Source organism: Chinchilla lanigera, unplaced genomic scaffold (genome assembly GCF_000276665.1).
Source record: "Chinchilla lanigera isolate Chin_1 unplaced genomic scaffold, ChiLan1.0 scaffold00112, whole genome shotgun sequence".
In the NCBI taxonomy this organism is placed as follows: Eukaryota; Metazoa; Chordata; class Mammalia; order Rodentia; family Chinchillidae; genus Chinchilla; species Chinchilla lanigera.
The window spans coordinates 3,948,153-4,018,599 of NW_004955513.1; the positions used below are offsets into that span (position 1 = coordinate 3,948,153).

Here is a 70,447-nt window from a genome sequence, read left to right on the forward strand (position 1 = left end):
CCTACGAATCTGTCCCTAACTCTGTAATGTTTGTATTGTTCCTATACTATTTCATAAATGGATGCATGTTTATTATTATGTGTTTCCTACAACAACCATTGAGAATACTCAATGATTATTCAAGTGGTCACTCATGTATAACTCTATTTATTTTCTTTAGAAACCACTTTGAAGATACTAAAGTATAGTACAACTATTGATAATCTACCTCTTTTGTCTGTAACTCACTATTATTTGTCTATTTGTTTTCCTGAGAAACTATCTTGTAGATAACAACATGTAAAACAATAACCACTGATAATTTCCTACCACTTTGTCTATAATTTGGTAAGCCCCCCCCCATTACTATGTCATCCTTCTTTCACTCTTTAAAATAAATAAATAAATAAATACCATATGGAATCTCTCGTTTGAGTAAGGCAAGGTACAAACGAAGGGAACAAGGGGGTAGCCTGCTTGCAATGGGCAGAGGTCCAGGAGACTGAGGGAAAGGGAAGGGGGAGGGGAAAGAAGTAGAATTAGGATAGCCATATGCAAGAACCTGGTAACCTCAATGGAGGTTAACATTATATGTCATAAACATGAGCTAAGAATAATAGCACGAGCTGAAACTGTGCAAAGGGGATTTGGAGGCAGGGGGAGGGAGCTGGGTGGGAAGGGAAGGGAACTAAGAAGGGCCAAGCTGTATTATGAGCCTGCACCCCCTCCCCACGACGAATGCAAACTTCGTACACTGCATACATGCACTCATAAAAGGAGAAAAGCGTTTAGAAAAGAAAACTAGGAGAAATCTTCAGGACCTGAGGCAGAGTTTTTAGACCTGACACAGTATGATCCAAAAAGAGGGAAAACGGAGCGGCTGAGTCTCACCACGGTGTCTTGTGTGAAAGTCCCTTACGAAACAAGCTGTAGGAAGGAGAAATCACTCACAAAGCTCATCCTTGTTAAGGGACAGGTATCTATAGTAGATAAAGGATTCTTAGAGCTTGATTTTAAAAACTCAATTATAAAATGGGTACAAAACAGGACAGATATTTCAGCAGCGAGGACAGGCAGATGGCGAAGGGGAGTGTGTGGACGTCCAGTAACATTAGCGGTCAGGGAAACACGAAATAAACCTGTGACGAGTGAGCCCAGCAGGCCTCCCAGAGCGGCCAACGTGAAGACCAGCGGTAAGACGGAGCCTCGGCAGGGATGCGGAGCACCTGGGCCCCGGGCAGCTGGCGAGAATGTGAAATCCCGCTTCTGTGGAGAACAGGTTGGCCACTTGCTGCAAAACAAAACATGCGACGGCTCTGCTCCCCAAAATTGCACTCTTGGGCATTTCTCCTAGAGAAACAAAAGCATGTTCACTCAAAACCAGAAGCACAAGTGCTTGCAGCGGCTTTATTTGTAATCACCGCAAACAAGAAACAAGCCCGATGCCCTCAGCAGGAGAGCCGACAGGCCACCCAGAACCCGGAGGCACGGCGGAATCCTCGGGAGCAAAGAGCAAACCGGATGTGCTCTGCACTTTGGATGAATCTCAGGGCCAATTCCAAAGGCTTCACGCTGTGGGATTCCATGTGGATGACATCCTTGAATGCAAAAGACAGAGATGGCAGGTGGATGGGTGGGTGCCAGGAGCTGGGGGGGGGGAGGTGGGAGGTGGGAAGTGGCTGTAGACAGAAAGGGCACCTTCAGGGTGCCCGTCCCTGCAGGGACGGATGACCCGTGTCTCGACAGTACTGACGTTAACACCCTGCCCGTGATATTGAGCTTTAGTTCTGTGATAGGCCACCTCTGGGAAAGCTGGGTAGCGGAGATCTCTGTACCTGCTATGGCTTCAATACAAAGTGTCCCCCAGAGACTCATGTCTTGAGGGTTTGAGCCCCAGTACTGCAATTTTCAGAGGCAGGGCCTAGAGAGAGGATTGGACCGCGGGGATGCCGGCGCCACTGATGGACTGCTCCAGGGTGAGCTCGTAGCGGAGCCGGTCCCTGGCAGAGCACGGAGGTCATGGGGTGTGATTGGAAATGAGTGTCCTGTCCCCACCCCGGTCCTGTCTTTCCAGCTCTTCCTGCCCTGGCTGATTCCAGCCACCACAAGGTGCGCAGCCTTCCTCCGCCAAGCCCCTCCCTCCCTGAATCCGGCCGACCACGCACTGAAGCTCCTGAAGCCATGAGCTGAGATAAAAACCTGCCTTCTATGTGTATCAGATATTTTGGCAACAGAGAGGTGGCCAACAGAGTATCGTTTTTTCCCACGGGCATGTAGAGCTTTATCTCAAAATAAAATTTATATGTATATGTATATGTATATGCCTTGATGTACCCAGCCCAACAGTCTCAGAATCTCCTGAGTGGGACCTGAGAGCCGGGGGGTCAGGGCCATCCTCCGTCTGTGCTCCTGAGTACCTCTTGCCAGGCCCAGGGTGGGCACTCAGTGAAGAGGTTCAGCCACCCAGGGGAGGTGTACACATGGCCCTGGCAGGACACCCGGTGTCTCAGGAAACCCGTTTACTGTGTCCCTGCAGCGGTACTCCGAGAGAGCTCACCTGACAGAGCTAGCCTAAGATCACGAGCAATTTGCCGTGGGGACATCGGAAATGATGTAAGGTCCAAGGAAGAGGCGGTCCTTACATTAAACAGGACACAGCACAGCGCAGACACCAGAAACCAGGTGGTTTCCAAAACCACAGGAGACCAGAATTGTGTAGAAGACCTGCATCGGAGAGGTGCACTGCATAAAGAATTAAATCAGGGACCCGAACTAAACCAGAGATGTGGCCGGAGCCCTGCACCCCAGCCTCACGCTTAGAGAGGGCTTTGTAAATGTGATGGAGAACGTGCCGAGTTCTGACCCACGTTACCTCTGGTTGTGGAACTGCTCGTGACTTTATCTCTCCCTTCTGGAGTTCTGTGTTTTCGTTACTTTCTTGACAGAAGAACTCAGCTGCTGTAATTACAGGAGGAAAATCAGTCACATTCTAGTCGAAAGTGGCCTTCTTGGGTTGAGCTAAACTCTGCCCCTCCTGTGACTTGTCCCTTTTTCTCGTAGCTCTGCCCTCCAGGTCTCAGAACACCGTGGTCTTCGTCCCCTCCTGCCGGGGGTTAGGTGTGAGTCCCGCCTGAGGGTCAGCCATCCATTCCTGTTTTCCATCCTGCGGATGTTGGTGGTGTTCCTCAAACGCCACAAGCTCTGGTGCAGGCCTGGAGCCCCTGGCCAGGTGAGGCGGGGCTGCTCTGCGGGCGAGGGCAGACTTCAGAGCCCCAGTGCAGTGGTGTGGACACCCTCGTCCCTCCTGCACCCCCCACCCCTCCCCAGGCCGCCTGCACTCAGCCCCCAGCCCTGGGACTGCCCAGCCTGCCACAAGCTCAGCAGCAGGGACAGGTGGGCGGCTGGCATATCTGGCAAACCTGGGGACAGGGCTGGCATCTGGACTGTGGGCCCTGAGAGTGGAACAGGCTGGATACAGCCTGTCAGTAATAAACGCTCGGGAGATGTTTGAAGTCGGGGAGAGAAATGGAAAAAGCAAATGAGAATGCAGAAAACAAAGAAACAAAGCAGTGACGGGATCAGGCCTCCCTGCCTCTGGCTAGGCGCCCAGCTACAGGCGTCACTCGGGGCCAGGACGCGGCCTGGCATGGCCTTTCGTATGAGGGACCTTGAGACCCACAGGCCCTGCCCGGGTCACCCCCTGCCAGGCCCATCCGGCTCCCAAGCCCTCACTGCTAGCCACCAAACCCACCCACCTCAGCAACTACAGTGAACATTTAAAAAGAAGAAAACTTTGAATGAGAGAAAGAGAACGAAAGAGAGAGAACTTCAAAAAGCTGAACAACACAGTAGGAGAAGATCTTAGCACCTATGTCACAGGAAACAATCTTAAAACCCAAAAGGACCAAGAGGGTGGTAACCTCATCTGACCAAGTGCTGCTTCCCGGGTGGGCTGGGCCCTGGCTCCTGCCTAGGCAGTGACCCCGCTCCAGACGGGAGATGGTGGAGTGGTGCTGTCCGATGAAGTGCTGAGCGGTTAGAAAGGCCATGCCCGCCTGCTGGAAGGGGCTGAGTGACCCCTCTCTGCCCACACCCGTCAGCCTACCTCCCAGCCAGCCTCCAACACGCACAGTCCCCACACCCAGCTCCGTGTGGCCTGGTTCTGGACCATGCGTGTCACCAGCCAGGAGAGGAAGGAGTTGGCATGGCATGCGGGTGGATTTACAGACTTCCTTTAATTTATTAATCAGCCAACAGCGATGCGGAGGGCAGGCTTCGCGGAGCACCCAGTTCCACGTGTGTTCTGTCACTTTAGCTGCTGCTGTAAATCTGCTCAGCTGTGACAGACATAGGACTGTTCTGGCAGAGGGAAAAAAAATGTGTCTGGCCCAGCCCTGCCTTTCAGATGGTGCTAAACGCTCTGCAGGGCCCGCCTGAGGCTGGAGCCCCCCCGGCGGGAGGAAGAGGCAGGGCATGGTCTGAGGTCTGGAGGGGGAGCAGCCTCACTCCTCTCCGCCGCTGGACCTGGGCTGTGCTGTCTCATCTCAGGGTGGGAGAGAGCTCCACCCATGCACCCTGAAGGGGTTTGAGGGACCAAATAAGGCTGAGCTTTGGGGGACCAGGGAGCCCAGGGTGTGAGGTTGCAGCTTCTTGATTGGGAGCCCTGATAGCAGAGCCCACGAAGAGGAAGGAAGGTGGCCGGATGGGCGGAAGATGCAGCAGGTAGGAGACAGCTGAGGCCAAGACCAGGGCCCAGGCCAGCGATGGCGAACCTTTCAGAGCTTTCAATGATAACAAACAGCGAGCTGCGGCACGTGTGCCATAGGTTCGCCACCACTGGGCCTGGCCGTGCATTTGGCTGGAGAAAGTGTTTTCTCCAGACAGGAATCGTTGGATCAGCTGAATGCAATCAGGAAAAATCAGAAGCCTCGTGCACCACTGACCAGAATATACAGTGCTGTGGCCACTCTGGAGAACAGTCCGGCAGTTTCTCAAACAGCTAAACCCAGAATCCCCACGTGGCCAGCACACTTGCTCCTTCGTATACTCCCAAGAGAAAGAACTGAAAACCGGTTGATACAAAAAGTGTATCCCTGTGTCCACGGCAGCACTGTTCATAATAAGGAGAGGGGAAGCAACCCCAGGGAGTACGGACAGATGAGCAGGTCAGCAAACTGCGTATTCCCCCAACACGGGGAACCTGGAAAACATCACACCACGTGGAAGAAGAGACACACACGACCACAGATGAACCATTTCTACAAATGGTTCCACTTATAGAAATGTCCAGAACAGGGCAGAAGCACATTAGTGGCCACTTAGAGAGGGGGTTGGGAGGATGAAATGTCAATAAATAAAGGGCGCGGGCTCTCTTTCCAAGGTAATAAAAACATCCCATAATTGATTACTATGACAGATGCACAGCTCTGAATATATAGAAAACCACTGAATCAGGCACTTCGCGGGATGAGTTGTACGGCATGAGAATCACACATCGATAAATGTGTAACCGGGAACAACGTGCTTCGTTCTGTGTCCGCCGCTGCAGAATTTCATGAACGATGACATGCAAAAGTAATGCATTTAAGTGTGAAAGAATGTTTAAATCCATTCCTAATCTATTTCCTTGATGGCGCTAATGCCATCCCCTCCTCTTCCAGGGCCTAGCCAAGTGGGCACCTGCAAGGCTGGGGCTGCTCCTGGCCCGTCCCAGGCTGCCAAGGGGCTGAAAAGTGACTCAACATAAGAGGCTCAGGATCCCCCAACCCAGACGCCCCCTAGAGGACCCTGGCCAACTGCTCAGCTCCAGCAAGACCCACACCCAGGGCCCAGCCAGCCACCCTCCGAGTTCTGGGGATGACAGGGGGAATAGGAGCAGGGACAAGCGTGAATCAGTGAGCCGCCAGCACAGGCAGGAGACAGGGGCTCCTCCCTGGACAGGCTTAGCCCTCCAGGGCTGTCTCGCCCATCTCTGCAGTCTCCCCAGGAACAGGGACCCTGCGGCAGCAGGTGATGGGCATCACAGAGCATGCTGGGAGAATCCCAGTGATGGCTTTATGCCCCCACTGGCTCCCACATCTCCATGAGGAACAGATAACCTGCTCAGCAGCACCAGCACCAGCAGTGATGCCGCAGGCTAAGGGCCTTGAGTCTCGTGAACCCTCCTTCCTGGCCCAGGCTTGTAGGCCTGGGCAGCCCTCCTATCCCATCTTCTTCCTCTCTGCCCTCAACACCTCCTCCTTCTAGAAGCCTCCCAGCAGCGCCCTCTAGTGTCTTCCCCAGGCCTAACTCCTGCAGCACAGCTTCCTCACAGTTCCAGCCCTGAGGGAGACCGAGGTGACCAGGCCATGCTGGAACAGGCACCCAGGAGGACGGCTTCCCGGCAGAACCCTCCGGCATCAAGTCCAGGTGTCAGGTGGGCAGAGAGCAGGGAGCTGGGAGGAACTGACGTGTGTCCTAAGGCAGAGAAACGGCGACTGCGTGCACCCCAGACCCATAGAGCAAAGGTCCAGGGTGCAGAGCACGGGACGCACCAGGGTTTGGTCTCCGTCCTGGGGTAATGGTGGCCTGGTACCAGCTGCCTGTCCCGGTGTGTGCTTGGTTCCAGTGTGACCCTCAGCAAGGCTGGGACATTCTGGAGCAGCAGCTGAACCTCTTCCCGGCCGAGGTGCGGGTGGGGACGTTCACCACCTCAGGAGGAGGGGCTCCTCCACCCCCGGGGGATCACACTTTGCTCAGCTGGCACTCCCCGTCCAGTTCCCCACTCGCCGCCACCCCGGCTGCCCTGAGACCCCAGACTCCCCCACAGCCAACAGGGCACAGGGACAGGTCCAGCCACCTGCACCTGGCCAGGCTCATGACGCGACCCCTCTGGGTTCAGCCACCAAGACCGCCAGCAGACGGGCTGCAGGAGACGCCGGCCCCAGGATCCCATCAGCAGTGCGCACTGCACCCCAGTTGCACAAACCGCTTTCATGTTTGTATTTCTCTTTCTGGTGCTGCTGACAGCCCCGCTGATGAAGGGCTGGGTGCTGACAAGCTTTCAATCTGCTACCCATAAAAAGACTGTATTTGGATGCGTTTAATGCCTGTTGCCCAGTGTGCGCTCCTGCTGTGAAAACCAGAATAAACACCTTCCCCTGCAAGGTGGAGGGAGGCTGCAGCGGTGACCTGAGAACAGGCCCGTCTTCCTCCCGGAAGAGGCCCCAGAAGACACCTGTGTCATGGCACGAAGACCCCACACCAACCCCTGGAGCTCTCCCTGTGGGAGGCGGAGGCCCAGCTGCCCTGGCTCTCTCTCTGGCACTAGCTGGAAGTACCCCCCGCCATGTGGCTGCCGGGTGCTGGGGCTGTGTCAGGCAGCGACTCCTGCCTGGCTCTTGTGTCCTGGTGACTACTGACTGTCTGTGGGTGCAGCCCCTGGCTGGGGAGCCTGGCTCCAGGCAGCACGCAGGACCCCCAGGCAAAAGGGCAGGGAGGTGAGGGTCCCCACACTCAGACCCAACCCAAGACGTGAGGCTCACCTAAGTTGGGAGACAGGCGCCAGGCAGGTGCCCAAGAACATCAGCCCAGGGCCTAAGCCATGAGCAGAGAGCAGGGATGGCACAGCCCATGAAGCAGGTCTGCATCTTTCTCACCTCTCCTGAGTCCTGGGATGACCCGGAGGCAGAGCGCTCCTGGCCTCCCTCCAGCATCACACCTCTCCTCACTGCTCTGAAAATGCCCAGATCACTAGCAATTTGTCTCCAGCTAGTAAAAGTGCTCAGAGCAAGAGTGAGTGAGGAGAGCAAGCCAAGGTCCACCCAGCTGGGAACAGGCCCCGGGCTCCACTTCCCTGCTCAGCCGCAGCCCTGCGCCCACCCTGCCAGCTGCTCATGGGCCGCCTGCTGAGGGTGCTCTGTGTGCCTCGTGCCAGGTGAATAATTTATCATTTATGCACGAGCTGGGGAGCACTGTAAATATAAGAGAGTGTGTGCGTGAGTGTGTGTGTGTGCACATGTGTGAGTGTGTGTGTGTGTGTGCACATGTGTGAGTGTGTGTGTGTGTGTGTGTGTGTGTGCACATGTGTGAGTGTGTGTGTGTGTGTGTATGTGTGCACTGTTCCCCTGATCCAGTTCGGGATAAATTACCCATAATGAAAGGTGGTGGGTTTGCTTGCAGACAGCATTAAATCCTGCCGTCTCTGCTGATAACAAGGCCCTTGGAGCGCAAGCTCCATCCACTGTTATTTTGAGTCAGTTGCTCAGGTTTTTAATGCAGAGAGAAAACGATCCCTTTCTGAAACCCCAGCGTGCAGGCTAGGGCTTGGTGGCCTGGGGGAGGAGCTCACGGCAATGCGGATCTGCTCAAGAGCAGGCTCCCAGTGGGCACAGGCCAGTCCTTTGAGGTCTCTGCGGGTCTGTGCGGGCCGGGCCCGGAGGGAAGGGCGTCTCAGTACTGAGGTGCGAAGGTGGTGGCTCCCGCATTCAGCAGTGGGACTTTCTGAAAAGTGACTGGGTCCTAAGGACCCTAACTTCATCACATGAATTAATCCTTGTAGCTGCATGGGTTTATTAGGAGGTGGGGGCGTCACTGAATGAAGTAGGACCCCAGGGGTGTGGCTTGGGTGAAGTGCTGTCCCATCCCCTTTCTTTCCAGCTCTTTCCCTTTCACTCTGCTTAATGGCTGCCATCATGATGGTTCTGCACTGGAGCCAGTGACCATGGACTAGCACCTCTTAAACCGCAAGCCAAAACAAATCTTTTCTCCTTTAAATTGTGCATATCCCATATTTTACGGCAGTGTTGAAAAGCTGATAACACAAGGACACAGGAAGACAGTGGATGAAAAAGGAAGAGGACACCAGGTCTTGTCCAGTGTCCAGACCAGCTGGCAGCCTCCTCCACAGAAGCTTGGTCTGTGTCCACCTTGTGCCGTCCCCCAGCACAAGCCTCCCAGGTGGCTGCAACAGGGAAGGGAAGAAGGAGGTGGCTCACACATGGTGTAAGGCTGGCACCTCTGCTGACGGGACAAACCCGCCCTCACCCTCCCCACACTGTCACCTGGACATGACCACCCATGCTCCCATTTGTCCCCTGTGGCCCCACAGTCAGGGGCCCTGGCTTAGGACACTCCACCTCTGTCCTGTGCAGTGGCAAGGTCCCTCTGTCCCACCCTGGACTGGCTCCTGGATACCACCAGCGAGAAACTTCTAAACCCACCCCTGCACACGCCCCTAGCCTGGGGCACTTCCCAACGCCCCCTGTCATGAGTGCGTTGTCTCAGCTCCACGGTGTGCAGGGGTGACCACTAGGAGCCCCGTGAAGCGCGGATCGCCGCAGTGACCCGGGGCAATCCCTGCCCCAGCATGCACTGAGATCAGGAGGCAGATGGCGGTCGCTCTCCACCACTCAATCATTCACAGAGCCTATGAGGCACTGAACGCCAGGGTCCAGGTGAACCACGGTGAGGCCCACTGCCTTTGCAGCTCTCCGTGACACACGCCTCCACAGGGCAGGGCCAGGCGCATCCTCTGTGCCCCAACCTGTGCCTCTCTTGTCACTGCAGCTGTCCCAGGCCAGCACCAGCCCTGGCCACCTGTCCGTGTCCCCACCAGGCAGGGAAGGAGCCCTGCCAGGCCTGCTCACATACCAGACCTAGGAGGAAGGTGGGAGGGCACAGTAGCTGCTCAATAAACCTTCACTTAGTGAACATTTGTGCTCATGAGGAAGTAGCAGGTCTGGACTCAATGGCAGCACATTCCCCAGCGGGGCCAGGTCACATGTGCCCAGCCCAGCACACAGTGCTGGGTCACTGGGGCCCCCTGGTCTGCCTTGATTCTGGGAGGGAGACTGGTCATTAATAAATGACTGCCATCCACTCCTCCTCCATTGGTATTTTTAAGCATTCAATCACACCCCTTCATTTCTTTGTCCTTAACTTCTCGTTTGTGATACAGAAAGAAAGGCACCCAGTTTACATGGTGCTTCTGAAGGTTACTTGAGTGGTGTGGGCAGGAAGGACAGGGAGAAATGTGTGGCCAGGCCTCAGGGAGCAGACCCTGGTGTCCTGCTGTGACGGCATCCAGCACAGCGGGCACGGCTGCAGGTAAGCAAGAGCCGGAGAGCGGAGTCTGACAGGTCTGGGTTTGTCTTGGCCCTGGATTCCAGTCGTTGACCTCTGGATTCTCTGAAGCCTCAGTTTCTCCATCTGGAAAGAGGGCTGGTAACATCTCCTCAAGGCCCGGTGGGACAGCTGGATGAAGTCACGGAGCCCGGAGTCAGGCATGGACTCTGTGGCCCCAGAGGTGGTTGTTTGCGTCATCACTGTCAGCAACATTTACTGACTGCTGCTGTGGCTGCACTGTGCCCTTCTGCCTTAGTCACTTCCGCTGTGGGTAAACAGATGAATGGATAAGTAGATGAATTCACACAGGGATGGACAGAGGGGTGCATGGAGGATGATTGACTGGCTGGGGAGGTGGAGAGATGGACAGAGGATGTCAGGTGGACATGGATGGATGAATGGATAAATGGCTGGATGAAGGATGGACGGGTGAGGATAGAATGTGGGTGGATGGACGGATGGAGAATGTATGGGTGGATGAACGTGTAGATTCCTGGAGGATGGATGAATGGATGAAAGGATAGTGGATGGATAAATGTGTAGATGGATGGAGGATGGATGGATGGGTGGAGGATGGATGAATAGAATCATGGATGGTGACCCATCAGGATTCTTGCCTGGGTCACACAGAAGCACAAGGAAGGTGTTGTGGACAAGGCTGGTGGTGCCATAGACCATGAGGCACAAGTCCCTGGGCCAAGATTCCCGGTTCTACATGTCTGCCCAGGCCATCATTAACAGCAATATATGTTTGTAAAGTGGCCAAAGATCTATCATTTCAGTGAAATATGCAAATAATTTTGCAGGCACCCTATTACTGCCTAAATTTCCTAATGTGAGGTAGCTCACGCATGGTCATGGGAGGCCAGCTGTCCAGGCAGAGACATAGTGCCAAGGAGCATGCCCGAGCCAGGAATGGTGGTGGGTGCCTGTAATCCCTGCACTCGGAGGCTGAGGCAGGAGGATCACTGTGTGCCAGCCATGCTGCCTACTCAGGTTCTGCACAGACCCTCACTGCCAGGGTGCTGGGCCACACGGACAGGCCCAGAAGGCCCCTTTGTGCCCTGCCAGATGCCAGCCCCCAGTGTGTCTGGGGAGGGGGCATTCTTTTGAAAGTCACCAGGCTAAATTTCCATGAAAACACAAGGTTGCTGGTGACAGCTGCCAGGTCCACCGCCTACACACACACACTATGTCTCCTGCATCCAGAGCAACTCCTGGCCAGAATCGGTGCCTGCTAAGTGCTTGCAGACCGAGTAACAAGCACTGGACTCCTGATCTGTGTGCTGCCCCCGGGGAGCACGTCACTCGGCTTCTGCCATCGTGCCCTGTGGTTGTGGGCTGTGTCCCTCCAGGCAGGGAAGAGAGGTTCTAGGCCTCCTGCAGCACAGAGCCCAAGAGGAGCCTGGCACGGGACCCTGCTCCGGAAAGGACGGGCTGCCCATTAGTACGTCGGATCACCAGCAGTAGTTGCCTGGGCGGCTACTGCTTGCCGTCTTTGTCCTGAGCATTGGACACACTCAGAGTTCAGTACAGGCTGGAATCAAGGGGTGAGCGAATGAGTGACTAAGTGAGCACGAGCGGCTCGTGCAAGCTGCTGTGGATCTCTTCCGGGTCAGGAACTTCCTCCCCGCCCACTGCTGCTAACAGAGAAGGGAACTCCTCCCTTGCTGGAGAAACCCGGAGAGCAGGGCCCTGGGGCAGATGGAGGGCTCAGTAGCACCTGCATGGCCGCCCTCCTCTCCCTGCCCACGCGCCCAGCCCCACCCTGCCAGCCAAGCCACAGGGCAGCATCCGCGGGCACACAAGAGCTGCAGGGACCGGAGCTGGCATGGGGACACAAGCGGAGAGGGGCGGGGGCCTTTGGGGAACCGGATGGGGTGAGCGTCCTTCCGTCCCTCAGGGGAAGAAGCCAGTGGAGGACAGACAGCTCACGGGTATCGGTGGGATAAAAATCCGCTCAGGGCCTCCTGGTTTTCCTTCGCGGAACTCATCCATCCTCTAATGTTTCATTTACAGCGCTGTCTGTCTCGTTTCTGTCTCTTTCAAGGCTGTAAAGGCCGGGGGAGACTTCGCTGTTCTCCAGACCCCAGGCAGCCAGCACAGAACTGGGCGCCTGGACACACGCGACGCTCAGAGCGTGGGGCATGGGCCGAAGGCAGCATCTTTGTCAAACTTACCAAGGGACCTGAAGACCCGGGGGAGCGGTGCAGGGCGTCCTGCATCTTGAAACCAGCAGAATCTGATACAGTGCCTAGCACCACAGAAACGTTCAGATTCTGAATTTGACTGAAATTTAACTGACCAGCCTCATACAGGAAGGGAGGAAAGAACCGCTGGAGACTGAGAAAACATTAGAAAAACAAAGGAACAAACCAGAGCCCTGGGGGAAGCGGCTGAGGGGAGCATCTGGAAGGGGGGATTTTCATCATTCCTATTTCCCCACCTCCATCTCAGAGTTAATTAAAAGTGGTGCGATGCTGGCGTCTGTCACTGACACGGCTCCCCACCCCCGGGCTCTGAGACGGCGGGAATCGGCAGCGGGGCAGAGCGCAGCCCTCGCTGGAAGGATCATCGCAGGAGCCGCCCGCCGCCGTCCGGGTGGCACGGCGGAGCCGGATTCCAGGCCAGCACCAGGACAGCAGCCTGGAGAGGCCTGGCTCCTCCTTCACGCATGTGCGGTGTGTGTGAGCATGCACGGGTGCCTGCGCGTGTGCCTGAGCACAGAGGGGCGCTCACGTGACTTCACATGCTCGTGACCACGCAAGGCTCTGGTTGGGTGTGTGCATTTGTGGGTGTGTACGGTGTGTACACACCTGGGTGCCCAGTTCCAAGCCCAGTGGGAGCCGGGCTTCTCTCCTGCCAGTCCGCCAGCAGCTGGGATGAGCTGGGGACGCCTCCCTGCAGGGGACGGTGGCACCTCCCAGGGCCTTTGCCCAGCTGCGCAGACTTTCCAGGGCCACTTTGCCTGGGCATGGCCTCCCCTCCATCCGCCCTACCATATGGCTCATGTGTGCCAATAGCCAGGCTAGTGCCAGAGAGGGCTCTGCCCCATCCGTGGCAGCCCAGGCCGAGGGTGACTGGCAGTGAGCAGAGGTTGGGTCTGCTTGCGCCACAGGAGGGCAGCCTGGCTGCCACACATGGGCCCAGCTCCCACCAGAGAGCCGGCCAGCGTGAAGCTCGAGCGCTGGGGCGGCCGGGACACGTGGATGGTGTGGTGGCTGCACAGGAGAGCAGCCTCCACTCTGTCTCCTGTCAGGAGCATCAGCCTCGGTCCCCTGGCCAGGCTGTCCTGGTCCTGCCCTGGGAGTTCCTGGAGCTGGGTCTGAGACGGCATCGGCTGTCTGGCTTCTCGCTTGCCCTTGTTGTCGCTGTCACGTGGCTGAGGCCGATTCCAACACTCAGCTCCCCAGGAGAAGGAGCAGCCGGTGCTGAGGTGAGGGCTTGGAAATACCATGCTGAGCCGCAGAAGGATGCACACAGAGTCCCCGGCTGAGAGCAGCCCCCTCACCAGCGAGAGCCACCCAGTCCCTCGGCCTCTACTGCTTCCTGAGCATCAGGGAAGGATGAGAGGCCATGGCTCTGGGTGACCCCGAGGCCGCACACGCTAGAGACCGGGGGCAGAGGTGAGGTCCACGCACAATGGCACCTTATCCAGCGGTGCCACGGAGGTGCACAATTCCCAGGACACCCTGGAAGCCGTGTCTCAGCCGATGACAGTGTGTGACCTGTGCAGCTGGACCTGGAAACCCCAGGCTAGCTCCTTCGCAGCTGGCAGCCAACTCTGATGCGCAGAGGTCTCGGCAGCGGCTCCCCGCCCCACGCTTGACCAGCTTCGGGCTTCCCCACCCTCCAAAGGCTGTGTGTGTGACAAGCAGGTGCACAAACATCCACACACACTGCCTGTCCCCCACGCATGTCCATGGACGGCAACAAGGAAAGGAAGGACGGCATACGGTTATAGGGATGATGGCACAGCCTCACAACAGGGGGCACCATTGGTGACGGGCGGCCCTGCGGAGACACTGGCCAGTGGGCCCTGTGCTGAGAGCGAAGGCTGTGGAGGTGTGCAGAACCTGGGTTTCATATAAAAAGCACATTTTAGTGAAAAGGCAGGCGGCTGCGTGCAAGAGTATCTCCGGGCGGGGTATAGGAGGCTGTCTTCCTTTCTGTTGCCCTCACCTGGTTTTCCAGGTTTCTGTGGTGGGCAAGCGTGGGTTCTTGGGCTGCCTTCGAGGATGACCCCAGGAACCGCCTCAGAGGACCCCAGGAGCCTGGGGACCACCAGGCAGCACAGCCTCGGGGAGGGTAGGTGGGGCGTGGTGCTGACCTGGAGGCCCCTGCCTGTCCTCCAGGGACAGACGGACCTCAGGCTGGCTGGGCTCTGTCCTGGGGAGCTATGCGAACCCCTGGCTGTGTGTGACGGTGGTGGCTGTGCGTCAGGGGTGGCCCCAGTCTTAAGGACACAGCCCTGAGTCGTGACGGGCTTGCTCCCCTTCCCGAAGCTGCAGAGATGCAGCAAGAGATGCCATGCCCTCCTAGACACCCCCAGCTCCCCTGCTCCCCTAGGGGACCAGCGTCTGACCTGAACAGGTCGTCCATGGGGCTCCAGGGTCTTCCAGGGTACAGCAGGCTGTCAAGCAGACACCCCACAGAGCACTGGCGGCCTCTTTTCCCAGAGATGAAGGGCTTGGAGGGACAGCTGAATCCTGGCACTGCCCAGAGACCAACACCCACTTCTGTGTGGGGCTTTTCTGAGTCGCGCTGGGAGCAGGTTCTCTGCCCATGGCCAGGCCCTCTCTTCTCCCCACACCTTCTCTGTCTCTCCTGGTGCAGACTTGCCCCCGCAGAGCGGCTGCCAGCGCTTGGAGGGGCTGGATTTTAACAGCTATTAAAATTTCAATGAACGTTGCTTGAGTTAGAGAATTTCACATCTGCAGAAACTTGGCCTCCCTTCCGGTAAAAATAAATAAATAAAAACCCACTACACTGTCCCTCGTGGCTCTGTAATCCAAACACTGTAAATTCCAAAGATTAAAGGAAACCCGGCCCCCCAGCCAGCCAGCTCGCTTTCCCTGGTGCTGGGAATCCGGCCTCTAATTACATTTCCTGTTTGCAAGCGGCAAATAAAATATTTAGACAGCCTGAGCCGAATGTTCCGGGCACAGCCCTGCCCGCAGCTGCACTGCCCCTGAACAGCGAGGTGCGCAAACCAAAAGTAAATAAATAAATAAACAAACAAACAAACAAATAAATAAAGCCAAATAAATGCAGATGTGTCGGGTTAAAAATTCATGAGCACAAAGCCCTGGTGCAGTCGCTTTTGGTTAAGCAGGGAAGAGACCCTTTTACCTCACTGAAGCATGATTTTCCAAGAAATCTCGCTGGGCATCAGGGTGAGTGGTGGCTCGACAGAGCCTCAGAATGGGGGTCCCCAAAGACCCCCCAGAGCCTAACAAACAGGCTGACGAGTGCTGTGCACTGTGTGACCCTAGGATTCAAGGGTCCCTGTGCCACCGGGACTCTGAACAGCAACCCTGCAGGTGACCACCTGGGAAAGACATAAACAAGGCCGGCCTCGGTTTCTCTGCTGGTGACTGGGGTGTCAGCAAGAGACCTGCAGGGCAGTGGGACCTTGGTGACACCCACACAGGTGTCACACACACAGCTGGAGGCCCAAGGCGTCCTGGGGAGCCAGCGTCCACACAGCACGACTGCCCCCCGAGGGGAAACGGGCCTTGAGTGGGATCACACTGCCTGTCCCAGCTGGGCAGTTTGGCTGAGGCCCTGGAAACCTCTTCCTGTTTTGCAGAAGGAGGGTCCCAGAGGGCAGATGCCTGCAGGCACTCCCTGAGCCAGGCTGGGGTCTACACGACAACCAGCATCCCCGGGCACTGTGCAAACTGCCAACCCGCTCCTGTATCCAAGAGAGGCAGGCGATGCTTTTATGAACACTGAGGGGGTGGACAGGCTCGGCCATGGTGGAAGCCTGGATAGCCCCTGCTGCAGGGACAGCAAGAGTGAGGCAGGCGGTCTCCCACAGTCCAGGGACCCACCGGCCATGGACACCTCCAGCAGCCAGGCTCTGGTGCAGTCTGAGACGCAGAAGGACGGAAGGACGCTCACCCCATCCGGTTCCCTGAAGGCCCCCGCCCCTCTCCACTTGGTGCCCAGTCTGTGGCCCAAAATCTATGGCCAAGGGGAGGGAAGTGCAATGCACAGAGCCTGACCAGAGACTGGGGTGCAGCAGCCGGGGGTCCCCAAGGACTGGCCCTGAGGCCTGGCCTCCTGTTGTGGTCCTCATGAAGCCCTCACTCATTGGACTCCTCCTCTCAGTGCTCCTGAGCTCGAGGGCTATGGAGACGGCGGCACAGGGCAGGGCGCTCTGTCCAGGCTAGTTTCCTTGGCAACGGCCACCAGGGCCTCCCTGGCAGGGTGCTCTGGCAGCCTCTGCTTACTCCTCTGTGAAATGGGCACAATCTAAGGTCCTTGAGGGGCCATCTCACAACTTCAGTGGCTAGTGCTCCAGCAGGCATTCTAGCCGTGGCTCTCTGTCCCTGTCACCCTTACTGTCCTCTTTCCAGCCATCGACACAGGACACGGGCTCAGCAACCATGTTTCCCCAGCATCCTCGGGAGCTGTGGTTCTGTAGTGAGGGATGGGGTGCCCCCCAGGCTGCTGGAGCTGAGGACAGCTGTGACTCAAGGTCTCCATATTCTGCAGGCCTCAGGGTGCCTTTATGTGGATCAAAAAGGGACCTCCTCCTCAGGTACCAAGACAGGACTGGCAAGGCGGGGGCGCCCCATCGGCCAGCTAATGACCTCCCTGTTCACTGATGAGGGTCAGCTGCCAACCGTGGCCCTGCAAGGCTGACCTTCACCTTGCTGCTCCAAAGACTGCATTAACCAGGGAGCCCAGTACATGCTTTGAACCCAAGTCCACACACCACTTGGTCAACAATTTTGCAAAATACTTGGGCAGCTGAGTGCTTGTTATGGTTTAGATCTAAAATATCTCTTTTTTTGAGACAGGATCTCACTCTGCAGTTCAGGCTGGCCTTGAGCTCACTTTGTAGCCCAGGCTGGTCTCAAACCCATAAAAATCCTCCTGCCTCAGCCTGCCTAGTGCTGGGATTACAGGCATGCACCACCACACCCAGCTAAAATATCTCTTTTGTTTTGAGGTACGGCCTGGCAGAAAGAGACAGATTGCTGCAGAGTGACGTGAAAGGGTGTGCAGTGATCCCTCACCTATCGCAGGAGTTATGTTCCAGACATCCCTACCATAGGTAAAAATCCGCAAAGTAGCCGAGTTATATTTATTTTATTATTTATATATATTTTAAGGCTTTATAAACCCTTCCCACACTCCTATAAGCCCTTCCCACTCTCTTATTAACCTTTCCCACACGCTTATAAACACTTCATATGCTCTTAAACACAAGGAGAGATGCTGAACATACGGGCACAAAGCAGGAGAGCAAACAGATGCTACAGTCACTGAGCTAATCAGCACCCAGGATACAGAACACAGTGCTGTGGTTGGTTGCCTTCCATTCCATCAGCCAATAGTGTTCCATGTACAATCTCACATTGGCAAACTTGCACAACCGGTAGTGGTGTACTGCATTTCCATTGTGTACAGTACGGTATTCATCCACTGATGAAATACATACTGTATTTTATTTCAATCTAATATTCTTCTAATAGGTTTGAATTAACATTTTTTTATATTGTTCTAAATTTTTAGGCAAAAATAATTAAAACCATAAATATTATATAAATACCTATATACTTCAAAATCCTGTGATATAGCAAAAACTCCAGGATACAGATTTAGATATTTTTTTTAAAAAACCTGCGATACAGTAAAGCTGCAGTAAGTGAACCACAATGTAGCGAGGGACGACTGTGTTCTTATCCTCGGCTCTTCCCCTCACTCTCTGCCTCTTGGCTGCCACGGGGTGAGCGGCTTGCTCTGCCACACCCTCCCTCCTTAGAGCCAGCCAGCCATGGACTGACCCCACCGAAACACGAGACAAACAAACCTCTCCTCCTTTAGGCTGTGGGCGCTGGGTACTTTGTTCAAGGACAGGAAAGTGTCTGTGACCGTCCTGGGCACCGGGTCTGAGAACTGAACATGGCTTAGTGGGGGCATCTGAACACTTTCACTGTGGTCGAGCCCTGAGACTAGCTCAGCCCCAGCTCAGTTCAGCTCCCCCAGCCTCGGCCTAGCCTCCTCCAAAGGCCTGAGGCTGTCACCCAGAAGCGACCCGGTGCCTCAGTGGGCCTGGGGAGAAGGTGGGTGCCGTGGAGACCCTGGCACCAGCAGCCGTCTCCATCCCAAGGGATGCTCTGCAAGACGTCAGCCACAGGGCCTCCTCCGTCAGGCCAGGGCAAGCTGACCACTGGAACTGTCCAGCTCATGGCCACCTCATGGGTTTCTTCCTTCAGGGGCTGTGACATCTGATGGCCAGAAGTGACCGGGCAAGGTGGGTCCCTGCCCGCTGAGGGCCTCAGTGCTGTCCCCTGTGTCACGGAGGCTGGGGAAGCACAGCCTGCCCTGGCTTTCTTCTGCCCCAAATCTTCCCACTGGCCAGCGCAGAGGGGTCAGGGGCCAGGAACAGCAGCCCGCTGGGAACGGGGTGGGAAGGCTCCCCAAGACCAGCGCTCGCCTGGGTAACCCACCACCTGCTGCTGCAGCTGGCCCCACCCTGGCTGTGTCCTAGTGGGGTCCAATGGGAAGAGAGTGTGAGCCAGCGCTCCCACCAGCCGTTCTAACCTGGAGATGTGCACCTCCTCCTCCGGAGCCTCAGTTTCCCTGTGACGGGGAGCACACGAACCTGCATCCTGGAGGGCCTTCGTGGGGCTCCAGAGCACCTGGCTGGGCAAATGACCACGCACAGACTCCACTTCCGGTCACACGCCACCCTGCATGGTGTCACTGCTTATAGGAAGATGCGGCCTGAGGGGGCCTCAACACCCAGAGATAGGTCTGGGGCACCTCCACTTCTGGGTGAGTAAACTGAGGCTCAGCAAGGTCACAGGATGAGGCCAAGGCCGAGGCAGACCTTGGGTCCAGCACACCCTGCAAGGCCTGGCCTGAGGGGCTGGACCGAGCTACCCCCCCAAGATGGTCTCATACACTCACACGCATGCATGCACACATGCACACACAGAATTACATACATGCAAGCAGCTGGCTTCTCAGAGAGACAGTGTTTCCTGGAACCCACTGCCATTTCTCCTGCAGTGAGGGAATAAACCTTCCACCTACTGTCCCTGACCAGCGGTGGTGACCTCCCCAGGTCCTCCTGGAACTCAGGACAGGCAGGACTTGAGTGGGAGGCAGCGCCATCTAGTGGCCAGCGGGGCCCAGGCAGCACTGGACAGACCCAGACTGGTGGGGCAGCTGAGCAGCCGCCCTCAGGGCACCTGGAAGCCAGCGCCTGTTTCTCTGAGCCACAGTCCTACAGAGCAGTTCTTTGGTGCCAAGAGGAAGTCTGTCCACAGCACAGCACCCAGAGGGGCCGTGCCGACAGGGACATCCTCCTGAGGGCCGGCAGGTTCACTGGCAGGTGCCCCACAGACAGAGGGCTGTGGCAGCCAGGTGCCCTGCACCCAGCCCCTGTCCGGTTCCAGGAGAGGAGAGGCCGGATGTGGGCTCTAGGGCCCAAGGTTCTGTGCATGTGTGTGCCCGGGTGTGTACAGATGGTGTGCCTGTGTGCACACATCCATGGGTGCGTTAGCATGCATAGCTGTGCACACGCATGTGTGTGCTTGTATACCTGAACACACCATGTGGTGTATGTTTATGTTTCTGGGCACCTGTGTACACATGTGCTGTGTGTGCACACGGGTGTGGGTGCCTGAGCAGCTCCAAATGGGAAGTGGGTGCTCCAGCCCGTGAAGACCGGCGCGTTGCCCACCACGGACCAGCTGGGGCCCCAAGGGAGCACTGGACCCACAAATGTGGCTCCTGGCCCCAGGCTGGACTTGACGCATGCGGGGCCAGCTAAGCCCGTGTGCCTTGCCACCCTGAGCTGGACACCGACGCCCCTGGGCATCGAGTCAGCAGGAAAGCTGGTGCTGCCCTCTTCCAGGAACTGGCGCTGGTGCTCAGCCCTCTCCTGCGGGTGGGCGCCTCTCCTGCTGCAGTGTCGTTCCCAGCCTTCAGACACCTGCAGCTTTCTGTCATCAAAAGGAGAAAAATCTACACTTCACGTTCTCCTTCCACTCCTGTCCCTTCCCCTCCCATGTGAGCAATCGCACAGTGTTACAGGGGAAGCAGCCACCGGCCCTGGTCCGAGTCCCCTCGGGGCCTGGGGCTGCGGTCTTCCCTGTGGTGGCAAGAGGAGGGGCCCGGTGCCTCCGTCCATGCTGACGACCCTGCAAACACAGGCGGCTCCGGGCCCCAGAGCCTCCCTGAGGTCACCACTGCCCACAGAGGGACCTGGTGGCCAGCACATGCCCAGGATCCTGCGCTCCTTCCCCGAAATTTGGCCTCTTAAAGAGATGATGCTTGAGAGGATTCGAGCTTGCGTTCTAGAACACGCCTTGTACTGATTGTGTAAATAAAGCTAAAATGACAAAAAAAAATTGGAAGCATCGGCGGCACCCACTGTCCCCGTTTCTCACCTCCCACCGGCTCCACAGCCCACTCCAATCTGGCATCCAGACCCAACGTGCTCCCACCGCGCCCGCGCCCGCCCGCGCCCCCGGACCACCACAGCCGGAAGCCTCTCCCCGGCTCACCCCCACAGCTCCGAGAGAGCCCTGGCCCTTCCTTGCTCCGCTGAGGGTGTGGTGGTGACGCCCGCCGAGACCAAGCACCCAAGGATGTCACCATAAAGGAGGAGATGCTCTGCTGGCTCAGTGCTCTCAGCCCAGGTCCCCAGGCTCCAGTTGGTCCAGGTGAGGGAGACACTGTAGCAGGGAGCACGTGGGGGTGCGGGGCACAGCTGCTTGCATCGGGGTGGCCAGGGTGTGGGGAGACAGGGACAGGGGCAGGGACAGGGACAGGGACAGGGGCAGGGACAGGGACAGGGGCAGGGACAGAGACGGAGACGGAGATGGAGGTGGAGACGGAGACGGAGACGGAGACAGACACACAGGGACAGGGACGGAGCGGAAAGGGACCGGAGACCGGACGCACCCTGCACAGGCACACCCCGTGACCGACTTCCTCCAACCACACCCACCGCTGAGAGCCTCCACCCCATCCCGAGTCCCTGCAGCCAACCACCACCAGTGGATGAGCCCTCTAGCGAGATCAGCCCCCTGGGCCCTGTCACCTCCAAAGCCCCGCCTCTAGACCCTGCTACGTTAGGCTCCTCTGGCACGGAGCCTGGGGAGTACATGTCAGACCAAAACCCTAACACAGGCTGGGTGACATCCCAGGGGCTGCCGGGCCCCTCCTCCTCTCCCAGTGTCTCCTGCCTGGCCTCAGCGCCCATCCTGGGCCATCCACAGAGGACGGAGCAGGACATCCCCAGCTCTCCTGCATAGCAGCCCTCGCCAGAGCCACCCTGCCTCCAGGTCCCTGCACCTGCCTGCCCACCCCCACCCCTTCTCCGGCCCCCCAAACCCCAGGGACCTTTGTCCCTGTGTTTGCCGCCCCTCCCCTCCGCCAGCGGGCTCCATGCATTTCCCAGGCCTGGAGGACTTCCCCAGCCGAGGCCAGGATCCTTCCAAGGGCTCAGCAGCAGATGCCACCCTGGAGCGGCCCCAGCAGTTCCTGCTCCCCCGTGGAGCGGACCACTTCCCACCCGTGGGGTGCTCTGTGCTGGATGAGACACGACCAGAGAAGGTGGCCAGGGGACTCGGGCGCCAGGTCGGGAGGTTGAGACCTGCCCGGGCAGCAAGATGCAGCCAGTGCCCTGGGCCACTATCCCTCCACAGTCCCAGCACCCCAGGACTGAGGACCCCCAATTCCTGCTACGGGGAGGAGCAGGAAGAGGGCGGTGGCCCCAGCAGTCTCACATTTTGCTCAGCAAACAGCCTCCAACTGTCGTCACCTTTGCTGAGTTACTTGTGGGGAGGGCACTGGGGATTGAACCCAGGGCCTTTGCACTGAGCTACATTCCCAACCCCTGTCTTAGTTTTTTAGTCTAGAGACAGGGTCTCACTAATTTGTTAAGTTGCCCAGCCTGGGCTCAAACTTGTAATCCTCCTGCCTCAGCCTTTTAGAGTGTTGGGACTATAGGTGTGTCCCACCACATCTGGCTATTGAGTTACTTTTAAATCACCCTTCATCCTCTACAGTGTCTGATCCACGTAGGCAAGTAGTTGGGGGTCCTGTACCAAGTAGACAATAAATGTTTGTTGAATGACTGAAGGAAAGTTGGAAAGGCCAGGGGATCATCAAGGCTCAAGGACAAATCTCCACTGGGCTTGGCAAGATGGGGCTCTTGAAACAAGATGGGGTTTCGTGGGGTGAGCCTTTGAAGCACCACACCTTCTCCAAACATGGCCAGAGCCTGCCTGCTGAGTTCCAGGATGTGGCCACCCACACTGATCCTGTTCCCAGGCGGCCCTGAGGGTCCCCAGTACAGAAACCTCTGATAGTTCCTAGCCAGGCAGCTTCATCAGAGGAGCATCCCCCGAACGCCTGATCCCAGGGTTGCTGATCAGGACCCAGGCTGGGGGTTCCTTAGGCCTCTTATCACCATGGGTCCCTGGGCTAAAAACCACAGAAGGGGAAACTGAGGCCTGATCAGGAGGGCCTGCCACTTGGAAGCATTTCTGCTGATTTCTGCCTCATGCCAGCCTAGCCCAGGTCTCCCAACAGCCTGCTCTGGCCTGGGCCTGGGCCTAACTCTTTTCAGATGCTGGGGTGCTGGAGCAAACCCTGCTGCTGCCACGCTGGGTTTCAGGAGGGCCCAAGTTCCGAGCCCAAGACCGCCAGGATGCCTTTCTCCGCTGTGGGTCCCAGGAGCCCCAGCAGCAAGGTTTGCAAAGTGCTTGAGTCCCACTCAACCTATGCAACCATCATTCAGGGCCAGGTCTCTTAGCCCAGTCTTAGAGAAGACGCCCAGGGGAATTGGGAGGCCCAGGGCACAGGGGAGCTGGGCTTTCCTAGGCTCCCAGGGGCCACTCTGAGGGTGGCCTGGGCTGCAGCTGCTTTTCCTGCCAAGGAAAGGGGTGGAGGAACAGCCAACCCCTCCCACCCGCATCAGCTCCGAGAGTGTGCGCAGGTGTTCCTGCAGCTGCGGGGACCGGCTGCTGGAAGCCCAAGCATGCTGGGAGCCGTGCCTTCTGCAGAGTGTGTCGGCCCAAAGATTCAGGGAGATGGCAGAAAGTCCAGCTGCGCCCACCACCCCTGCAGGCGACAGCCAGGGTCAGGGCTGCCCGGGGCTTGGGCTGAAGCCAGGGTCAGGGCAGTCTGGGACTGTGATAAGGACTTAGTCCAGAGATCAGGGCTCAGCTAGAGGTTGGATCAGGGCTCATCCTGGAGGAGGGATCAGGGCTCAGCCTGAAGAGGGATTAGGACTCACCCTGGAGGAAACATCAGGCCCCAGTCTGGAGGGACGATGGGGCTCCATCTAGCACTGGGCGACAAAGCAAGAGCCACTGGATGACCAAGCAGAGGAATCCCTTCCAGCAACAGCCTGGGCCATAACTCACGTGACCCTCCGCTGTGCTGGGAGCAGAAGATTTCCCAACAGCTGCGCGATGCAATCCCCCATAAAGCCATAAAGCAGCGACTGACTTTGAAATGGTCCTTTCTCCGCCTATATCTTTGGACATAAATTTAAATAAAATGGCAATTTAAATGCTTGTGACACCAAGGGGGTGGCATGGGCTGTCTCTGCAGGCTGCGTAGGGAGACAGACGTGGCCCTAAACCCACCATCCTGAGCCACGCAGGCGGAGGTCGGCGCTGGGGCAGCGGGGAGGGCCAGCAGCCCTTGCAGGTGAGAGGGTGCCACCTTCCCCTCGGAGCGCCCAGCTGTCACCCTACAGCAGGGGCTTTAGTGATCCAGCCTCAGCCTTCGCCTCTGGGAAAGCGGGGCCGTATATAATGTCCACTGGGGACACGCCCCGTGGGACTCGCAAGGCTGGATGCTGGCCTCCTGTAAACTCTCATAAATGCCCTGCGCCTCTGCTGCCATGGCAGGAGCCCACAGGGAGCTGTAATCCACTGATACGCCTTAGGCCAGGGTGGCAGCAGCTCTCAAATCAGCGTAAGCCTCCACCAGCCAGTACCTGGCCCAAGCCAGGTTCTGATTCAGCACAACCAGCATTTCCTGCAAATCCGGGGGCTGCTGAGGCTGCTGCCCCCAGGGACCTCACAGTGAGACCCCGGAGCTGGAGCAAGCTCGCCAGGCCGTGTGACTACACACAGGAAACCCCTGCATTCTGCGAGATTTAAGCCAGAAGTGGCTGAGGGCTCCCTGCTGTGGGAGAGTGGCCATGCCTCTGCCCACCCCAGCCCCTCAGAACCCATTTTGGGGCACCTCCTACGTTACTCACCTGGCCTTGAGCTCCCACCTGGCCTCAGTCCTGCATTGTGTTCCCATGGGACCAGGAGAGTAGCCCCAGGGCCAGCTGCCCACATCCCTCAGGAAGGTCTCAGGCACTCCCCATATGGGTAGTTGGGGCACCCAAACCCCAATCCTGTCTTCACACTCCCGCATTCCCGGGTCCAGTGTGTGGACCAGGACCTGGGGTCCTCAGTCCAACCTGGGGACCGGCCAATGCCCCTCAAGCTGCTTCCTGCTGGACAGCCCGGCCCCTGCTACATCTCCAGAGTATGGACCAGGGAAGGCCACTGGGCGACTGGGGTGGGCACTGGCAGCTTCATGGGTGGCCTTTGCTGGGCTCTGCAGCCTGGTACAACCCTTTCTGAGCAAAGGAGGCAGGCACAGCAATGGCTTCTGGAGGGGACCCCAGCCAGGGACAACATTCACAGGTGCATGCCCAGGGGTGTGTGTTGACGGGTGTGTGTTTACAGGTGCCCAGGGTGTAGGAGGAAAGGGTTTTGGGACCAGTGCCTTGGCTCACCGGTCATTGGTAAGGGACCGATGGGACCAAGAACCCAGTCTGCGGCCAGAGTGAGGGGTGAGGACCAGATCCAGGCTGGCGCCCAGCCAGACAGCAGGGCAAGGCCTCCCCCAGCCAGGCAAAGAGTTTTCAGCAGCTGGGGTCCATTAGGGTGGAGCCGAGGCTGTGGACACTCAGATGCAGGGGCAGAACTCCGCCGGGGTGCCCATGCACACGGCAGGCACATGGTTGACCTGGATGCCCAGGGGACAGGGACTCCCCAGGGAGCCGCCCCGTGAGCAGCGCTTCAGTTGATCGGGGGGCCGCTGTCAGCTCTCGGTCAGTCCAGGCGCTCTCTGAGGCTTCTCTGCCTTGACTTCCTGCCCCCACTTCTGCCCCAGCACCACCAGCCATGCGGGAGTCAGGCTGCGTCTCTGTCGTGTCCTCTACCTGACCCGAGTCTGCTTCCTCTTCCCCACTCTGTCCCCGACCCTGCAGGGCTCCTTCCCTGGTGACCAGGGTGACGCCGGGTGGCAGACAGCCCCTGATAGCAAGTCACAACTGCACTTTCTAAAGCCATGTGGAGAAAAGAGTCCCTGCAGGTGGCGAACCTGGCGCCTCCTGAGACTTCAGGGAGGAAGCGGCTCCAACGGCCGGCAACACCCACAGGGTCCAAAGGGAAGGGCCCCGTGGCCAGAGGAAGACGCAGCAGCAGTCATAAACACAAGCAAACGTCCCGGGCCCACGCTGCATACTCAAGTAACCGAACGCGTAATGAAGTGGAGGGGAAGGGAGGTCTCCCGGAGAAGGGTTCTAATTAATGAACGTAGGACGGAGGGGGATGAAATATCGCAGCTAGAAGACCGCAGAAATCACCGCTGCCAGCGACATCTGCCGCTGGTGCTCAAATTAATGAAGGGAAGGCGGAGCAGGAGCAAGGTATTTGCATAGTCGTGAAGCATCGCCCTCCAGATATTTATTAATTTCAAAAGAAAAATAGCAACTTTCTGGGGCAGAAGGGAAGCAGACGCCAGCTCACTCACCACCAAGGCTGGTGTCGCCTGAGACCTGTCCCCAGCCGTGCCCCCAGTGGTGACACCTCTCGCTTCCTGCCCGAAGCGCATCCTCTCCTCTGCGTGCCGATCAGCCCCAGCCAAGGGACATTCTGTGACACGACTGGCCCTCACTGTCCCAGAGAAGGGGCAAGGGATGAAGGAGATGCCACAGGGCAGAGGTGCGGGGCACCCTGTGGCAAAATTCAGAGTGGCACCTGGGCACATCTGGGGTTGCCTCTCGGCACAGAAAGTGGAACTGAAATAGAACTGAACTGAACTCTAAGCGCAGCCCTGGCGACGCACCCTCGGTACCTTGCTCCGGCGCACTATGCAGGGTACTGTGGTCGGAGCAGGTGGGTGGAGGGTACACAGGCGATCTCTGCCCTATTTGCAACTTGTATTCCCCTTCTGAAATTAATTCAAATTAAAAAGACATCTCCCCTAGGCACTGGAGTACCTGTCACCCCAGCATTCTGGGAGGCTGAGGATCGCAAGTTCAATCACAGCCCAGGGAACTTAGCGACTAGGCGAGGCCCTGTCTCAAAGTAAAAAGTTAAGGAAAGGGCTGGGTGTAGAGCTCAGTGCAAAGCAAAGGCCCTGGCTTTGGTGTCCAGCACCACACGCGCTAGAAAGACCTTCCTGGGCACATTTTCATTTCCTCTATCTGCTTCCCAAACCCTCACATCGCCAGGGATCCCAGGAAGCCTTGATGCTCTCCCCTCCCTCAAGCAGTACCCAAAAACACCCCATGGGGAGACAGAGAAGCAAACAGAAGCCGCTTTGCACTTTGCCAAGTGGCGCACCGAGAACACCCCTGGCTGCCCCCCGAAAGCCGAATCTCAGGGCTTGCACTTGCTTTGAGCAGAAGCTGGGGGTCATCCAGGATTCTGGACCACATCCAGCCCTCAACACCCTTCCTTTTAGGGGTCACACCTGTTCCCAGTTCAGAGGGAGGCAGCCAGGGCGTTGGGGGAAGCCCATGAATAGCCCCCACTAGCCCCCCTGTCAAGGTGGTGAGAGCAGCCAGGGAAGCCAGCAGCCCTCGCTCAGGAAAAGCAATGGAAACGAGAAGACACAGCTGGGGAGACAACACATTTACTTGATGTTGTAAGTGATGCAAACTGTCTGGTGTCCCTCAGCCACCAGAGTGTCCTTTGAAGACAGGGCAGAGGGCTGGGCATATAGCTCAGTGGCACAGTGTCTGCCTGAAGACAGGGCAGGACTCCAGAGCCTAGGACGGTGGCCAGGAGCAGCTTCTGTCTGTACAAGATCCAGGGGAGAGAGAGTGGCTGATTGTCACACTGGAGCTGCTTAGGTTTATGATCAGATCCTTCCTGTTCCTGATGCCACGGTCCCTGCAGAAGCCACCCCTCCCGATATCTGCACCTTTTGCCCCAACACCAGTGCCTGGCTCTGTACATGATGCCCCTATGAAGACCATGTCTGCAGTGGACAGGTCAGTGTCAGGCAGTGCTATAGCACCAGGCCAACTCATAGTCCCTGGCAAGTCCCCTGGTGGATCGTGTGATAATGAATACAGCAGACTTATGAACAAAATATTAAAAATCACCCACCCAAGCAATTCTATCATCTACTGTCTCCCCTGCTACCCCAAATTTCTATCCAGAAATTTCTTCTGAAGAAATTCCCATTTGCTTCCCAACCACCTCCAGGGAATTCTGTCAAGGGAAAAAAAACAGAAAAGAGAAATTTGAAAAACACCATGGGCTCCTCTCCTTGTGCTCACACAGAAGGGCCCTCTCAACCTCCCAAGAACAGAGACACCCCGAACTGTGAGCCTCCTGCCCCACACCCCAGCCCTCCAAGCACTAAACCCCCTTAATGAGCAATTGCAGACCTGAGTCGTTTCTATCCAATCAAAGCCCCAGCAGGAGGTATGTGTGCACGCCGCCTGGCCTCACACTGTGAAATAGATTAATAAACCATTATGATAAACAGGCTGATTATTAGCACGAGAGCAAGGCTCCAGAGCTAATTGAAGCCATCCAGCAAAATGTCAGCACCTTCTTCGGGTATGAAATATTAATTGCACCCAAGCCAGGACTTGGAGGTGGAGGTGAGTCGCTATCTTTTCTCCTATGGCCAAAAGTCAATGGGGCCCGTCTCTGGAGACAAGGCCAGGCCACTGCTCAAAGTCTGCCCACACTGTCCACTACCTGTGACTTTAAGGGGTCACACCTGTTAGGTGTGACCTTAGGTCTGATGCCCTTAGTTCACACCTAAGGCCAGGTGGGGTCCAGGGGTCACCTTTCTGTTTGGATTTCAGCTTCATTCTTCTGAAGACTTTGGCCTGTCTGGAGGTACACTGGCCCACAGACTGGACAAGCCCTCCAGACCCCCAAAGCAACCCTGGGCCGCCCAAACCTTCTCCCTGTCCCTCGGCTGTAGCTCAACGGCTGTAGCTCATCCCAGGCCTGGTGGATAAGCCACCATGGGCTGGCTGCTGTGTTGGTGGCTACTCTCCACTGAACCAGAAGCTGCTAGGAGACCAGGAGCCTGTCTTCCTTGGCGAGAGTGATCAGCTGAGGAGGACCCCAGGTGAGACCAGCCTGCTGGGGTGGACATGCACCTGGCCTTGCTTCCTGTCTAGAATAGGGTTACTCAACCTGATAGCGGGGTGCATGGAAACTTCCAACTCAGAGCTGCGGGCCAGAGCTGGGATTTTTCCTTCTTAGTGCTAATTCTTAGCAGAACCCACACGGAGAGCTGGATGCAGGAACCTCCACCCACCTGCAGACCAAACGAAGCTGGATTTTGGGCCAGGGAAGGCAGACCAGGTTCCTGTGCCAGAGAAAGGCTGGCTGACAGCCATGCTTCACAGAGAGGACAGGTGGAGGGCGGCACCCCAGGACCCTGGGGCCAGCAGTGGGTGACTGTGGGCCTAGGAAAACAGCCCAGTTCTCCCGAGCCTGCTGGACGCAGGGCGCCCGCAAAGCGAAGGCCGTGGGTTCTGGGTCCGCCCTTGTGTGATGGACATGAGTGGCCTCTCCTCATACTGTCATAGCAACCACACTTTTAAGAAGTACCCACCCTCTACTGTGCTCAGATCTTGTGAGACTGCTGTCAGTCTCTCCACCACCGCCCAAAGCATGGAGGTTCTGATGATGGTGAGCTACAGGTCCTCTGGTCTGATAATGTGTCTAAAGATGGCTGTGCCAGCCTCTCACTGCTGCTCCTTGTCTTTACCTGCCCTGCCGTTGTCCTGTGTTTATCAGTTTCTTTTGAATGGCTTTTTAGGTGCGGAGAGTTTTTCTTGCCCTCCTCTCTCCCTGTTCTCCGCAACCACCTGCCCCACTGCACTTTCTTCCATGTGCTGTGACTTCAGGGAAAGCGGGGAGGGCTCTCTGATTTGATGTTTGTTTGCTTTTTCTCCTTAGCAGTAGAACTTGATATTTTCAATTTTGGAAAAACTAAAAGATACATAAACTGTGGGGGTTTTGTTTTAAAAAAAAGATGGCTGTGCCAGCCTGGAGAGTGTTCGTGTCCTCCTGAGGCTCTGTTGGACCCCAGCTGTGATGCCCTCCACATCCCCCCGGTGCAGATGTCCCCACCAGGCACAGACCGCGGCCCATCCCACTTCACCGAGCCCAGCCCACCCTAAGCAAGAGGCTGAGGCACCGCTCTCACCTCCACGTGGGAGTCAAGAGCATCAGGAGAGCCATGTGGCCACGCCACTGGGCCCCACACCATGGCGCAGCCACGGCCACCTCTCAAGGACACTGGAAGAAGAAGCCAGCACAACTGCCAAATGCTCTGGTCCCTGAACGCCAGACCTCCAGAGCAGCACAGCCACGGGGACAGAGCCCTCCAGGGGCCCGAGGCCAGGGAGGGAGACGGAGCGAGAGCTGAGAGGCTGGGGCTCCTATGGGGTGACGGGAATGTCCCAGAGGTGACAGCACCGCTCTGCAAGTGCATGAAAAGTCTCTGAACTGCGCTCTTCAAATGGATGAGTGGCATAGCATGTGAACCGTAGCTCGATAAAGCTTTTGTGGAAAGACCACTGCACAATAATAATGTTTACTCTGAAATGCGCGCGCGCGCACACACACACACACACACACACACACACACCCTCATACCTGCTGGCCACCTCCAGGGATTTAGCCTCAGGAGATGATTAACCATGTGCACATAGGTCCTTGAATATTCTAGAAACACACTTTATTTTCTTTTAATTTTTACTTTTCCTCATACGTGCGTGCAGTAAGGATATTTGCACTCCTTGTGTGGGGCTGGGTGTGGACGTGACACCTCTTAAACCTTTTCCCTCCCCACCTGCCCCACACACACACCTCCGTCCCTTTGTCCCCTCTCCTCTTGCAGAAGACCCCTCTCCCTGTTTCCGGTCACCTGTCTTTTATTTTGTTCTTTAAAATGTTTCTCCTTCGGGTTTCCCCTGTAAGGAAAACCACGCCGCACCCGAGCTTAGGTCCACACACTTCGATTGTCCAGTGCAGGGACTTGAATGAACTGGTGTGCACCTTCAGTCCACACTGCGCGGAGGGCAACACCGGCAGGGTAGAAGTGCGTCTGAGGGCGTATCTGTGCGCTCCGGATGAACTGTGAGTGCACCTGACGGGCTACAGACAGCACTGTGGACCTGCACACTGCACATCATCATCCACATTTCACGGAGTGGGAGGGGCTTGTGGATCATGGGGAGGGGGATTACCCTCCCCTCTCTTTTCTGAAGCTCTCAGGGTCGCCTGGTTGGCCTCTTGTGGCCTGTGTCGTTTGCATAATAAAATGATGCTTATTAGTTTTGGGAGCTGGAGGGGGCCGAATGCAGAGAATGGTGCCTCTTCTTCCAGCGGACCTGGAGCGAGTGGGCGGCCTGGGTCAGAACCGTGAACCCCGTGAGGGGGATACCCTCAAGGCTGTGGGGGGACAGGCCTCTGCTCAGGGCCTCCTCCCTGTGCCAACGCTCGGTGATGAATCCCGCCTCCCAGAAGCCCAGCTGTGGGCGTGCGAGGTGAGCTAGTCACTGTCTCCAGGGACGTGGCCGGAGGTCACTGCTGCACCCGCTCCCTTGGCCTGCACATTATTTCCTGCTAATCAGCGTCACTTGGCCCCGAGGGATGCTGGCCCCATGCGCCACCAGCTGCTCTGAGGAGCCGCTCCCCTGTTCCGGGCACGCTTGGCTGGGTTTGGTGAGACAGGGCATAAGCGGAGCTGACAGCCCCATCTGTCTCCTCCCAAGCAGTGAGCAGGGCGCCCGGCGGGCACGGGTCTTGCGAACCCTCAGGCTGGCCAGAGCAGGTGGGCGGCCCAGTCACATGCCAGGCCAGCTTCTGCCATGGCCCTGCCTGGGGAGGGAGAGCAAGAAGCAGGACGTGGGCTGGATGCCCCGCCCTCGTGGGCAGAGAGGTCAGGTGCAGAGCGACAGCGACGGCAGCCCCGGGGAGAGCTGCTGCCCCTGAGATGAGCCGGGCTCTCTCGAAGGGATGGCGTGACGTCCGTTCCCAGCACAGACAAGGTTGCCGAGGCTGAGGTGGGGGTGCGCAGGCCCAGCGAGCACCCACTGCCTGGGAAGCCGTGCTCTCGGACCTGCTGGAAAGGCACCCGGAGGCAGGAGGCACACTCAGCCTCCTGCGGGAGGGAGCTGGGGCCTCTCCTGCGCACCAGGAGGCAGAGGTCCCTGGAAGGTCCCCAGAGTGGGCAGGCAAGTGAGGTGGGGAAGGGCTGGGTCTGGCCAGGAGGAGGGCAGGAGAGGCAGCAGGAGGGGCCTGTGTCTGCTTGGGTCCCAGGAACTAGACTCTGGGAGGGACAGGGTCCTACTCGGGTCGTGGGACGCGCCCTGGGGGGCTTTCTGGGAGAAGCTCAGAGGGCAGCAAGGCGGGGGCAGGGAGATCACAGCAGCCTCAACCTGCAGATCATGCGGGGCTGAGGCACTGGGGGAGCTGGGACCGAACAGCAGGGCCCGAGGGCCCCCATCCTGCTCAGAGAGGACGGACCTTCAAGGCCAGCCTCACTAGGCTCCTGTGGACCACGAGGCCCGAGGGACCTCTGGTTTCCCGGCCTCCTGCTTTGGTGCCTCTCCCCAGGGCAGGACCCTGTAGAGGAGCCCTGCGGGGCAGCCAGGCCGAGACGCGTTCAGCCCCACCCGCAGGAGCCACACTGACCATCCCTAGGCCTCCGGCCTCTTGCCGGCCTCTTCCTGCTCACAGCCTGGACCCGATGCTTTTCAAAGTGCTTTTTTTCCCTTCGCGAAGGTATGGAAGCTCCTGGTAGGGAACCACCCGGCTGAGCAGAGTCAGGGTCCCCAAATTCCTGGCCAGAGAGGAGCAGCCGCTGGAGCTTGGAAAGGTCTGTTTCCTGGCACCGTGCAGGTAGACCCCCCAGGAGCCGGGCTGAGAGCCGGCTTCACTCACTCACTCACTCAGCAGCGTCCTGTCCAAGGGGCCCACCGGCGGTCAGCTTTCCCAAGGCTGCTGTTACAAGAGGAGGCTGCCCTCCAGGAAGCAGAGGACAGAACGCTGGGCTGCGGGGCAGTTCGGGCAGGACCTTCAGCTGAGGCATCAAGCCTGGGGGGGCTGGGGATTTAGCTAGGGGCTGGGGATTTAGCTCAGCGGCTAAAAGCGCCTGCCTGGCAAGCGCAAGGTCGTGAGTTCGGTTCCCGGTACCGGAGAAAAACCAAAAAAAAAAAGCCTGGGCCTTGGTTCCCTCGCCCGGAAGTGGGGCTCCCAGCCGGAGGTGTCCACTAAGTGGCAAAACCCTCGGGAGCCTCCAGGGGGCGAGAGGGAGCCAGGTGCCCAAGACCAGGACAGGCCCAGCTGCAGTCGCTTCTTGCCTCAATCAATAGCTATTTCTCCCCTCCAAATTACTTTCTTCTCCCCCAGAAACCATCGGAGGCCCCTGCTGCAGATCAGCTATGACAGTTTAAGAAAAGCTATTGGAGTTTCCAGACTCTGGAGGGACGCTGGGTGTGCTGTTTGCTCAGCCGTCTCTGCGAGGCCCACGGAGAGGGGCTGGGTGGAGGACAGAGCTAATGGGCCGCAGCCAGGCAAGGCTCCCGCCAGGCAACAGGTCCGAGGCCTGGGCTCCCAGGGGCCTCCACACACCTGCCGGAGCGGGGACCACATTCGCTCAGGCCTGGTCCCCACACAGCTGGCCCCGTCTGTGGGCCAGGCCACGCCTGTGCCGTGGGTACAGGTCTGCAGAGGTGACGGAGGCCAGTGTCCTGCCCCTTGGGAGCAGGGGATGGAAGCAACTGTGGCAGAGCTCAAAGAAAAGGAATTAAGGGGAAGCCGCGTGTAATGACGCACACCCGAAATCCCAGCCTCGGGAGGCTGAAGCGGGAGGATCACCATGCGTTTGAGGCCAGCCTGAACTACATAGCAAGACCCTGTCTCAAAGAAAAAGAAGGGGAGAGAAGCAGCACCGAGGCCTCCACAGGCCATGGCTTTGGATAGGGGGTACGGAGCCACCTCCCTCTGGTGGTCCTGAGGGTCTGGTCATACACTCAGCGTTGGTGCAGCTTTTAGGTGGATACACGGCCCCCAAGTGGACATGCCATGCCCCACATCTGAGCCCAAGGGCCTCTCTTTCTGCCTCTCTCTCTCTGTTTCTCTCTCTCTCCCAGGATGATGCACTTCCCTAGTGTGCAGGGGAAGCTCATGGCTGTGGCTGCTGCCACCGACACCCAGAGGTAACTAAGAGAAGGAGCTTGGTAATGACCTTCCAACGGCTGGGCACTGTGGGCAGCACCTGCTCCTTTCTGCTAACTGGAGGGAGCTCCCGCCAGGCGTAGCAGTTGGGGCAGCCTCTTCTCTCCATCCGGGGCAGCCCAGCCCCTCCCGCCTCCCGCTTCCTCAGCACGGCTGTGGTGCAGGTGAGATGGCTTCTCCCGGAGGCTCCACAGGGGCAACCCTGCATCACTGTTCCCAGGGACAATGCAGAGGATGCACATGGCCCTGCGCCAGCCACGGACCCTGTGAGCCTCGGTGACTTCATCTGTAAAATGGAGAAACCTGGGTCCTTGTGAGCCAGAAGAAAGGGACCAGCGCCACAAAGCAGGGTCTGTAATGCGATTCCACGCCCCACCCATCGCTGAGACAGGAGGAAGGGAGGGTGGGCAGAGGGAGGAAATGAGCCGGGGGAAGATGGGGAAGGGGCACTTGGAGTCTGGGACCCTTGCTGCTGGGTCACAGGCACGGACCACGAACAGCAGCTGGTGCCGGGGCTGTGGGGAGGCCCAGGAGTGTGCACACCCCGAACTCCCAGCTGGGCTGCAAAGCACACCAGCTAGAACAATTAACTGTGGCCTATTTGACTGCAATTTTTTAACTTGAAAAAAGAAATTAAAGATAAAAGATGTCGGAGCAGAAGTCTGAAGGACCCACAGACGCTCTACCTGGCTCTGGACCTGGCTCTGGCAACTGCAGGTACACAGGCCCCGGGGGACACTGCTTCTCCCTCCACCATAGCCAGAAGCCCAGCCTTGGGCAGCCTCTTCTCTAGGGCTCAGGAGCCCCACGCCTGGCTCTTCCAGGAAATCAAGACAGTTTCTGCCTGATTTCTGACCAGTCCTAAACTGGAAACCGTAAGACACCTACACGGTGGCAGAGGACAAAGTCCAGCTGACCTTGGCAATGGCTTTTATCTGCAACACCAAATGCACAGCCAGGAATGAGGCCATCGGTATGTTGATCTTCATTAAAATTAAAAACTTCTGCTCTGTGAAAGTTGCTGTGGAGTGAATGAAGACAAGCCACAGCCTGGGAGGAAACATTTACAAAACATCTAGCTAAGAAAGACTGTTATCGAGAATACACAACGAACTCTTAAAACTCAATGATAAGAAAGCCGCCAACCCTGTGAAAAAGGGACAAACGATCTAAAGAGACACCTCACGAGGAGGAATACAGACGGAAATTAAATTACAAAAGGATGTTCCACATCAGACATTATCAGAGAACTGCAAGCTGATACGCACAGATGCACACATACACATGGGTACACATGGGTATGCACACATGCACACTGGTACATACATAAACATAGACTGTGCATGTGTGCATATCTGCATACATGTGGACAGGACACATACATATGCATGGGTACACACATGCATACTCTGATGACATAATACACACTGATACACCAATACACACGTGCACACTGACACATGCATACATACCGGTGTACACACACACGGATACATACACATGCACCAATACACATACATACTCACAGATACACATATATACATGGATGAGCACACACAGATACATGCATAGTACACACACTGATACATATGTACACACTGATAAAAATACACATACACATTAATACATACGGATACATGCTTGCATACAGATACCCACATGGATACACGCATACACATGGACACGTGTACCTATGGCTACACTCATACACACCAGTATGCATTTCGGCGCTGGCACATGCCCAGGTCCCAGGCAACGTGGGGGGTGGAGCACGGGACGCCTGCTCACTGCCAGCGAGGAGTGTGACGGGGCAGTGCCTTGGGACGATCGTGAGGCAGTGCCTCACAAAGCTAAACACGGTCTCACCACGCGATCCAGCCATTTCACTCCTCGGCATGTTCCAAAGCCACTGAAACTTCAACTCCTGAACAGACATGCTCCCCGCAGCTCTATCTGTAATTGCCAGAATGGGAAGAACCGATGCGTCCTTTACCAGGTGGACAGATAAACGAACTACTCTGTCGGTAACAAAAAGATCAGTGCTGTCAGGGCTGGGGCCGGGGAGATGGTGAAGGGAGCGCGGAGGACCTGGGGGGCAGCGAGGTGCTCCCGTGTGACCCTGTGCCGGGGGTGCACTCTGCCCCTTTGTCCAGACCCATCGAGTGTGCGCTGGAATGACCAAATCTGTACTCAGTTCCACTTCATCTCTCTGTAAACCCCAAACTGCTCCCCAAATTCTATTAATATAAATTCGAAAAGAGGAAGAGAAGCCAGACAGCCGGACCGCTGCCTGACAGTCCTCACAGCAGGGGGCGGCCAGGCTCGCTCGGGCCAGTTGCCCAAGCTCGGCTCTGCTGCAGCAGGTGCTGTCACAGAATACCCGACGCTGGGTGATTAGTGAGGAAAAGCTGTTCGTTGAGCTCACAGTTCTGGAGGCCTAAGGGCATGCGGCAACGGAGACCTCCAGTCAGGGCTTCGTGGTGGACAGTGCCCCGTGGCGGGAGTGTAGAAAAGGTCAAAGCATGAGGGTCACCTGGCTTCACAACCACCCGCTACTGAGTGACTGATCCCATCCCCTAGGACGTAACTCACTGCCTGGGACCTCACCCACACTCTTCAGAAGACAGGAATCCATTCTCGAGGAAACCACCTCCCAACACCACTGCGTCAGGAGTCAAATTTCAATAGAGGTTTGGGTGAGGACTACCACGTCCAAGCCATAGCATGGGTGGCTCTGGCCAGGGCCACAGTGCAGCAAGGAGACCCGGGGGGTTCCAGGGACCGGGGCTCACATACCTGTTCACTGGTTCATAATGCCCAGCCCCTGTGCTAGCCCTGGGCCCCTTCCCTCATCAACCACTCTCTGCCTAGGACGAAAGCGAACTACAGAGTCCATTCCCGCCGGCCCTGCACAGCCCCTACTCAGCCCCGCTGGGATTCCCATTCCCAGGGAAATCATGGCAGAAGAGCTGCCCAGGGCACTGTGGCAGGGCTCCCTCGGGCCAGGCAGGAGCCTCCTACACAAAGGGACGACCACAGAAGCGTGTGTGACACAGTAGCCTGCGGGACGGGAGCCTCTTCGCTTCCCAGGAACACAGCGGCATGGACGCTGTGCTGAGCAGCCGGGGCCGGGACCTGATGTCGAGGAAACAATCTGTCAATGGGAAGAGGCAGCCGGGCAGCCGTGAGGGTCACCGCCCTGGAAAACGAGCCTGCGTCCAGAACTTAGCACATGCTTCCAGGTGGCCGCTACCTACAAGGGACGCGGAACATCAGATGCTCATCGTGCATTTTAATGAACCGATTCTTATTCAGCCGCGCACTCCTGCGGCCCTTCGCTCACGTTCAAAGGTTTCCTGGACATCTGCTGTGAGCGGAGTGCCTTTGGGCTGAACTCACACATTTCCCCATCCAGCCACACAGTAGCCTCCTCGCAGGTACCAGACACCCTGAGCTTGCAGGCGGCGAAGGTCACCCCAACACCTGTCCTCAGCAGGCCTGCGGAAGGCCTCTTGGTCATCACAGTTGGACGCGAGCAAGCCGAAGGTCCTCGTCCCCTGCAGCGAGTCCCTTCCGCCTGGCGTGGCCTTGCACTGCCCAGAGGCTCGCTCACCGTGGGAGCGCAGCGAGCGTCCGCCCGCACTGAAGTCCGCACAGCTGCCAGCAAAGCCCGGCCCTGGCTCCTCTTCTGGAGAAGAAAAGAGTCACCAGGCATTTAATGGTTGCATTAACAATGCTGCATTTGGAAGTGAGGCAGTGTGACAGCATCCAGGCCGCGAGCCTGGCCAACCTGTCCCTCCAGCCGCGGATTCATCTGTCACTCCTGTGACAGCGCAAGACAGCTCACCAGCGGGAGACACCTGGATGAGGCACGGTGCTGGCTGGAGGGCGGACAGCGGCCTTCCACGTGGGGGAGCTCATGAAATCTTAATGACATCCTGAGGCTGGCCGGAGAGCAGCCTTTCAAGTGGAGGCCAGGAAGTGTTCCCGCCCGCCCGTTGGGCACACTCCCTCTGGCTGGGCAGCGGGGCCCGCTAGTTCTCCAAAGTCTACCCCGGGTGAGCGTCAAATACCCTGGTCTCCTGCCTCCAGCCCCCCGGCCCCTGCAGCCTAGGTCTCTGCCCCTCAGGGAGAAAGGGGGTCTCCCCGCCCGCCCGGCTCAGTCCCTGCCTCCTCTCCGCAGCCCTGCAGGCTGCGCCAGCCCTTCCCCCTCCAGGCTCAGGGCTTCTCCTGCCAGTGTCAAGACCAAGGTCAAGGTCACCTGCAGCTTCCAGCCAGAGCCTCCCTGTGGGACATGCTCGTGGCTGTGGTCCATGACCGGTGCCCTCAGGAAGGGCCCCTTCCCACCTCCGTGCCCCTCCAGGTTGCTTTTTGGAAGTAATTTCCATGTAATGAGAACACAGGAAAACCTCATTATTTGAGACACCACTAATTAGGGGTTTGTGATCAGCCTGCCTGGCCTGCTGAAGTTGACATTTGCTTTCTCTACAGACACTGCAAATTAACAGCCAGACAAGATCACCGGGACCTTTAAAAAGCCAGCAGTTCCCAGCCAGCAGCCAGCGGCTACTACACGTGCTGCCTCCCTACCAGGTGTGCTAATTATGAGCCTCTCATTCAGAGGAGGTGCCAAGAGGTCGTCCAAGTGGGGCTCACAGGGGCTCCACCTTGAGAGGCCCCAGGGCAGCCCCCAGAGGGCTGCACAGTTGGACCCTTGTTCTGGTTAGGCTATATAAAGCAACAGATTTAATACAGAACACATAATTTATAGGATTATTTTACAACAGTCACTCAAAGAGGCAAATGCAGGAGAGTAAAGATCTGTCAATGTGTTACAGACCCAAAGAATCCAGCTGAGGGCCTGGATTCCACGGCAATGTCCTGCACAAGTCCAGCTGGAGGCCCAGAGCCCAGGACAATGCCTCCTGCAAATCTATTTCACGGATCTGCACTGGGAAGACCCAAAGGTCAGTGGTAGAAGCTAGAAAGTCTGTGCCACAGGGATGAAGGATCTGTGCCAGCAGGCTGAAGGGTCTGCACTGGAGCCAAGAAGCGATGCTCAAGGTAAGGACCAGAGCTCCCCTGAAGAGAACCACAGCCATCCTTTGCAACAGGGAGGACCCGAGCTCCTCCGACGTGAACAGCTGGGTTCATATCAGGAAAACCAGCCTGACAAGCTCCTCCAGGAGAATCAGCAGTGCCATCTTCCCCTCCAGTTCTCCTTTCTTGCTGCTGGCAACAATCCTGGGGTGGACCCTCCACACCCAGCACCATGCCAACTCGGTTCAGCTGGGTGTCACAAGTTGCCTGGTACTTAACACACCACACCCCTGTCATGGAAGAGGGCTCCAGGCCCTGGAGGCTGAAGGCTTTTCCCGGATCACAGTGGGGACACCTCAGAAATGTGACCTAGGCCCTCCAGGGCCCCCAGACACAGGGGGTGGTGAAGAGGGGCTGTCAGCGGGATCCAGAGCCCCAGGAGAGCAGTTCCCATCTCTTCCTCAGAATAAAGGAGGAGTGGACCAGCTGAATCTGAGCTCCCTCCTCTAGTCCTGATGGATTCTGCCCAGTCTGCGGGTCCTGGAAGGACAGGGCCATGGGGCCCTTCTCCTTTGTAAATTGTGAGGTCCACAGAGGTCTCAGAGAGGGCCATGAGGGCACGAGGGACAGAGGCCCAGGGATCCTGTGGCCAGGGCAGATGCCTTGTACCAAAGGGAGAAAGGAAGGCTGGGTGAGGACCAAAGACAGAAGGTAGGAGCTGGAGGCTGGGAGGTGCTAGGAGGAAAGCCAGGGCCAGGGCTGCACTCCCAGGGCTCAGCCCGTCCTGAGGCCCGGCCATCCCAAGACTCCACCTCTTCCCGAGGCCCCGCCTCCCCTGGGCGCTGCCTCCCTCCTGGCCTCTGGGGCTGTGAACCTGGCCACGCCCCATGCTGTTCTTTTCCTTCCCATAAGCCACCACTCACGGCAAGCTCAGACACCTCAGAAGAACATTCCAGGAGTCACAGTGCTGGGGTCTCAGGTCAGGAGCAGACCAGGTGTCAGAGACACAGTGCATGTAGCTGTCCACACCCTTGCAGGGTGCTCCACTGTGACACCCTGAGGCACCCACCTGTGTGGCACATGGAGGCTCTCTGTCTCTTCTCACTCTGCCTCTGCACCCCCTCTACCTCCTAATCACCCTTCTCAGAGCCCAAAGCTCTCCTGGGTCTCCTGCCCACCCCTGCCTGATGCCCGCAGCCTTAGGAAGCAGATACTGGGGACTCTGCCACCTTGGATCAAATGAGGCAGCCCCTGGCTCTAGACTCATCCCTTACCCCCACCCCAACGAGGAAATCTGCAGCCTGCAGATCCCACCCCACCCTAAGTATCAGAGATGCTGGGATAGGCCTTCCTCCGCCAGACATGGGGGCTGGGGACACCGAGGACAGCAGTGGCCTTTGCCCTGCTGCCTGCGCTGGGAAGGGGCAAGGCTGACAGAGTTCCTGGGGACGGGCATCAGGAAGGGCATGAGCACCCCTAGGCCCTGCAGGGGCAGCCTCCAGGCCTCAGTCCATGCCCACACCCCTGCGCTCTGCACCCCTTCCCACAGACCCACAAGCTGACCATGCTGCAGGTCTTTATGTGCCTCTGTGCCCAGGAGCAGGGCCATGCCTGCCCCTTGCTGTCTCCCTAGCGTCCTGCAGGCATGCACGGGAGAGAGGGAGTACTGGGGAGGAGACTGGGGAGGGAGGAGGGGCTGTGGTGGGAAGGGAAGCCGGCGGCACCTGGCGCAGGGGGCAGCATCACCCCAGGAGCAGCCTGACCCGCCTGTTGCCCCAGGTCACTCACACTGTCCGCCTGGTGTGACAGGACCGGAGGGGACGCCTGGGTCCTTGCAGCCATCAGCCTCCAAGGACGGCAGAACCCTCCTGTACCGGGAACCTTCAGCTCTTTGCTGCTTCCATTTTTCTCATTTCAATAATTCTTGCAGCCCATGTTGTGTAAATAAAATTATTCTTCCCCAAAAAGCCATTAGCAGTGCCCGACATTAATTCCCCTGCAATCTGTGTAATTAACTGCATGTAGCACAGGGCGTCAGAAGATCCGCTTGCTAATCGCCACTCCTCCGCTCCACGCACCTAATTAAATCTCCTTCCTGTTTATCCACTTACAGGATCCTCTGCAAAGACAGGAACCGCCAGGAAACCGGCTGCAATAAATCATCTTTTAGTAATTTTGGAGGCTGCAGTTCCACGTGGTGCGTTTGCATTTCCTTCCACTGCCGAGGTTCCCACCCCTGCGGGAGCTGGGCTCTCTGGGCTCCTCGGAAAACATTTTCTGCACCAGCCGGAGCTCAGGACTGAATGCTGAATGTCCTTGCGTACAGGGAGGAGACAGGAGCCAGCACCAGATCGGGCCCTGGATCTTCCCGTTGGAGCCATTCACATTCCAGCCTTCCAGCCTTAGGGCCAGGGCCTGGGGGCCCCCAACCAGAGTGCGGGGCCACTCAGGGCTGCTGAGGCTGCAGGGAGGAGTTTCCCTGTTCTAAGGGCCCAGGCAGGGCAGCTGTGGCCTGGAGAACCAGCTGGAGTTTCCTGAGATTCCGCGGCCTGGGGCCAGTTGTGGAGGTCAAGAAGGTGCTTATCACAGAGCCTGGCAGGCGGGTGGGGGGTAGGGGGTGTAGGTGGTAGAGGAGGGGAGAAGGGCGTGAGGGCCGGGAGCTTTAGCAAGTCCTACAGCCAGCAGGAGAGGTGCTCCGAGGCCTCGGTGGAGCCTGGGGTGTCCTCCTCAAAGCGCCCGCACGCAGGACCACCAGCAGTGTGGGGGCATCGAGCCCTCACCATCTGCCAACCGCATGTGTCTGCTTCACAGCCAGCCCATGAGGAGTCAAGTCACCCTCTCCCATGAGCAGGCTTGGGGCAGGGAGGTCACAGCGCAGCTGGTGCAGGAGGAGACACAGACCTGGGAGAGAGGGGGGTGGGCAGGCCCAGCAGGCTCGTGGTGTCACACTGACGGGCACAGGGTCTCTCGGGTGTCAGACAGCAAGTGCGCGGCCTGTGCAGAGACCAAGAGCCATGGGCGGATCTCACAGCCTACGAATTAGGCCTCAATAGAGCATAATTTCAAAAAATCCAAGTCCGTGGCTGCAGAGCTGTCCCTGAAGCTCTGGGTTACTGATTTCCCTTGAATCCTGGTTTCTTCTCCCTCACACTGAGGTAAGGGTCAGCAGCGGGCAAGGCAGCTTCTCGGTGCTGGGTGGCACAGCAACAAGTGACAAACTTGGGGATGGACAGCCGGGGGGCTCAGGAGCCCCACAGGTTGCAGGAAGCCCTGGCGTGGGGCCACTGCCCCTTCCTGGGTGGGTGAACCATCTCCTCCTGCAAGGTGTCCCTGAGTGGCTCCTTATCAAGGGGCAGAGGGAGCATCTACAGCACAAAACAAGGCCATGTAAAGGCGGGGCAGAGCCTGGGGTCTCCTGCAGCCGGACAGAGGGCACAGGAACGCTCCTCCCCAGCCCCTTGCGGGGAGTGCGCACTGCCCCTCCTTGACTTTGGACTTGTGGCCGCAGGGATGCGTGAGAATCCGTCCCTGTTGTTTTACACCGCGTAAGCCAGTAATTGGCTGCGACAGCCCCAAGGACACAGGAAACAGCTGCTGAATCAGGCCCTGCACCACGCCAAGACCCCAGCTGCCTCACTGCATGCTAAGTTCAGGAGCTCAAGGTCTGAAGTCTGACGGGAGCTGGGCCCGAGCACAACGACCACAGACACCGTGGTGCTGCGCCTGCTGGCTGCCTGCTCCTCGGCCTGCACCGGCCGTTTTTTTTTTTTTTTTTTGCAGTACTGGGGATTGAATTCAGGGCCTTCTTGCTGAACTACCCACCTCAGCCCTTTCTTATTGTTTGTTTTGAGACAGGGTCTCACTAAGTTGCCCAGACTGGGCTTGAACTTGAGATCTTCCTGCTTCAGCACCCCAGAATGCTGGGATTACCATGCCTGGCTAACCTTCACCATAATAGCCTGTGGAAGCCACACCATCACCCAGATGGGGAAACTGAGGCAGAAATCAAGTAAGTTGGCCCAAACCACAGCTAGCAAGTCACCTGAGGCGAGAGCTGAGCAGATAGAACCCAGTCACGGGACCCCAGGGCCCAGACCAGCTCCGTCCTGGGAACGTTTTGCACACAGCTGCAAGATTGATGGCTGCAGCACCCTCAGCAGCGTGCTGTTTCGCAGGCCGACTTTGCTGTGAGGGGAAAGCCTGAGGGCGCATGGTGCGTGTATCTGCTTCACCTCTCCGTGAGGTCAGGGCGGGCCGGGCCGGGCCGCAGCAGCATCCAAGCCACCAGCTGGCCTCCGCAAAGGGGACGAGTGATCTGAGCAGGGACTCCCGTCCTGGGTCTCCCCAGCCTGCTGTCCCCAGCTGCCTCTGAGGACAGGGCGCTGGTGCTGGCCCGGGTCCCGTGACGGCTTGCCGGCCTCTACCATGTGGAGTCAGCACCTCTGGACGCTGGTCCTCAGGCTGAGGTGGGCGTGCCCCTCGGTGGGGAGCCGAGCAAGCAGAGTGGGCGGACAGCGCTGGGCTGGACACCACCCTGGCGGGGGCCTCAGCTTCCCATCTTCTCCCTTCCGAGCCCTCTTCCTACAGACCTGCCAGGCCCACCAACATGGGTCCCACACTTCGGTCAGCATAGGACGGCTCAGATCCCAAAGCTGGGACCAGGGCCCAGCCCAGGGGGTCACAACCATTTCCCTGCCCTGCCTGGAGCTGGGGGCATCCGTGGCCAGGGCCACGATTGCCTTCCACAGCACATTTGTCCCCGGCACCCTGCCAAGCAGCCTCCTCCCGTTAATTCCGTTCCCATTAGTCCCGTGCAGCAAATCTGTCACGACCAGTCCCCTCCTGGCTCATATTTTTTACTTTTAATTATGATCAAATGTGGACTATTGAGTAGTTTGATGCATTTTAGGTGTCTACAGAGGTTTCTTCTTAATAATGCAATTGCGAGGCTCTAATGGCCCATAACTGGGGTCATTACTGCACTGTATATTCAGTGGGCCTCCAAAGTTGGACATCTCTCCCCAAGAGGGCTGTGGGGGGAACGGGGTGGCACTGGATGAGGAATGACAGTGGCAAAGCTTTCTCGGGCCCCAGGTGAGCTCTTTCCTTCTGTGGGAGGGCAGAGGCTCAGGGTGGGACCTCCCAGCTGTGGGGACTGGCCACAGGGGGGAGCACTGCGACTCGGTGACGTCCTGCACCTGGGAAGCAGACGTCCTTCGGAATGGCTCCTGCTCACCAGCGTGTAAGCCCCGGAGACCTCGTCCCTCCAGGTCCACTCCCACAGGCCCGTCCGTTAACACCACGCAAAGAGGACTAAATTTCAACACAAGAGCCTGTCGGGGTGCCCTCAGACCATACCCAGGCCATGTGCCTTCTTCTGAGGGGTGTCAGGTGACCCGTGGGCATGGACCTCCATGGGTCCTGACACTGTCCCGGCCACCTCAGCCCTGCACCTCTTGCTGCCGCAGTGCCTCGTGGAGCAGGGCAAACTGCCCCCAAGCCCCTGGAAAGTGGGGTACATGATCGAGTCCCCGCGACAGAACTCAGCCAACCCTGAGCGGGGGTGTAACCAGATGTGGGGGCACCTGTGGCAGGTGCAGCCGGGAGGAAGCCTGACATCGTGGCCGTGGCCATGAAGCGCACCTGTGACCAGGCCACAGCTCCACCCTCCCCGTCTTCCCTCCTGGACTCACCAGGCTTTGGCTCCCTGTCGTTGTCTGCTGCTGTCCCCCATCACCTCAGCTGCTGAGTCCCTGGGCACCCGTGACCTCCTCCTGGCCACGGTCACCATCACAGAATTTGCTGGCACCTGCTGTGTGTCAGATACTGGCTGCCCAAGGTGGACACGTCGGGGGAGTGCCGTGAGCAAATGAACCGCAGAACTGCTGACCATGGAATCACACCTGTGGGGTACGTGTATGGGCCCAACACCCAGCGCCCCTGTCTGTCCCTGGCCGTGATTCCCTGCTGGGCGGCAGATCCGAGCTGCTCACTGGTCAGCCTCAGGCTGGAGGAGTAAAGGGTGTGAAGGTAGCTCCCTTTATTCTGACTAAGGACACCAGTGCCAGTGTTGACCGAAAGCCCATCACCAACTCAGGGAGGAGCATCTCCAGAGCCAGCACGGGCTCTGCTCTCTGGGACCAGCCACAGGGGCCAGCAGGGGCACCGCGGGGCAGGGCCTGGCCTCCGTCTGTTCCCTTTGGAGCCAAAGCTTATCTAGTTGTGCGGAGGCTCAGGCCTCCCAGTGACCTTGCGACTCTCCAGCCTGGCCTGCACCTGCTTGGGGCCTCCCCGGCTGACGGGAAGACCAGAAGGACGACAAACAGAAAATACTTCCACTGCGTGCGTTACACAGGAAATGCTCCGAAACGGTCAAATTTGCAGGTCTGTCATTTCGCAGAGTCCTGGAGGGAGGTCGCAGATGGCCCCGTCATGGCCACAGAGTTCCTGCCGGGGGAGACGCGCAGGGGAGGATTAAACAGCTGGACCTGCTTCCCACCCTGCCTAGCACAGCCCCGGGCTTGCACCATCGCTGGGGAGTTGAGGAGAGTGAGCGGGAAACCCACAGCTCTGGAGCGGCCCCGGGCCCAGATGTTGGAAGGTTAATGGTCTGGTTGGTTCTCCAGAGTGGAGGCCCCGACAAAGTTCAGAGTGCAGCAGACCCTGGGGGCCAGCAGCCTGGAACCAGCGGGGCAGCATCAGGCAGAAGGGACACTGAGGCTGGGGCCAGGGTGAGTGCGGCCTACCAATGTCCCTGCTGGCTGAAGTGGCCAGGCCTTTGTCCCCGCTGTGTCAATCCCCAGACACAGCTGCCCACAGACAAGGTCACTGTCTGTGCTGAGGGGCTCCTGCTGCTGGGCTGGTGGGACTGTGGTCCTCTTCAGGGGTCTCTGCACTTCCGGTGGCACCCCCCTACTCATGAGAGCACACCCAGGAGAGCAGCCCCACAGGATTCCCTGCCCTGCCTTCCAGGGGCTAAGGCCTCTGTTCCCGTCCACGTACAGCCACGACAGGGCAAGGGGGCACCAGGGGGTCCCGAGACTGGCAGCGCCCTGTGCTGCTGTGAAAAATGTGTGAGCCTGGGTGACTGAGACAGAGCAGGAATGAATTCATTATGGTTCAGGAGGCTGCAGCATCCAGCAGCCAGGTGCCAGCGGGCCTGGCCAGTGCGGGCGCCTCACTGCTCCCGAGGGGACCTTGTGGCCGTGTCTTTGTGGCAGAAGGCAGAAAGCAGGCGAGGGGTGTCCCGCGTGGAGCCTTCCCTAAAGGCCTTGATCTCTGTCCTGAAGAAGGAGGCCCTCATCTTAGAGCCTCACGTCCTTTAAGTCTGAACACCTGCATTTTGGAGGGACACCTGTGCCGTGGCCAAAGCCACCCCAGACTCAAGGCAGCACAGTCAGGCAGGCTGTACCCCTCCAGGTCACCCTGGTTGGCGGGGAGGCACATGGCTCTCCCTTCCTGGAGCCCAGCGTGTGTCCCCACGAGACCGTGGGGTGTCGGTGGGCCCCGTGTGGCGCTGCACACCCTCGGGCTGAGCCCCTGACTTTCAGCATCACACAGCGGTGCCCAGCCCACTCTGTGGAGACTGTGTGTGATTCCCATGTGCCCTTTAAGGGTTGCGCTAGGCCGCAAGCTTATCCCTGTCGGCACCAGCAGAACTATAGCTCACTGCCCGACACAGCCCTCAGCACCCAGCAGCCACGTGGCCCGTGGTACCTCTAGCTAGGCAAGGAGGGGTCCAGCTTCAGCCCTGATTTATGCTCTTTCCTTGCAAAACGTCTGCTGGGTGCTCTGAAGACTCCAAGTGCCCTCTGCTGACCCATGAGTGTGCCTTCCCAGCTGCCCCGCTGCAGACCCACAAGTCACCTTCCACCCGCTGACATGAGGACCACTTTCCTGCTCCCTTTCAGGGCTGGCAGGAAGAGTCAGGCCCCAGGCCACTCTGCAGAGTGAAAGACCCCTCCTGGGAGGGCCAGTTGGCGTGGCCAGGTGACCCCAGGAGAGGGACAACAGTAGGCGTCTGCCTTGAGGAGGCCATAGGTAAAAAGTGTCCCACACCCACGCTGCCTTGGTCCATTTTGCTGCTGTTGTCCAAACCGAAGACGGCAATTTCCGGAGAACACAGGCACACTTCCCACAGCTCCAGGGCCGCCAGCTTCACTGTCTGCTGCAGGCGGCCTCCGACACCGCTGCGCTGAGGCTGAGTCCTAGGGACACTCGCAGACACAGGCAGCCCCAGGATATCTGTCACACCCTGGGGACCAGGACCAGATGGCAAGGTGCCAGTCCTGGGAGCCTCTGCCCCTGCCCCTCCATGATGGCTGGAGACAGAGGGGCCACGGGGGGCGGGGGTCTTAGAAAACAGTCCAGCCGGTCTGCATCCAGCCAGCTGAGGGGCTGGCCCCGGAAGGACATGGAGGTCCCATGGCTTGGGGTCAGACCAGCTGTTGCTAATTATCAGGAGGGACAAGAAACATCATAGGCCGCTCCAGAGGCCATCCTGGGCAGAGGCCGGAGCCCCAGAGGGAAGGGCAGGAAAGAAGCAAACACTCACACACACAGTGGTCAGCTCCGTGTGTGTGCGTGTGTGTGTGTGTGTGTGTGTGTGTGTGTGTGTGTGATGCTAGGGATGGAACACTCGGGATTTTTCACACACCGGTAAGTGCTCTACCACTGAGCCACACCCTTGCCGCACTCTTTCATTGAGCCCATTACACACCCAGGGGCCACTGTCAGATGAAGGATAAAACATGGTCTGTCCACACCATGGAATATTAATCAGTCTTAAAAGAAGGGAATTCTCACACCCAAGGCCGTGTGAATGAACCTGAAGACATTGTGCTGAATGTGATAGGCCGGTAACAGAAAGACAAAATCATTCTGTTCATGCCAGGTCCCTGGAGCAGCCAAAGCCGTGGAGACAGAAAGTAGAGTGGTAGGCGCAGGGGCCGGGGCATCGGGTGTGAGGGGGCTGGGACATCAGGAAGGGTTCGGGTTCCAGAAGAGCTGGGGCAATGGCTGTGCGGTAGCGAGTGTGTGCTGCGTGCCCTGGATGTGCACTTGGGCGGGTTAGGGTGAGAAGTCTGTGTCGGGTGTGTTTTACCACAGTAACACGTGTTTCTTTTTGATCAGAAATCTGCTGGCAGAGTTTGTGCTGAGCAAGGGCGGTGCTGACAGCTAGCTGCGACGACTCCTGCCCACGTTCACGGCCGAGTTCTTCACACGAACACATGGCGCGGAGCTGTAAACACGCAAGGGCATGCTGGCCAGCCATGGGTGGATGGGTGGGCACGTGGTGGCCGGGGCATCTAGGGGACTCGTAAGCTGCCCTCCCCCCCCCCGCCCCCGGCCCGCTGCCGCCAGCCCACTGGTGCAGAGCCAGGGTCCGTTGTGCCTCGAGCCATCCAATGCGTGGTTAAGCACTTGGGGAAGGAGCAGACCAGGTAACTTCTGCTGTCAGTGAGGACGGTGAGGGGCAACGCGCAGGTCCCGGTCCTCGGACCACTCCCTCTTCCTGCTCCACCACTCCTGTGGCACAGCAGGACCAGCAAATCCCTCCCAGATGTTTGAGCAAGTGGGCTGTCAGGCCATCAGTAAATGATGAACAGTTGCCGTGGCAACAGCCCCAGCCCATGTTTCATCTCCTGGAGAGCCTGGCAAGCTCCAGTGATACTGGGGACAGCCAGGCTGGAAGGGAAGGGGCATTAGCCACCGGCCGCGCGCCAGGTGACACTGAGGCTCGAGCACAGGATCGGCGTGGCCCAGGTGAGATCGGGTTTCCAGGGAACAGAGGAGTGGGTTTGGGACAAGACAGGTGAACGGCACAGTCTGGGGAGCTCAGTTCAGATAGTCTAGCTGACTTCAGTTAAGAGGACAACTGAACCCCACTCTGGGCTTGGCGAGGTGTGTTCTACTGTCCAGGTCATAGGATCCCCTAAGCCTCAGTTTCTCCATCCATGAGACAGAGGTAGAAATTGTACCTGCTCTATCTGGTCTGCACAAACCGGAACATGTGTAAAGTCCTGGGCACACACAAGCATCGAATAAATGGTCATTAGCATGATCATTATTTGTAAAGAGACTTACATCTCTTACAGATGATGAGGAAAAACACTCTGTAGCTGTGTGTGTGTGTGTGTGTGTGTGTGTGTGTGTGCGCGCGCGCGCGCGCGCGCATCTGTCCACATATCACCACCCCTGCCGGTCTCGTGCCTCCGGGCATTCCTTTCTCCCTTCCTACAGCTGACCTTGAGCATTCTTCGCTCAAGGTCACCATTCTCCAGCTTCGTGTATCTGCAAGGCTTCGTGCTGCCCATGCTTGAAAGAGCCTTTCACTGAGAACAGACTCCTCCAGTGGCAGTTGGGTCTTTCTTTCTGCCCTTGTCCTGCAGCCAGGCATCCTTAGCGGGAAGTCTCTTCTTGTCTCCTGAGTGTGACGTATCTTTTTTCTTTGAAGACTTTCTACTGCCTGCTTGGAGCAGTCTGAGTACCGGATGCTTGCTGTAGTTCCCTTCTTGCCCCTCGTGCTTGGGGTTCATCAAGCTTCCTGGAGCCAGGATTTGAGGCTTACCCGGTCTGGACACTTGTGCCAGCTGTAATGTCTGCAGGTAGGTGGCTGTCCCCTCCCTCCGCCCTCCGGCCCAGCTGAGCATGGCTGTCCCTGGACCAATGTGTTTAGAGGTCTTCTCTCTGCAGGTCTCGCTTTGGAGGTCTGCGACTGCCACGTCTTCAAGCTCATCGATCTGTGTTTCTGCAGTGGGTAGTCACATCCAGCACAATCTTCATCTTGGACCGTACAGTCCTCGTCTCCAGGGCTTTGACCTGGGTCTCTTAGCGTGTCCGCACCTCCACCCCACAGCTCCAATCTTTCCTCTAGCTTTTCAGATATGCGGGGTGGAGTCCTCACAGCTGTCTTAATATTGCTGTCTGCTAAGCCTAACATCCAAGTAGTTCCCAGTTGGTTTCAACTAACTGGTTGTTTTTCTCCTTGTGGGACGGGTTTTCCTGCCTTTTTGTTGGATTTTTTATTGAATGCTCAACATTGTGAAGTTCACCCTGGTTGGATGCAGAATTTTTTTGTATTCACATAAATATACTTGAACTTAGTTTGAGAATGAACTGATTTTTAAAATGGTCTCACTTTTAGGCTTTATTATTTGGTACCAGAAATGCGTTTTCCCGTATTGGCTTAATTATTCCTCAGAGCAGAGCAAAGACTCAGGAGGCCTCTGGTCTGGTTGCTGCCGGTGCTGAGCGCAGTTCCGTCTGATCCCTTCACGGCGGATCTGTCCTCACGCTGGGGCAGTGACAGCCCTCTCCTGGAGCCTCTGCTGAGGGCCTGTGTCCCCTCTGTACAGCTATCCGGCCAGCGCCGCCCTGTGCTTCCCATCTCCGGCTCATCTCCTCCACTCAGGGCATCTGCCAGCCCTCCCTGGTGGTTCCTCTCCACATGCCACAGTCTGGAACCCCAAGGCTGTGAGCTGGAGCCAGTGGGGCTCGTCTCTGTCCTGTCCTTCCCCACCTAATGACCATCGTGTTAGAAACCATGCTCAATATATTGTGTCTACACAGGGGTGGGGAAATCGTTGAAGCTTTAGGGCAGATTCTTCCTGGAACCCCAAGTGTCCCTGAATCCAGAGAGTGAGGACACGGAGCCACCAGATATCCATGTCTGGGCTGCAGCATCAAGCCAGTAGTGTTCCTGTCCTTGTCATCTGTATTTTGAGAGAAGATGAAGGTAGCCTGCTGCGGGAGGTCCCACACCCACAGGGCCTGGTGGCCGCATCACCCCAATTTCAGTCTCAGCCTCTCTCCCATTATCGGGGAAGCCTGGTCCCTGTTTCCTGGTACCCTTGAGAGGGTGGACAGGTAGCCAGGGTCTGCACGCGCTGGGCCTCAGCTCTGAGACAGCTAGGTGAGGTGCTCCGGGCTGGGCAGGCATGGCTGCATCAGAAGAAGGGTGCTTCCCAGGAAGATGGAGTCACTCTGTGCCCCAGTGGCCCTGCAGGTCAGGGGCCAGGAGGGGACCCCAGTGGGAATGGGGAAAGTCTGCCCAGGTGGGAGGAGAAAAGCTGTTCGACAAGGGGGATGCTCACAGTCAGTGTCCATCACTAAGTAGACTGTCACTGGACAGCAGAAGGGGCCAGGCTGCCAGTGCTCGCCCCACCCACCCCTGCCACGTGTGCGGCACCAGGATGTCATGGCAGCTACTTCTCCACAGAAGGCCAGGCCGCATCACCCCATTTCTGGCTCTCCTACTGTCCTTGGCGTCCACAAGCCCCAGGAGAGCCACGCCAAACCTAGCCACCGATCTGCAGCCAACGGGTCTCCTTAATAAAAAATTTACTGCCAGTCCATGAAATGTTTAAACACCATATTTTACTAGTAAAAAGTGAGGCAGAAGCCAGCACCCTCTGAGAAAGGATTTTCCAGGCATTTTATAGATCAAAGCAATAGAATAAAATAAATATGACCGGTGATGGCGGTGAGAGTGAGTTCTGTCCAGGAAAGTGCTCGTGGAGCGGGGAGGGCTGTGGGCCGCTGGCGTGTCCACTGCAGAAGGGAGCCTGTGGGCATCTTCTCACCCACAGTGGATGATGACCACATCCTGGTGTCCCAAGAGCCCTGAGGGTATCTCCAGGGACCCGAGGCTCAGTGCAGACAGGCCTGAGCTCGAGGAAACAAAGCCTACCACAGGTTTCATCACACGCTGACCACAAAATCGGGGTGATGCAGCCCTCCTCCCAGACAAGACCCCAGTGACACACTAAGGACAGATCACTCACCCTGAATGTCACCGCTCCCGGCAGGGCGGCTTCGAGCTCTGCTCTCTCCTTGTCAAAACTCCGTAACTTCCAAACAGAGGGCCTGCATTCCTCCCTAGGGGACCTGCATGAACCTAGTTGTCCTGGCCGCAGAAAGGGGGCCTGAGCTGCCCCCGTCACCCCCGGTTCCGGCACCCGCAGCCCCAGGTGAAGTGTCTCCTGCTGCACCTTCTCTACATGGGGCAGGGTGGAAGTGAGGAGGAGGTGGGCACCGGGGGTTGGAGGAGAGGGGCTCACAAGAGCCTCGGGGGCCGAAGAACCAGCACCAAGCCCGGGAGCAGCCTGAACACTGAGCATGACCCAGGCTGCAGCACCCACGTGGGCCAGGCCCTGCCCACGTGCCCACCTAGGGGACCCCTCGGGGCCTCCCTAGCCCTGCTCCGCATGTGCTGGACCTCAAGGTGTGGCTAGAGGCTGGTCCCAGAGGTCAGGAAGGCCTCCCACCTCGGGCTGCAGCTTGCTGATATCTCATACCCATGGACACCTAGCCTGGCACCTGGCACAGAGACTGGCGAGGACCCTGGAGGGGGATGGAGGTGGGGAGGGGAGGGGAGGGGTCCTCCAGGCAGAGGACCTAGCCGTGGCCCAAAGACAGGAAGGCAGGGATGCACAGCATGACCAGAGGCAGGAAGTGCCGGTGTGGAGCTAGGACTGGGCGGGGCCCCGGGAAGCCCAGGCAATGACCCCGGGCCTCACGGCCAGACCGAGCTGTGGGGATGTCCCAGCCCCAGGGGCAGCCTCAGGAGTGAGAACTCAGGCCACACCGGATGCCAGGGGTGGTGAGAAGGATGGCAAGGGACAGAGGAAAGAAAAGTGGGTGCCCCTGGGCAGGCCGCCCCCCATCTGAGCTCAGGGTCCTGTCCTTAGCCACGTGCCACGCTGGCACCGAGCCCTTCCTTCTGGGCTCAGCAACACGGTCAGCAAAGACTCTTTCTCCTTCCAGATGCCCCAGCCCTTGTCTCTGTGCCCTCCTGGCAAAGTCCAGGCTGCACCGGCGCCTCCTCCCAACCTGCTGCCCACCCTCTGTGCCTGGCCGGGCCCAGCTGTCCACTTCCACCCAGCCCACCGCCCTGGCCCATCACTCACAATGTACGCCTTGGGCACGCTGAGCCCTTGGCCAGGGGTCCCCGTCCTCCCAGGCCTTCAACTGACGCTGGGCCCAGCTAAGACACCATCCCCCACTTCCCAGACTCACCTGCCCTCGAGGGCCACCTCGCCCCAGGCTTCCTCCACCCGCCATACAAGAGACTTCTTCCCCAGGCTCCCACCAGGAGCCCCAGGAAGGCGGAAAGGCCCTCTGCCCCCATGGGACACCGGGCAATGTCTGGGGACACCTGGCCACCACAGCTGAGGAGCGCTACTAACACAGAGTAGGGGAACGGAGGCCCAGGGTTCTGCTGAGCCTGCACAACGCCCAGGACATGACAAAGGACACTGGCTGCAGAAGGGAAGCCTCCCACACCCACCAGCCAGCAGGGCCAGCAAGGAGCAGCGTGGGGCGGGGTCCCTGTCGGGTGAAGGACGGGGCCTCGCCAAGGGCAGTGAGGGCCTGGCAGGATGTGGACTTGAAGAACAGGTGCTCACAGGAAGCTCCAGTGAGGGAAGCGGTGGGCAAGAGGCCCAGGGTCAGCACACCCGCTCTCGCTCTTCATCCAGCAGCTGCACCTACAGCCAGCACGGGGACCCGGCCTGCCCTTGAGCGAGCACGGTCAAGGGTGCCACTCCAGCACCGTTACAGCCCTGCGCCTACTTCACCGAGCCCAGGGCCGCCTCCAGGGAGGAACTGAACACAGCACCTTGTACGCGGCACTGGGGCCCCGGGAGGCCTCAGCAGCCCCTTCTCCCTCAGGACAGGAGCGTACCGGCCCTCCACGGGGCCCGAGTCCAGGGCCCACATGTGCAGCTGGCAACTGTGCCCAAGCCAGGCAGCCCACAGGCTCCAGCATGCTGGGGATGGGAAGGAACGAGGCAGATGGCTGGTGGGCAGGCTGGTGGCAGCACCCCCGCGTGGGCGGTTGCCGCAGACTTCTCCTGTGCTGTCTCCTCCGCACCGCGTCAGGAGACGCCACGCAGAGAACTGGTTTGGCACGGAAGATGAGGCCTCCAGAATCTCAGCTTTGCTCAGTCCTCCTAGAAGACCCACTTCCTCCACAGGGCCCTCTGCCCTGCGCTGCCCACACCCCGCCCTTCCCTACACTGACGGACAAGGCCATGCCACTTTCCTATCACCCTGCAGACTGTGGCTGCGCAAGGACTGACGCTGTATCTGGCTTTTCCCCACTGGATCACTTCCTGCCACCCACAGCCCTAAACGGGCACATCTGAGTCCTTCAAGAAAAGTGTGTAGATGAGAGGTCAGGTTCACGGATGGATAGATGGATGGATGGACGGACAGATGGGGGGTAGATGGGTGGGAGGGTGAGTGGATAGTGAATGGATGGACAAAGTGGGTGGATGGGTAGGTAGATGGATGGATGAATGGGTAACAGGTAGGTAGACGAGTGGATGGATGGATGACGGGTAGGCAGGTGGGTGGATGGGTGGGTGGTGACGGATGTGTAGGTGGACGGCATGGGTGGATGCATATATGATAGATGGATATAAGACTGATACATGATTGGATGCACAGGCAGATGTATGCACATCTGATAGAAGGTCGTGCTCAGCACACGAGTGGGGGCCTAATGTGTGGTGGAGAAGAGGAAGTGAAGCAGAGGCAAAGCTCAGACTTGGATCCAGTGCTGGAAGCTGAGGACAGCAAGCCCAGAGCAGCAGGGCTGCTTTCCAAGTAGAGCTGGGAGCCAGGAGCGATTAAACTTGTGCGCACATCCCTGGAGCCCAAGCAACCCTGTCTTCATTAAGGTGCTGACCAGGGAAACCTCATCAAAAATAGAAACTGAGGTTTGAGCAGCTTCCAACCCTGGCACTGCCGCCCTGCTGATAGGGTGTCTCCCGGCCTCATCGCAGCTCTGGGTGGTCCTGCCCAGAGTCTGTACGACGGAAGAAACCCTGGATCCCAGGGCAGGCATGATCCCCGGGACCTTCCGGAGCTCCTATACATCTCCTCCCTCCTCCAAGAATGCAGGGAGAATTCAAGGATGCAGACACCAAAAGTTTTCCAAAACGCCCAACTCAGGACTGCCCGGAAACCATGCCGGGCAGGCTCGCTTGGTCACCGCGGCTCCAGCCTCGCTGTCTCTCCTTCCTAGCTCCCAGGTGAAGTCTGCACAGCCCCGTCCGTCACCCTCCCCTGCATCCCCATTCATCTCCATCCCATACGAGGCTGTTCATCAGATCGCCCCAGCCTCCATCTCCAGCTGGAGAGACTGAGGCTCGGTGAGGCGAGGCAGCTCCCTTGGCAGTGCACAGCCCGGGGCATTGAGGATGCAGTAGCAAAGCTGAGCCCAATCACAGGCCCACTGGAGGCAGCTGAACGACGCCCCCTCCACTGGCTGCGCCCGCTGGGGCTCTGCACACAACTCGAGCTACTGGAACCGGGATGGTCCAAGTCTTGGACCCTGCATGCCCTGGGCACCCTGTAGGTGGCAGACAGGCAGAGGACCCATAGTCCATCTGCAGATGCCTGTGGCACTGGACACACACCCTGGGAGGTAGGAGGGGTCACCTCATTTTGCAGGTGAGGGAGCCCAACCCAGAGTGGCATCTGCACATCGCAGAGTGAAACCCAGGCAGGCCAGTGCCAGAGGACTGGGACTGGGGAGCCAGCGGGCAGCCCGGCCCAGTACACAAGGACTCAGCAGGACCTCAGGGCCTGTCTCAGCCCCACAGGACCCTGTGCAGGGCCCTTGCCCTCCCTGGGCCCCTCTTCATCTTCCCTAAGGGGAAGCGGGGAGAGGCATCCCCTCGGAACCCCAAGGGTTCTGCAGCTCCGATCACTTCTGGCACTGAGCGTGACCAGGTCCACAGGGACAGCCTGGAAGCCTTCACCTCAGTAAAGCAGAGCAAGGTCCGCCGTGTGGAGAGGACTGTGGATTTGAGCCAGCTCAGGAATTCTTTGCTTGGTGACCCAGTTTCTCAGGGGGGGATTTTTGTGTCAAGTTAGAACAAATGAAAGTGCATTTGTCTTCCATTCGGAAGGCGTCCAGCCCAGCGGGGAAGCCGGGCAGGTCTTATTCCAGCACGCTCAGAGCCAAGTTAATTTGCAGGGCGCAGCGCACTTCTGGCCCCTAGACAGAGCCGCAGTGCTTGGGGCCGGGGGCTGTGGTCGGTCCTGGCTGGGCCCTCAGATGGCCCGGCCCATCTCCCCCGACCCAGGGCCCTTCTGCACTTTGTCCACAATGATGCTGACCTGGGATTGAGCTGTCCTCTCGGTGTGGCCCCTGAGTGGCCGCCCATCCTGGTGAGGTGACAGCCTCCTGAGCACCTGGCCCAGGTAGCATCCTCCCAGGTGGCATGGGTTCTGGTAACCATAGCAGCTAGGTTGTCCACACATACTGTTTGCCGGGCGCAGGCTCCAGTGGAGCCCTGCGTGTGCCTCACCCATCGTGTTCAGACAGGGACACTGAGGTACAGTGGAGCAGACCACAGCCGGGTGGGCCAGCTGTGCCCACCTGCAGTCAGCAAACCTTTCGCGCACCCACTCCGAGCCACACCTGGCCAGGGGGCGGGTGGCCCCAGACCCTCTCCCGCACACACAGGGACGGTGGCACAGGACCCGTGGGTAACAAGAGGCAAGGCCGGCAGGCGAGACCTCAGCATGGTGAGGCAAGCGGACCGGGGCAGGAGGTGCCTGGGCTGGGAAGTGAGTGCTGGGCTGGAGAGGGCGGGCAGAGCGGCGTGGGAAGGGCCTCGTGGGTTTCTCCACAGGCAGGACGGAGAGGACCCAGGGGTCCCCGCCTGCTCCTCCAGCCCACCCTCCCCGCCTGCACCAGCTCCACGCCCCTCCACAGAGGCTGCCCGGGGTGCGGCGAAGGCGGGGGTCGCAGAGCGACCACCACCACCACGCCCCAGACAAGCCCCAAGCAGACAGTACCTGGGAGCCGGAGACCACATGGCACCAAGCGCCCTCGGCCAGTCCAAGGGACAGAGCCCGACACAGCCCCAGAAGCGGAGGGCGCCACAGCCGTGCACTGCACCGGCCCAGGCCCACCTGCCTTTGCTCAGCCACACACCCGGGCTCAGCAGGCCCGGCTCACCTCCTCCCTGTCCGCCCAGCCTCTACCCGCAGGCTCACAGCGCCCCCTGCTGGGCAGCCTCAGGCTTGCCCGTCCCTCTGGGTCCCCGGCTGGGGGATCCAGACTTCAGCTGAGTGGGTCGGCGCAGCCGCAGTTAGGGAAGGCAGGGGGTGCGGACACCCCCGGTGGGTGTGCTTCCGACTGTGCCATCTGCAGCCAGGGCCGCCACCTCCCACATATTTATCCAGCCCACATTCGAAGTGAGCTAAGAAGTCCCTGGGAAGGTGGCTTGGGCTTTGCTCACAGGGTGCCCAGCACTCAGCCTGGGAGAGGTGCCGTCTCAGCCCTGCAGCCTGCGTGCCAGGTGAGGTGCAGGGGCAGTGCACCTGCTGTGGGAGTCAGGCACAGTGGGAGACGGTGGGCGGGCTCGGCCTGGGCACTGGGGTCCGAGGAGCCTGGCGGGCAGTGCTCCCCAGGGCACAGATCTGTGTGGGCCCAGGGTGCATCCTCCCTGCCCGCAGTACACCCAGCACCACGCCACAGATGTCAGCTGGTCAGGAACCCTGGGGTGAGGGGCTTGCCGGAAAGCGGGGCTCAAAGGGCAGTGGAAGAGCTGTGGCCAGCGGGTGGGGCGTTGAGGAGGAGCCCCAAGCAAAGGCATCCTGCTCCCCAGCCATGCAGGAGCCCGGGCAGCCTCAGGAAGCCCCCCGGAGGGGCGGCGGGGCTGCCCAGTGGAGGCTGGCTGGGGAGCTGAAAGTGCACTGCAGAGGTAGAAGAGTACAGGGGCGGGCACACAGCTGGAGGAGGCTCCCCAGATCCCCGGGGCTGCTCCAAGATCAGTCCTCCAGCTGCCTCCCTCCCCCACCTTCCCACCCACCAGCACCCCCTACCCTAACCTTCCAGAGAGCCTGCCTGGGTCCTTCCCGACTGCGCGAAGGCCCAGGTCACCCTTGTAACACGACAACATGATCCCGGCCCCGCTGGGCACCCTCTCTGTACCTGCCTCGGTTTCCCTCTGACCCGGGGTACTCAGCTTTGGCTGCTGTGGGGACTCTGCCTCCCTCGCCCCTGCTGGCGCCCAGAACCCGCACCCTGCACCAAGGCGTTGGCAGGGCGGAGGAGGCACGGCCTGTGAAGCTCGGCTGGAAGGGGCTTCGCTTTCTCCTGAAAATAACCTGGTTCCAGTGGGTGTGGACCGCAGACGGCCGCCCCACCGCTCCCAAAGGAAGCCTGGGGTTCAGTGAATCTGCCCTCCTGGAGCCGCTGCGAGCCTTCAGCAACAGCGGGGTCCCGGCCCTTCACTCCCTAACTTCCCAAGGAAGCGGGACGCCATGTGGCTCAGACACAGACAGGCCCCAGGCCCTCCCTGAAGAACGCAGAGGCGAGGAGGGGCAGCGTCCCCACTGTCCCTGGTAGGGACCTCGGGAGGACACAGGCGCGGGCGTCCAGGAGAGAGGCCGATCCTTGGGAGGGAAGAGCGGGACCCTGGGCTGGCACAGCCTCAGACTCGGGGTCCTGGGTTTCCTAAGGGACCCCCAGAGAACAGCACTCCCACGCCAGGTCTGTGCCAAGCCCGTGGCGGGAAGCCATTGCTTCCCCGGGGGTGCAGAGGCTGAGACTGGAGGGAGCTCACTGCGTGGTGCAGCCTGTGACTGACAGGCCCGGGTGGGACACCCATGAGGGGTCCCGGACTTTGCTCTTCTGGCCTCAGTGTGGCTGTGACAGGAGAAAAGAAGTCATGGCGGTGACCCCGGAGCTCTCCAGGCAGAATGCACACACTGCATCCAAAGCTGCAAAGCTCACCCACCAACTCGCCCTGCCCATGCCTGGCCATACTAGGAGACCGGCCTGGCCTTTAGACCTACCTCAGGGCCTTTGCATATGCTGTCTTTTCAGCCTGGGTTACTGGTCCCAGGTACCCACTTCACCCTTCCTGCCATGATGGTGCCCTTTCCAGAGAGAGGCCAGGCTGCCCACCTGCTGCCATCCTGCACCCTTGGCTGTGCCTCCTTGTTTCCCATCTGGCCTGCCCACAGTGAGAAGGTCCGCACTGTGGCGGCTGCCATCTGCCTCACTGTTGCCCCAGCCTGAGCCCAGAAAGGGCTCTGCAGAATACATAGACCATCCATCAGCCAGTCGGTCAACCTTGGGGCTTCTGTGCCAGGCAGAGGGGGAGCCAGGGAAATGGGTGCAACCCCCCACCCGCTGAGCCCCACTGCACCCTGGGAAACACCCACAGTGCCGAGTGTTCTGTGGGGGACCCAGCAAGTCCACCCCACCTCACAGGCAGAGAGAGGCGGCTCAGCACCCAGGGGCTCTGCACCAGGGCTGTGGGCAGAAACGCACCCAGCCACACTCAGAACAGCGAAGGGGAGCTGGGAAATGAGCCCAGTAAAGAGCTTGCTGGAGCCAGCACACGCGGCGTATCGCCCCTCCCGAGACCCACACGCACATCAGTGATGAGGGGTCCCGCATTTCTTCTACAAAGCCTGCAGAATGGAGTGTGAACTTCGCACCCCGACTGTGCACCCTGATTTGGCATTTCCAGGGCTCCAGGGTGCAGGAGGCCGGCCGGCAGGCTCCATCTGCGAGGAAAGCCCGCCACCTGGTGGACAGCACCTGCATCGCGGCAGGGTCTGCTCTGGCTGCAGCGCTGAGAAGGGGACTCCTGGGGCTAGGTTTGCCAAAAACACCAGAAACAGGGCCAGGACCACAGCACCCGAAGGAGACAATTGCCTTAGAAGCAGAACAAGTAAAGGGGGAGGCCAGAAACCTCACCCCCGAGGTCAACCAAATAAAACACCCTTGTTTTTAAAAAAGAATTAGCCAGGTGTGGTTGTGCATATCTGCAATCCCACAATTTGGGAGGCTGAGGCAGGAGGGTGCCTGCGAGTTTAAGGCCAGCCTGGGCTACATGGTGAGACCCTGTCTCAAACAAAACAAAACAAAATCAGAGTTAAAGCGCAGATAACCATGGCAAACAAAATGTAAAATTTTAGATAAAGACAGGATTCAACCCTCACTTTCCCACAGACCCAGTGCTGGTGGTAGCGGTGGGATCCTTCTTCCCCGTGGAGAAACTGAGGCAGTCCCTCCGGGACCCTTTCAGACGTCTGAGGTCTTTTCTGGAAGATGAGTGCGTTAGTCTGGGAGGAGACGGTGCAGACTGGAGACTTAGAAGATGGGAATTTATCCTTCCGGAGCAAGGTGCCGGCCAGGTGTCAGCTGCGTCCCTACCCGGTCTGCACACCAGCCACCCTGGCCTCATCCTTGGGGCACCGAATTTGGCCGACTGGCTGACAGGCTGTGTGTGTACCCTTGTGGTTTTGCTTGGGGCACACAGAGGGAGCGTGCTGGTCTTCCTTCCTCTCTTGTCAGGACACAGTCTCCCGGGGGGCCCACAATGAGGCCCCAACCGCGTCCCTACAACCCCTGTGCAAACACAGCCCTGGCAAAGGGCGCGGCTCAGCCCAGGGCACAGGGAGCTGCACGTGAGCAGCCTGCAAAGCCCGGGCTGCCCTCTGTGACTCACTCTGCCGTGGGATCTGCAGTGGCTGGGGGAGGAGCCCCCTCCGGGAGCCCACGCACCCACACACTGCCAGTGCCCTCCAGCCCCACCCACGCGCGGGTTTAGGGAGGACGAGGCCGGGTGACCCACACAGCCCGCCCGCCTTCACAGTCCCAAGGCCCATGCTCACACCACGCTCCTCTGCCTCGCCCAGGCCTCGGGCGGCGGCCACTGCCCCAGCCCGCAGGGCCACCGGGTCCTCCTGGACTCGGCACTGACGCCAGCCGCTCCCCGCACGGGGCTCTTTCTGCTCCTACACCAAGCTCTGAGCTCCTGGGCGCTTTGATTCCACAAGTCCCCGGAGACGGCTGCAGTCCCGCGGTGACCGCAGCCCCCGCAGCCTCCCTGTCCCCTCGGAGCGGGAGAGGCAGGTCCTCGGGCATGCAGAGCAGGGGCCCGTGCTGAGGACCACTGGGCCCATCATCCAAGGGCCTATCCACGCCCACAGCCAAACGGGACCGAAGTCTTGGGAGACTTTTCAAGAAGCTCCGGTTTCCTCTCCTAAGAAAGTGGCTGGGAAGCGCGGGGCCTGGGACAGCTTCCTGCCTGGAGGCTCCGCCAGGGCCGGGCCTGGCGGGCTGGGCACAGCCCGTCCTGGCCGCTTCTGCTTAAAAAGTGAATAACCCAGAGGTGTTCTCCCCAAAGAACTGAAAATGGGTGCGGACACAGAAACACAGACGCCCACAGCCAACCCTGGAAACGCCCGCGAGCCCGTCAGCGGTCACCGCGAGCGTCCCTGTGCTGGCGCGGCTGATCACCTGGGAGAGGAGCCGCGGTCCGAGCCCTGAAGAATGACGCTCCGTGAACGAGGCCCGTCTCGGCAGACCCGCGTTGGTAGATTCCTTTCTTTTTTAAAAGTCTTTGCTTTTTATGAGTATGCGTCTGCTGTAGGTAACTAATAACTAATTTAGCGTGGCAGCACATCGCACGCGTTGCATGTCTGCCGTTTGTTCGCTCCCTCTGCGTCGCCCGCCCCTCCCTCCTTCCCGGGCCCCTCCCACCCCCGCTAAGGCTCCCTCCCACTCTCCTCCGATTCCCTGCTATTTTGCTCTTTGAACGATTCACAAACTTGGTTTCTCCTGTTAGAGACACGAATGACGCCTAGCCTCCAGGATCTGATTTCCCTCACTCAGCAGGCCGATCTCAGGGCCCCTTCTACAGAGGACCCAAACGTGTCCTTCAGAGACACTCAAATTTATTCATCCTCCCGCCTGTGTAAATACATTTCCACCTGTTGATGGGGACATGGCCGCTTCCACAACTGAGCCCTGTGAAGTGTGCCGCTATGCACATGCGTGTGACAGATCACTGTAATAATTTCTGTTGTTAGTTCTTTGAGGAATCACCATACTGATTTCCATAGTGGGTGTACCCACCAGTTTGTACTCCCAACAGCGTAGAAGGCTTCCCTCTCCCCCACAACCTCATCAGCTTTTGTTTTGAGTCCTTGATAATAGCCATTCTTATTGAGGCCAGGGATACAGCTCAGGGACAGAGTGCCTGCCTGGCAAGCACAAGGTCCTGAGTTCGATTTCTGATTTTTTAAGAAAAAAAAAAAAAAAAAAAAAGCCATTCTGGAGTGAGATAGAATTCAGAGAGGGAAAAAAAAAAAACTTTTTGCCAGCTAGTCCTCAGGTGACTAATATTTAGAACACATAAACTACTCAAAAAATTAGACCCCAAAGAGTAAAAGACCCAAAAAGCACATGATTGCAATGAACACACGTTTCTCAAAAGAAGAACAAATGCCGACAAGTCCATGACAGAAGGCTTGGCATCTCTGGCCATTAGAGAAATCCCCAAGTCGAAATAACACGGGGTGATTTCTCTTACGTGAAATGCCCAGCACATCAATCCCACTGAGAGACAAACAGACAGACAGAGAGGGCAGATCAGAGGTCATCGGGGTGCGGAGGAGAACCGGGGAACCGGGGAGCCGCTGCTTGCTGGCTCCGGATTCTGTCTGGCGATAGCAGTGTTTTGAACCGGACGAGGCGGCGCTTGCACAGGTCGCTAAGTGCCGTGTTCCCAGGGGGATGGCTCACCCAATCGTCCACATTAAGTACGGCCGTTTTGGTGGGTCAGTTATAGCTCGTGTCCATAAAGCTTTTTCTTAAAAAAAAAATCATTAATTTCATATCACATGACTTTCACCCTAACGAAGCTCTCACTGTGAAGTTCCTGGTGGCTTTCCAAGCATCTCCAGGTCCGGCTTGGGGACCTTGGGTCCTGCCGCTTCCCCCAGTGCACCCCTGCCTTGAAGAGCGCCCTGCCGGCACAGCCAGGGAAGGCCTGGGCACTCAGTCACGAACGTGGCCCGGCATCCTTGACTCTCTTTCCCGTGGAGGGATGGGGTCTCTGTTGCTCCGCTGGAACTGGGGTGGGCCGTGGCTGCATCCACCAGCCCAGTAGTAGCAGTGGGCCGTGTGGTTAGCAAAGGCCTCAGCTTCACCTGGCTCTCAGGAAGCCCACTCCTGGAAGTGTCCTGGCCATGGTGCCAGGGGAACTGAGCCACATGAGTGGCCACAAGCAGGTGCCCAGGGCAGCAGCTGCACTCAGCGCTCTCCTTTGCACTGTCCGCCCGGGCCCCTGAGCTGAGGCTGGGCCCTGCCACCTCCTCCCCGCTCAGTCCTGTCTCCTAGAGGATGACGGGCTAGCGAGAGACTCCTGCACCCCACAGGCAGACACCCCGCTTGCTGTGGGATTTCCCTCCTCCCGCCTGCAGCCAGGCGAGCATAGCCGGAGCCTTCACCTCCAGAGCTTCCCCTGCCCTGTCCTTGTCCTCCTGACGTTCTGGAAAGATGTGGAGGAGCTTTATACTTTCCAAACGGTGGACTGGAAAATAGTAATTTCTCAGGGAGGAGAGGAAATCGATTGTCCCAATCAGGCATTGATTTCCTCTCCCAGCTGTGGAGCCGTGGGATGAGGGGCAGAGACCGGGAGACATCTTCCCTCTCCTTCCCCCGGGGGATGAGCCTGTCTGCCCTCCATCCACAGCTGCAAGATGCCGGCCCTCCTGGCCCTCCCTGGGGGCTGGTGCTCACCCACAGCTCCCAGGGAGTGTGCTGCAAGCCAGCAAGAGGGACACACTAAAGGAGACACAGATAACGCCACCACCTCCCCACCAGAAGCCCGTCGGGCTTCTGCAAGACTGTGGTGCCTTGTGGGGCACTAAGGGGTGTGCTAGGAAGCCAGGGAGGCGGCCTGCACGCCCTGCCCTTCACTAGAGCCCAAGGTCACCCCCCACCCCCACATCAAGGCCGCCACTCCTCACTGCCCCTTCCAGACAGGCCTCAGAACTGCAGTCAGTCCAGGGGCTGTCTAAGGCAAGAACACAGTTTCAGAGGAAATCTCCCATGTGTGTGCAGACACACCCATGCACATGCTCTCACACAAGTGCAAATGGTTCATGACCTTCCTCTGCTGACTTCTTAGCTGCCAAACCTCCTCCACCCTCAGAATTTTACAACCCAAAGCACACATCCTGACTACCTGCTTCCCTTGTGTTTGTTCATTGATTTCATGATGCTCGGGACACACCCAGGGCCTCCTGCAGGCCAGGCAAGTGCTCACCACTGACTCACTCGCCCTGACCCCCAACTACCTCTTTCTAATGACATCTTCTATAAGGAATGCAGATTTTAAAAAGAAAAGAATAGAAGGAACTATTTGCAATGAGAAGTAAACCTTGCTACTTCTTTTTTCCGGTACCAAGAATTGAACTCATGACCTCATGCTTGCCAAGCAGGCGCTGTGCCACTGAGCTAAATCCCTAGCCCCAAACCTTGCTACTTCAAAGAGCATTCTTTTTTCTTCCTTTCTTTTTTTTTTTTTTTTTTTTTTTTTTTTTTTTTTTTTTTTTGTCTTTTTAAAACAGAGTCTCGCTATGCAGTTCAGCCTGGCCTTGAGCTCACTCTGTAGCCCAGGCTGGCCTCAAACTTGCAACAATCCTCCTGCCTCAGCCTCTCAAGTGCTAGGATTACAGACGTGCGCCATCACGCCCAGCCTTTCCGAAGAGGACTGCTTTGCGGCTGGACAGAAGGAGAATTTTGCGGCTTCCTGTGGAAATCACCCTCTCCCCAGCCTGGCCAGCAGATCCTCAGGTCCTCTGCAGTCACCCTGGCTGAAAACAACAGGACCCTCTGTGTGAATCCGCTCCCAGCTGCTGTGATGACGCCCCTCACACAAACAACTTCAGGGAGGAAAGTTTTGTCTGGGCTCCTGGTTTCAAAGGCTGCAGTCCGTGGGCGGCCAGTTCTGTTAATGTTAGATGTGTGGTGAGGTACAAACGTCATGGCGGGAGGACGAGGCAGAGGAAAGCTGCTCACCTCACGGCAGCCCGGAAGCAGAGCAGGAAGAGAGAGAGCCAGAGAGCAAGGGCTGGAGGCCAGGGAGAGGCCCGAGGTCACGCCCCGTGACCCACTCCTCCAGCAAGGCCCGGGCCCTGTTTCCATCACACCCTGATAACCGGTAACACCGCCAAGTCATGTCCCTCAACGGATTAAAACCCACCGATGAAGTCAGAATCCTCGTGACTCAGTCAGCTCCAGAAAAGCCCATCGGTTGGTGCCCAAGCCTTTAAAGCAGTGTACCTTCGAGGGGATCTTCCGGATAACATCCAGGTCACCCTTCCATCTGTAGCTGTCTTCAGCTGGGACAGGGCCGCGCTGTGCCGGCCCAGGAAGTAGGAGGCCAGTGTTGAGCTCCGGGCCTCTTCCTCTTCCTTTCTCTCCCCACCCCAGCCAGCCCTTCACTCTTTCATTTATTCCACAGATTGTCCCTGTGTGTGTGACATGTGCATCTGTCCAGGGAAACCTGCCTTCGAGCCGGGACGCTGGAACCAATTAATTCTCAGGCTGCCTAAATCAATCACAGTGCAAAAACAGCTATGCGTGTTTGCCTGTGTCCCAGGGCTCACTCAGAGACAGAGTTCCCCAGGGCGGCTCTCCTCCACATTTTTGCACCCAAATCTAAAACCTACCCTCCCAGGACAGTAGGGTGGTAAGCAGCATTCCTGCCCTCCACCCAGCAGACCCCAGCAACCCCACTCCAGGGTGACAGGGCAAATGTCCCCAGCCATCGCCACAAGCGCTCTTAGAGTCCACATCACCAGTCGTCCGCCACCTCGAAGGAAGCACTTCTTCGGAGAGAATAATTGTCTTCGGTTTGGGCCACTTCTCCTCCTCCTCCTCCTCCTCCTTCTCTTTCCTGAAAAGTAAGTCTCGCCTGTAAGCGGTGGGGAAGGCCTTTGTAAATCATTCCACCAAGAACATTTCCCTCAGAGGAGAGGCCCACAAAGGACATTTTTTCACACAAAAATTTCCCAGTGGCAACTTCTGACAGCGGCCGCTCCCTCCCACGGAGGCCCCGGCTTCCAGGGAACCATCAGAAGTTCCAGTTCAGGTTTCCGTTTTTGACTACGCTTTGTATTCTTGACACATTTGCAACAGCCTCCCCCACTAAACACGGTGTGAATAAATTCCTGTGAGGGAGATTCCACCCCAGAGCCTTTCATCTGGGCTGTAGCAGGAGCAGATCACCCCTAGCAGGAGCCCCAAGAAAGACAGAGGGTGCAATTGCCTCACAAAGGGACGATCCCAGGGGCCGCGGGCAGGGTCCTCTCCTAAACGCCTCCGCCTGACCACCGGCTCTGCTCCTCTGACGGCTCTGTGGTCTCCGCACCCAGCTTCCCTCCGGGTGGCGTCCCAGCCTGGGCAGCATCCGCCCTGGCCCGGCTTCTCTGCCAAGCTGGGAAGGCCTTGCCCACTTCTTGTCCAGGAAGTGTCAGCATCAATGAGAGAAGACTTTCCTCCTCTTTTATACAAATAGCGTGATACCAAGCAGCAGGAAATGAAAAAGGAAAGGCCCAGCTCACGTCGCTTTGTGAAAAGGAAAATCTGATGGTATTTGCTACCTCAGTTCATGCTGCTGCAGGGGCTTGCATAAATCACTTGCACTTGTAAGTGTCTTAGCTAGTCCTCATTGCTGAGACACAATACCGGTCACCCACAAATGGAAGGAGAGGAGATTTATTTTAGCTCACAGTTCGTAGAGGTTTCAGTCCACCGTTGAACTGGCTGCAAGGCAGGGCAGCGTGGCAGGGGGGCATCACAGAGAACTGCGTATGGCATGGCCGTGGGAAGCAGAAAGAAATCAGGAGGAGGAGGGAGAGAGACCCTTGGAGGCCACACCGCCAGTGACCCACCACCTCCTCCCAGGCTAACTTCCCAACAGCACATTTAGCTATGAACTCCTCAGTGGACTGACCCACCAATGAGTATCACACACATGATCCCACCACCAAAAGCCCTGCCTTGAGCTGGGGATTTAGCTCAGTGGCACAGCACCTGCCTGGCAAGCATGAGGTCGTGAGTTCGAGTCCCGGTACAGGGAAAAAAAAAAAAAGCCCTACCTATGAATGCATGAGGCTTTGGGGGGACATCATGACAGAACCCATTACAATAAATCATCCTAAGGTATAACTCCCTTAGCATTATTGGGGTATAACTGATGAATAACATGGGGGTCTATAGCCAAGGTGTGCAGTATGACCATTGATGTGTATATACACTGTGAAATGACTGCCATAAGTTAGTTAGCAATCCACCATTTTACACTGTGTGTGTGTACATTGGTTTTTGTTTGTTTGTTTTTGTTTTTCTCCCGGTACCAGGAATCGAACTCATGACCTTGTGCTTGCCAGGCAGGTGCTGTGCCGCTGAGCTAAATCCCCAGCCCCTGTGTGTGTGTACATTGTAAGGACAGTTAGGCAGTTAGGATGTACCTCCTTAGGAAATTTCAAATAAACAGCTCAGTGTTGGAAACCATAGTCCTCATGGCATGCATTACATGCACAGTAATTATTCATCTCGCAACCGAAAGTTTGTACCTGTGAAACTTCTCAGAATCAAAATGGAGACATTTGTGTCTACTGTCAAAATAAATAAGCAGGATAAGGCTGGGGTTGTAGCTCAGTGGTAGAGCAGCTGCCTGGCACGTGCACGGCCACTGCAAAATAATAAACAAACAGAGCAAGCCGGGAGGTTGGGGAGCAGAGGATCTCGTGCACGACTACCTGATAACGAGAACGTGACAGACTGCCGGGTCCACATCTGGGGCAGAACCGGCTTTGCAGGACGGCTGCCCAGCAATCGCCCGCTTCACCCTAAGCTGGTGCCACCTGTGTCATTGATCCTTGCGGCCCAGGACTCAAAGCATGGTACGCAGTCCTCACTGTGCTCTACAGCCTGCCTTGCCTTCCCGCCACACTGTCCATCCCCGAGTAAACTCATCATCTTTGGAGAGTCTCTCTCTCTTTATTATTGAAGATATGGGCGACCCTTTGATCAACACTTCCTCTTTCTCCTAGCCCAGATATGTTTTTAAAAGATGAAATGCTCTAACAGAAATTCCCAAAACCAAGATGATCCCTAAAATTTCTTTCAGGAGAAATGATTGTTGGCTTTGACTGAACACATAAAGCAGTACTGAGGAGGTCTGTGCAGCCTTTAAAAACCTTGAACATTTGCTTGAGAAGCTTGAATTGGGGTCTTTGGGTGTGAACTCAGGGGTGTTGATCAGAATTTGTGTCGCTTAGAAATCATGTAGAAACAGCTGGGGGAATTCTTTTCATTGTACTATGAAAAAATTACAAGGTAAGTATAACCTGAATAACTCTGAAAATGTGCAGAAGGGATAGGAAGGGGTGCAGAGGTTATGCAGCAGCCCTGGAGAGAAAATACAAACAAGTGGCTCCGAGCAGGGTGAGGACAGAGGGGCAGGGCTTGGGAGTCCCAGCAGGATACACTGCCAGGGCAGAGCAGGGTTCATTCTGAAACAAGGGCAGCTGCTTGCAACAAGCGTGGGTGGACAGGGTAGAAGCAGAAGAAGCTGTGGTGGCTGCAAAAGTCTATCTGGACACAGCCTGACACAGAGATGCAAAGAAGGCAGGGCAGCAATCACCCTGATTCAGACCAGCTGTATTTGCAGGATGCAACCGCCCCGGCGGCAGCAGGAAAGAAGCGAGCCTCTGGGTTGTGAAGCCTGGAAGTCCTTGCTGAGCCCTTCCTCTCGGAGCAGCTTCCTGCCGATGGCTGGTCCGGGAGAACCGACTCACTGGACGGTTACCAAAGCAGAGAGACAAAAAGGGCAACAGCGCAGAGACGCTGTTCTGACTCTGGGTAAGAACATCGAGGACTCAGAGGAAGGAGGATGCGTGCCAGGAGGGTGCTGCAGAGGAGCAAGTAAAAACTGAAACCGGAGATTTTACCATGCACGTGTGAAGGATTGCCTTTTAAAAAGTCATTTAACTCTATGATAAAGATTACAAAGCAGAAATGCAAATTTTTAGAGGAAAGATAGTAGGAAGAGAGAAAATGTGAGCTGGCAGAATTCAGAGAAAAAAAAAACAAAAAAATAAAACATCACAGAAATAAAGTTGAAGAACAAGAGAAAAAATACTGAAGAAAATACAGAAAGGCATATCAAGGATAGAAATCAGGGAGAAAATTTTAAAAGATTAATGCCAGCATTCTAAATCACTGAAGAGCAAGATGGAGGTATGTGAGACAAAGAAGATCCAATGCATGTGCTGTAGGGCTCCAAGAGACGGGACAGCAAGATGGCAGAGAGACATGCTATGGCTGGGTTGTGATCTGACCTCCAAAAGTTCATACTAGAAGTTTGGTCCCAGAATGGTCATGAGCATCGTGATCAAGTGTTGTGAAACCTTTAAGAGCTGGGACCTAGGGGAGGTGGTTAGGTCATTGGTAGCGCAGCCCTCAGAAGGAATCCGTGGGGAGGCACCTTAGTCAGGTGCCGTGAGAGCAAGCTGTTCTAAAGGGTCAGACCCGGCCCTGAAGTCCTTGCTTTCTCTCTCAGCATGTCCTCTCTCACTCACACACTCACAGTCCTGCCCTGCCATCTGCCATGTTGTGATGGAGTCAGAAGGCCCTCACCAGAGCTGCGCAGTGACAGCACCAGGCTCTTGAATTTCCAAATGTGAACTAAGTAAATCTCACTTCTCTATCAGTCACCCATCCCATGGGTTCTGTCGTAGCAATAGAAAACAGACGAATACAAGGCATGCCTTTCAGATCTACTCTGACTGGCACTTGTAGTCTCCAGAATTCATGATTTGAAATTTAATCCCCATTGTGTATTAAGAGGTGGGGAAGTGACTGAGTCCTGAGCCCTCATGAATAGATCAGTGCCTTAAAGACGGGCTCTAAGAACCAGCTTTGGCACTTCTTGCTAGCCCATTCTCTACCTCATGAGGAGACAGCTATGCCCCCTTCCCCTTTCCCTGCCATGTGTAAGGGCACCGCAGCAAGGCACCATCTTGGAAGAAGAATGGAGCTCTCACCAGACGCTAAGTCTGGCAGCTTGATCTTACGTTTTCCAGCCTATGAAGCTGTGTGAGAGCGTTTCTGATTTTTATAAATCACCGAGTGTGTGGTATTTTTTATAGCAGCACAAATGGACTAAGACCTAGTGAAAGACCAATAAGGAGAGAATCTTCGGGGGAAATCAGGCAAAATGATCAAATTCCTTAAGAGAAAAATAATCCAGCTAGTTTCATATTTCTGCACAGCTATATCCAATATCAGAAGATATGGAGAAACACTTAGAGCACCCTCCAGGAAAGAACTAGGACCTCCTGAGAGGTATGAATACAACCCTCTTAATCTCTGAAGGCTGGAGATTATTTGAGCATGAATTTGGGAACAAACAGTTTGAGAACTCAAGGGAAATGCTTCCCACAAATCTTCTTGAAGAACAACTGGAGGGTGAATTATAATTCACCAGTAGATGCCGGGGAGACTTCGAGAAAGCGTTGATGGTGAGGCTGATTGTATTAACTGAATAATTCACTGAGAACAAAAGCATGGAGTCACAAAAATGGGATCAACGTTATAGACATGAGGTAAAGAAATGAAGGAAAGATGGAAATCAAGGTACCAAAAAGTAAGTAAATAATAAATAAAATAAAACCACTTTGAAGATATCAATATGTAATACAACAAGCATTGTCAATTTCCTACCACTTTGTTTGTAACTCTGTATTGTTTG

General features: G+C 57.5%; 2 long non-coding RNA genes across 2 annotated transcripts; one reads left to right on the plus strand and one right to left on the minus strand.

Moving 5' to 3' along the window:
- Positions 1-1,497: 1,497 nt before the first annotated feature.
- LOC106147042 lies at positions 1,498-21,088 on the minus strand. The gene is made up of 3 exons (XR_001231735.1): positions 20,838-21,088; positions 2,852-2,937; positions 1,498-1,577 (listed from the first exon to the last, which is right to left on the minus strand). It is a non-coding gene; the product is annotated as an uncharacterized LOC106147042 (long non-coding RNA).
- Positions 21,089-42,724: 21,636 nt separating this feature from the next.
- Positions 42,725-49,903, plus strand: LOC102027440. Its single transcript, XR_264472.2, has 3 exons — positions 42,725-42,858; positions 47,982-49,456; positions 49,545-49,903. It is a non-coding gene; the product is annotated as an uncharacterized LOC102027440 (long non-coding RNA).
- Positions 49,904-70,447: the final 20,544 nt, after the last annotated feature.